The following is a 72,089-nucleotide window of genomic DNA, read 5'->3' on the forward strand; positions in this document are numbered from 1 at the left end:
GCATTTTTTTATATAAGTCTTTACAAGTCATAATGCGTTTCGAACCGTACTGTACGTTTTCAATGCACTTTTTTCTTCTTCTCTTTCCTTTCTTGTCTTCTCTTTGTCCTTCTTCATTTACGTGCTTTTCTCTTTGTTTTCTTTCTTCGTTATTCTCGATTTCCATTGTTTTTTTTACTGCACCTTCTTCTTCTTCTTGCTGCACGTTCTTCTTCCTCTTTCTCTTCATCTTCTTCTTCTTCTTCTTTTCTTTCGTTTCCTGCCTTCTCTTTCTCCTTCTTCATTTACGTGTTTTTCTCTCTATTTTCTTTCTTCGTTATTCTCGATTTCCATTGTTTTTTGACATCAAGCTCTGAAATCGTTTTTGAAGAAGAAGAAGTAGCAGAAGATGAGGAAGAGAAAGAGAAAGAGTTCTGAATTATGCATAAGGTGTACTTCAACGAATTTTGGGTGTATTTCTTAAATCTTTTGGATGTAGTTTTGTAATACTTTAGGTGTATTTCTGTAATCTTTTGGGTGTATTTCTATAATCGTTTGGGTAAATTCCTGTAATCGTCTGGGTGTATTTCTGTAATCGTTTGGTGTATTTCTGAAATTTCATTATCTTCAAATTTGGCAAGAAACTCGTTTCATGGAGGAAGAAGAAGAAGAGTCGTTCATAATGTATGGTGAGTAGTGCGCTTTGGAAACAGGAAATGGTTGAATAACGTGCATTTATTTACTCTTGAATGTGGGAGTGTAATGCATCTATTTTATTGAACTTATGCCAACTTGTAAAACTTGTAAACCAAAAAGTCTTGTATGTGTAGCAGTCCTAAAAAAATTTGATTCTTAGTGCTTTAATGGCATTTATATGCTCTTTTAAGAGAGTTTTAGTTCTTGTTCTTGTGAGAGTTACAAAGCATCACGGAAGAATTGTACAACTCTTTTTTTATTCTTGAAATTGTAAATACTTTAAGATGTATTTAGATCCAGAGTCTCTAAGGATTTAGAGTTTTGTACACGATCAGAGAAGATACCATAGGTGTATCAAGTGCTTATTATTGAGAAGAAAAAATGTTGTATATCTTTCTTCTTGTTAAAGTTGGGATCGATTCAAAGTTCACTTAGAGCCATTGACACTTCGTCTCTAAGAATTGAAACTTAGATACAATCAATATTAGTAAAGAATATGTATGTATATAAAGTGCTCATTGTTGTAACAGTTTGTTAAACCCCGTTTCAAGTTAGATAAATAATGTATAAATTTCTAACATAGTTGTGGAGAAAACTAGCCTTAGAATAAAATCTAAGTTTACAATATCTTTTCCTTATCTCTCAATTTATTACTTGAAATTTTCATTATTTTATTTGTGTTCTTTATTATTTGTGCAAAGTGTTCTAAAATTTGTAATAGTTAGTTCATCTATTCTTTTAGTATCTATATTTATTGACTAATAAAAAATACATACACATATAGAACTAAAAATAATGGACAAAATTTGGTCTGAAAACAAAAATGGTGAAATGCTTTAAAATGTGAGATATAGTTAAATTCCGAAAATATGAACCAACCATTTTTTATAAGTTATTATTATGGACTAGGCTCAAGCCCATAAATCGAGATTCTAACTTAGTAATTGACTCATATTTGAACTCAAAAGATATAAAAAGGATCCGCCTAACGAGATTCACAGGATATTAATATCAATCCCGTATATACTGCGTAACATCCTAACGGTTATCCGATATATACTTAATAATCATCAAAAGACCTCATAAAAGAAGGGAATATATTTGGTGGGGAAAGAATAATCAGGTCTTTAAAGGATCATGAAATAAGATGCCAAATGAATGTCTTAGATGATTGTCGTACTAAACTTGTTGAAAATGCTAGATTTGCCACAAAATTGAATGTATTTTGCGGACCGGTCCCAACATGGTTCAATTGGACCAACTTTGTACGTACCGGTTATTTTTTTGGAGGAATTAGTTTTCGCTTTTTTTTTTTTTAGGAATTGGTTCTTTTTTTTTTACTTTATTACATGGGACAAACCCACCCAAACACAATTTATAGAAATTCATATCCCAAAAACAAGGTTCAATTACTACCCACTATCCAATGTTATTATCCATTCTCACTAGAACTTCATCTTCTCAGCTATGACAGCTTCTATCTGCTCTTTGCCTGCAAAAAACAAAGTCTGCAACAACAACACATTACTACTGGTCTTTGAAACCATCATGTTCATCTGCTCAAACCTCCTCTATTCTGCCACCTAATCATGTTATGTGCCAATGGTAAAATCTAACCAAGAATCCTCCCCAATATTTCTCTCCACTCTCTAGCAAGAACAGGATCACAAGCAGATAATCCAACACCTTTCAATAACTTACAATTAAACTCAAAAAAATCACCACACCCCAAATTACCATTCCCATCAATTTCCAAATTTTGAACGGCCTAGCAACATGAATAGCATAATTTTCACTATTGAAATTTTGATCTGAAGGAAAAACAGTGGCTTGACGAATTAGTTTATAAATTGGTTTCTCAAGTCTTATGAAACGTAATTTAAATAAGCACAATGTATGAATTTTCTTTCTTCAACATCGAAATGAATTTAATTAATACTTAGTAATTAAATTAGTTACCATTCCAATTAATTATAGTTAGTAGTTTCTAAAACTAGTTAGAGCTATTTTGTTAAACATAAACATGTATTTTTTTTTATATATAATTTTAACATTCATTCTCAATTGAATCATTCTTTTTCCATCACCGAAGTCTCTAAACTAATTCATATTGTGGAATTAAGCACTGAAATTGTATTTGGCAAGAAAGAATACGGGCAGAAGATATATGCATAGTATAAATAAAAAGAAACAGTAAAATTGTACGTATATGATTTGGTCTCTTTGATTACACTACAACCTGATTTTTATACGGGTAATGAACAACACAACCACACTAAGAAACTACTGTTTAATCAAGAAGGAAAAATTAATAACTTCAGCTAGTTAATAATGATAGAAAGTGTGAAAATTACAAATCATCAACAACATCTAGATAATTAGATACCTTATTAATTTTTCAGTGGCAGCACTGGGAAGGAGGGAGAAGAAACTAACGATCAAGAAATTGGGAAAGCCTGCACCTGATAAATTGAATTTATCTGAGGATATGGTTTAAATTTGGAAAAAGTATAAACTGCATAAAAATATTTTGAAAGAACTGGAGAAAAACACCAAATTAAGCACGGAATTTGGAGGTGGACATCGTTTGATTTTGTCACGATGATCATTGGGTCTGTGGCAATTGAGAGAGCCCATCTCAAGTTGGCCACATACAAACAAGTACGTCGGAAAGCTCCGCAAATTTTGGCTACCGAGATGCAATAGATGTTGCAAGTGGTTACCATGAGTATCTTTCGGTTGATAACTCCCGTGTTTCTGGTAGTGTTGGTTTTCACAAGCATATCATCTAAGTAGACTTTCATTAGTTTCCCAATATGTGATGAGAACACCTTGCTCATCAGCCGTTGATACGTTGTCCCAGTATTCTTCAACCTAAAAGGCATAACTACATAGCAATACTTGCCTCTAGAGGTGATGAAGGATGTCTTTTCTTGGTCTGATTTGTACATCGAGATTTTATTATATCTCAAATAGGCGTCCATAAGGGAGAGAAACCTGTACCCTGAGGCAGAATCTACCAAGGCATCAATGTTAATTAGAGCGTAAGGATCCTTTGGGCATGCTTTGTTGAGATCAGTGTAATCAATACACTTCTTCCACTTCTCATTTTATTTTTTCACAAGTATAATGTTGGCCAACTGTAAAGAGTGTTTGACTTCCTTTATGAATCCTACTTCTAGTAGTGCTTGGACCTATTATTTCACGACTTGTGCTCTTTCTGGGATGAGCTTTTGTCATTTTTGTTGCACAGGTCAAGAACCGGGATACATGGCCAGCTTGTGATTAAGAGGTCAGGGTGGATGCAAGGCATATCAGCAGCTTTCTATTCGAAGAGATTGGAATTTATTTTTTGCAGGAGTTGACGAGCTCCTGCTTTAACTTGGGTCCAGATTGGCACCTACGTTTGTAGTTTTTCCAACTTTTACTATTCACACTTCTGTGCTTCTTTCAAGTTGAGGCCTTAATTCTTGTCGAAGTCGGAGTCCTCCAATATCTATTGAATTGACCTCTTCCATTTGTGCAACCTCTCAGATTTAGACTCTCATTATAACATCTTCTAGTCAACTTCTGATCTCCCCTTATGGTTGTTATTCCCTCAAGAATAGGAAATTTCATGCAAATATGGGGCTCGGGGGGGTTAATACTGTAATACCCTAACTACCAAAGCTCACGCTTCCGGCTGCGCTACTCTGATAGCTCGGACATTACGACGACTCTTATACTATTTATTACTAAAATATGAGCCTGTTTGAAACTTTAAACCGCAAATACCGTTCCCAAAAATACTTTCGTTCGATAACGTACATCCAAAGAAACCATACAACTTACAAAAACTCATAAAGAGTACATCCATATATATACACACATATATATAAATAATATTACAGACATTAACCAATACAATTCCTATCCCTCTTACAGAATATATCAAGATAAAGGCGATGGTACAATAATTAATAATCTAAAGCAATACAGAACATCACAACAATAACTAAATTAATTCTTCGTAACTTCTGCGCCCATATCCTGAAAGGGGAAAAATGTAGGGGGTGAGAACATCATCCTCGAAAGGGTTCTCAGTAGAGGGTTTTTTTTTTGGAATTACTGTAATAGGATACATGAAGATAAGCCGTACCAGTGATTAATAACCATCTTATGCCTCTTTTCAAAAACAACAGTTTACAAATAAAGTAAAGTCAGAAATCTTTTCTGAAAGAGGAACTGTTCAATTCTCAAAACATCAAAGCATTTCAAAAAGGTTTATCTATACTGAACCAAATAGCCTTTCATATCGTATTCCAAACCAGAACCACAAAACCGAAATCAACATCAGTTCATCTCATTCCATACACGGCCTAGGCCCAAACAATCCAACCACGGCCCTAGGCCCAAACAATCAACCTTCAACCAAATCACCACAATCCAACAGAGTTACAGTTGCAAACACAGATAGGAAGATGCAAGCACAAACAAACAGTTATTGCAAGTAGAACAATTAGCAATTAATCACATAGGCAAACAAGTACAATATGCACACCCAACAATGTCACATAGATGCATATGATGCATGCCTGTCCCTAGTGGCTGATGATATCATCTGTCGGTTATAGAGCCAACCCGACAAGTCCTGGTAGCTAACCATTGGACTGTCCCTCTGTCGCGCATCCCCAACTCGAGTTATACTCATCATAATTTGATCATAAACATGATCCATATCCATCACCCACTGGTGAATATTTCGGGGGCGAGCTCATCCGGGACTTTTCACAGTGCCCGGCCACACTTACGACATAGGGTCAACAGAGTATCAAGTCTCAACCTGGAGCACATGGTGGCTAGCCACTGCTACTACCCAGGGAAACCCGTATCTCAGATAGTGGAAGTGCAACATTCACATTTATCAATGATTCAGCATAAACATGCATTCAATCTCATCCATGGATCACCATCCATCTCAGCCATCCGGCTCACGGTTCATTCCAGAACCAGCCAATATTCATATCATACACAGCCATTCCGGCTCACGGTTCAATCCAGAACCAATCAATATGTATAAACACACAGCCATTCCGGCTCTCAACAAAACAGCACTTCCACATTCAAAATCTTCAAATTCATGAAATCGGCATTTAAGCCATAAATCATTTTCTCAATTCATTTCGCTTTGAAATCAAGTTTCGACTCTTTTTAGCCTTGGCTTTAGAAATCTCATTCTCAAATCATCCCAGGCTCATAAGCCAAATTTACTCAAAGTGAGTTTCCTTTTAAAACAGAGCCACTCTCGGCATTCTCTTTCCAAACTTCCAAACCATGGCAAGTTAAGGATTTATTTCAAAGCATTCAAAATCACCCATCCAACAATGGGATTTTATAACAAAAGTTTCTCGGCAGAGTCCCAAGTCTTTAGGGAAGGTCAACCTATATCAATTCCTTAAAATTCATTGAAACTCTTAAAATCATAGATTTCTCGGTTCAAGTAAATAAAACTGAATTTACTATAAAACCGGCCATACTAAATCACAAGTTCCAACCCGGTCCAAAAATTAACTCATTTGAAACGGAACCGGTCATTTGAATCAACCACTTTCAAGTTTCTTTTTAGAACCCATTTTTCTAACTCTTCCAAAATGCCTCAAACTTGATTAATCAATCAAAAGTCTAGATTCCTTTGAAATCACTAAAAACTCCTTTTTATATTAAAATCAATATTGGAGCATCATTCTTTCCTTCAGTGATTCAAACGGTAAAAATAGTTCAGTTCTAAATAAGCCGAACTCAACGTATAAGGTTCATCAAATAAATTAAGCTTGAAAACATAAATATCCTTTTAATAAATCAAATAATAAAATTTCTCAAATCCAACCCTTTTTAAGTAACCTTACAAACAAGTGTAGGATTTTGTAGAAATTTCGGCAGCACCTCCCCTAAAACTTGGACTTTTGCCACCCGGTTCGGGTCCCAACTAAACCATTTCTCATTCCTTTTCAACAGCTCAAAACCAGAAATCAATTTAAAGCAAGCTAAATCCAACAATCGCCTCAGTGGCGTATCTCAAGGATACCATTTAAAAATCAACTCAATATCAATCGATATAACTCATTTCCAAAGCTTTTAAAGAAACGGTTCAATAACAAATCACTTGTCCAAAACCAAATCAATTAAAATGAACCAGGCTAAATTCAAAGGTACATTCGTCTTTTCAAATCATCAAAATAATTTACTCAAATCAAATCAATCCTCAACGGATTAAACTCAGATTTCAAATCTTTAAAGAATCAACTTCAAACATTACATTTCACAAGCCGCACAACAATTCAGCCAAATCAACATCCATAATCATTCGAGTTAATCAAATAATACATAAGGCAGATACAATCACTAAATACACAATATCTCACATCAGTATCCATATGTAATAATTCCAATACATAAAACATAGTTTTTGGAAAGCGCCCCTACCTCAAAACGCAATATCATAATCCAAAAGCGTCACCGGAACTCTCAATCAACCTGAATTTACCGGCAGCTTACATCATAGCTTTGTTTACTCTCACAGCAGCAAGGACAACCCTTACGCGCAACATGTGGCTCCGATAGCTTAATCCTAGAAAACATTATTATTGAGAAAATCTTAAAACACATCACGGGATATGAACTGGCAAGGTCTCGAGGCAGAGGTACTTACGGCAACTAAAGAATACTAACTGAACCAAAGGACAGAAGCTTCAGCAGTGGTTCCGACAACCACAGAACCGCCGTTGGCAGCCGGAATTGCCGCGACTCAGCCTGCTCCGTTAGCAGTTCCCCAGCACCTATTCTCAGCATCGGTGGTGACTCAACAGCACAGGGCAAGCTAACAGAGATTCCAGCAACACCCGCGCCACCACCGGCGGTCGGAAATGCAGAGCCGCAGGTCCTCCGGCAGCGACAAAATCATATGACAGGCCCTTTCTTAAACACAACAGTTTCAGTGGCAGCTTCAAACTAAAATTGAATTGGTGGAACTATGAAGAACCAGAAACAGGGCAAGCTTACCAAAGCAATGGCGATTCTAATGGCGGCTTCCAACGGCAGTGGCGGCGGCAGCTCAGAACCGGCGGTAATAGCAGCGGCGCCCTTCCCCTGCGCGCGCACGTGCATTCCCCTTTTCTCTCATCGGCCCCCTGCATCGCACCCCTCACATTCGCAGTTTTGGGTCCGGCGCGGCTCAACGGCGATTGACGGCGTCTCCCAGGCCTCCAGCAACGACGGCGAGGTGCAGCGGCCAGCCAGCGCCTCCTTCCTCTCCCCTGCGCGCTCCCTTCACTCACGAGCTCCTTCTCGCCTTCGTGGTACTCTTCAGGTGACAGAACGGGGAGATGGGTGGCAGAATCGCGACTGGGCGGAGACGAACGGCACGGCTTCATGGCGGCAGCTCGCGGGCGGACTGAACGACGGTAGCACGGCGGCGAGGCGTGGGTCGATCTCCCTGGTTTGCGAGCTCTCTCTCTCTTCACCCAGAACTCTCTTTCCCCTCAGCTCGCAACGGCGGCGACGGTGGCAGTGGCACCCACCGCGCCGCCTCCCTCTTCTCTGATCTCCCGTTTCTCTCCCTTTCTCTTTTTCTTTCTTTCATGGACACAGAAGGGAAACCGTGTGTGGCGTGAATGAAAGAAGGAATGTAGACAGATTTAGTGTGGCGGCTGGGTTTGGGAGCTGAGTGTGGGTGAAAAGGAACCGGGTCGGGTAACGGTTCACTGGGTTAGGGTTTCATTATTTTGAAAATTATGGTTAAGGATAAAATGGTAATTTCAAATGAAAGTGGAAATAATATAGTAATTGAAACCCAAATGAAATCCAACACTAATTATATATAGAAAATACTATTTGCTCATCAATTTCACAAATTATTTTCAATAAAATGCCCAAATCTAAAAATTAGAAATGGTATACTTAATTTCTTCATTTTCCAAAATAGCAGTAATAATATTTAAAATATTACTTATCTAATCCAAATCATACAAAATCCTTATTATTTCATAACTATCAACTTTATAATTCAAATATAGAAAATAATCCAATAATTATAAAATTGGATAATAATCATAACTCATTTCAAATCTAATAAATCAAAATTTTGCCTTAATTACCTTTAATAAAATAATTTCTGAAATTAAGGCTATAAAAATATATGATTTGAGACTTGATCATAATAAGACTTTTCAAAAGTTCTGGGTCTTACATTCTACCCACCTTATAAAAATTTTCGCCCTCGAAAATTGATACAAAATGAAAAAAATTTCATAACAGTTCACCCTTGAACACATTTGAGGAAGAAGCAAAAATATCTCAACATATAAACATATATACGGTTTCCAAATACTTGGGTGGTCATATGCATAAAGATACAAAGGTAGAAATGTGAGTGCAAAGCAACATTACAAGGTAGGCTCAATACAAAAGATGATATGGGTCAATCATGTGATAGTAAAGCAAGGCTTCGAAGGGTATAACACATGATGGGGTTAAAACAACGTGTTCAACATCCGCACATTAATCTCATATCAGCCTCAAGGCTTCAACTTTCCAACCTCATCAGGCACTTTTCAATCCCCATAACCGATCATAAGCCTAACGACCGCAAGTCCGTTCGCAAGGAACAAAACACCCACCACTCGTAACGCTGCACACCTACCGTTTCAACTTCCATATACACATATCACGTCTTAAGGAACTAACGCATCGCGTCACTACGTCTATAAGTCGCACGTGATATCAAACAATTCTCGAGTCTACTCAGAAGGACACAAGATTTAGGAAGGAGAGTCAAATGTCAAGGATAGTACTCATAGATTAGAAAGAATATATCCAATTCCAGACAAACAAGGATGCTCAAGCAATGAATTTTGCTAGAAATAAATCAATTGACAACCTCAAAGATGACCCTTGGATCAAAGAGATTCAATAGGATCCATAGGAAGAAAATTAGCGCATGGTTTAAAACAAATTTAAGCTGAGTCAAAGAAGTATGAGGTTTACAGAAGAGAATATCTCAAACCCAAGGCAAAGCTCACAGAACTTAAGAGCACGATTACAAATACTTTTGTATACATTGTTTTTAAAAGAATCGAAAACTTGCAAGAAAGTCACCTCGCAGTTTAAAAGAAGGTTAAGCAATAAACATCCTTCAAAAGAGTAACAAAAACATAAACGTGGCTTTGCTTTAATACAATTTCATGTTGAAACTGATCATGTAGAATTTTAAAACAAACTGTACACAGGTTTTGGCTAAGAGCAAAAGTATTTCCTCAACTATTTTGGAAGATAGTTAGGTGTACAATCTAAATCAAAAGCAATCATAAAACTCGGAAGAGAAATCAATTGCTCGTTCAAAAATCCTCAAAATCCATATTCAAACAAGCGTGTATAACATTTATAGCGAGAACAAAAGAGGAAGTTAAACTCTTTTTAGAAAAGAAATCCCGAGGTAAAAATTTTGCTTACAATCTGGTAAGGAAACAAGCGGTGTGTTACAAACAAACAGGTTTCCATTAAACAAGGGAACTTTTCAGAACCTCATTTAAAATAGCGCATGTCAATTTTAAAACAATTTTGTCAAAAATTGAACAATGGTTTCAATCTCAATCAAGCAATAGAAAATAAATTCCATTTAGAACTTCTTCAAAGAGAATTCAAAACTTCTTTAAAAGGTTCAAAACAAGACTCCAAAAGTATACTTGAAATCACCATCTCAAAAGGATATTCAAGAAAATTAGGATGTACTTAAAAAGGAGTCAAGCCATACAAGAAAAGATCTTAAATCAAAGTAGTTTAAACAAGATTCACTAGTCGTGAGACATCCAACAAGCTTCCAATTGATCCAAAGAAAAAGTCGTAGGAAAAGACAACCCAATCATTAGTAATTTCTCAAGGATAAATCTTTGACTAAAAACTCTTGTAGAGATAATGAGAGAATAAACGATGCACTATTTTGAAACGAATCAAACTGACTCATATAAGAATGAAATCCACAAGAGAAGGAAAACCAAGATCAATGGTAATGTTCACATTGTAAAAAGATTAGTTAAAAATAAAGTCAAGTATGACATTCATAGAGATGGAAGGTTTAATAGAGAATTTATTCCGTTCATAGGAAGAAAGCTATGAGTCCAGCACTTTTAAAAGAACAACAATGGCATAAACTATATAGCATGCTAAATCAAACTCAATTCAAAATAAGTTAAGTAAAGCTTATCAAATGAAACTCAATTGGGATAAAAGTGAAAAAGCTTTCCTTTCCAAAATTTTGAAAAATATCCAAATACCTAATCAAATGAAGATGTGCATTGGAACCGTAGTAAAATTACTAGAAAGTCAAATTATAATTTAAAGTAAATGCGATTCCGCAAACCAGTAAAAGTACAGGCGAGATATTAGAAATAAATAGTTGTTAAACTGTATAAGAAATCTTCAAGCTCCACATATGTAGATAAGTATATATCCAATCAACAACAAATTTTCATAAAATCTCAAAATTGGCTGTGATCACTGTCAAATAAGAGAAAAACTGAATCAACAAGTTTCCTAAGAATGGACTCAGAATCCGGAGTTAAAATGCACAACGCAATAGAACAAGTTCAAAGCTATATCAAAGACTACATGAATCAAGAATAACTCAAACAGAGGAAGGTAGGTGCAACAAGGATCTCAAACAAGCATATGCACTTAAGATCAAACAAAAATGCATATGAATAGAGGAATAGAGTGGAACCTCAAATTACTTTTCAAGAGGAGTAGCAAATGAGAACTTCAAGTCAGGACACAAAAAAAAAAACGGTCAACTCGAGCAAAATTCAAGACACATAACTGAATAGCCTCGAGAAATAGTTTCTAACGTTCCCAAAACCCGCAATTCGCTTTACTCAAAACTCGTATATCATCTATGATAACCCATTAGTGCTTTCATATACATAATTCACTAGTATTAAGCCGGCCAAACTTAATACCAAGAATTATGCAATGCAAGACTAACAGCGTTAATCAATCGACCGTCATGTGCATAAAGCTCTAATTCTCATCATTCGACAAGACCTAATACATGACAAACGCTCAGAGCATGCAATTGAAGCATAGTCAGTCCATCCCTCAGGCTCTACAGGAAGAACTGCTCTGATACCATAATGTAATACCCTAACTACCAAAGCTCACGCTTCCGGCTGCGCTACTCTGATAGCTCGGACATTACGACGACTCTTATACTATTTATTACTAAAATATGAGCCTGTTTGAAACTTTAAACCGCAAATACCGTTCCCAAAAATACTTTCGTTCGATAACGTACATCCAAAGAAACCATACAACTTACAAAAACTCATAAAGAGTACATCCATATATATACACACATATATATAAATAATATTACAGACATTAACCAATACAATTCCTATCCCTCTTACAGAATATATCAAGATAAAGGCGAGGGTACAATAATTAATAATCTAAAGCAATACAGAACATCACAACAATAACTAAATAAATTCTTCGTAACTTCTGCGCCCATATCCTGAAAGGGGAAAAATGTAGGGGGTGAGAACATCATCCTCGAAAGGGTTCTCAGTAGAGGGTTTTTTTTTTGGAATTACTGTAATAGGATACATGAAGATAAGCCGTACCAGTGATTAATAACCATCTTATGCCTCTTTTCAAAAACAACAGTTTACAAATAAAGTAAAGTCAGAAATCTTTTCTGAAAGAGGAACTGTTCAATTCTCAAAACATCAAAGCATTTCAAAAAGGTTTATCTATACTGAACCAAATAGCCTTTCATATCGTATTCCAAACCAGAACCACAAAACCGAAATCAAACATCAGTTCATCTCATTCCATACACGGCCCTAGGCCCAAACAATCCAACCACGGCCCTAGGCCCAAACAATCCAACCTTCAACCAAATCACCACAATCCAACAGAGTTACAGTTGCAAACACAGATAGGAAGATGCAAGCACAAACAAACAGTTATTGCAAGTAGAACAATTAGCAATTAATCACATAGGCAAAACAAGTACAATATGCACACCCAAACAATGTCACATAGATGCATATGATGCATGCCTGTCCCTAGTGGCTGATGATATCATCTGTCGGTTATAGAGCCAACCCGACAAGTCCTGGTAGCTAACCATTGGACTGTCCCTCTGTCGCGCATCCCCAACTCGAGTTATACTCATCATAAATTTGATCATAAACATGATCCATATCCATCACCCTCACTGGTGAATATTTCGGGGGCGAGCTCATCCGGGACTTTCACAGTGCCCGGCCACACTTACGACATAGGGTCAACAGAGTATCAAGTCTCAACCTGGAGCACATGGTGGCTAGCCACTGCTACTACCCAGGGAAACCCGTATCTCAGATAGTGGAAGTGCAACATTCACATTTATCAATGATTCAGCATAAACATGCATTCAATCTCATCCATGGATCACCATCCATCTCAGCCATCCGGCTCACGGTTCATTCCAGAACCAGCCAATATTCATATCATACACAGCCATTCCGGCTCACGGTTCAATCCAGAACCAATCAATATGTATAAACATACACAGCCATTCCGGCTCTCAACAAAACAGCACTTCCACATCCATAATCATTCGAGTTAATCAAATAATACATAAGGCAGATACAATCACTAAATACACAATATCTCACATCAGTATCCATATGTAATAATTCCAATACATAAAACATAGTTTTTGGAAAGCGCCCCTACCTCAAAACGCAATATCATAATCCAAAAGCGTCACCGGAACTCTCAATCAACCTGAATTTACCGGCAGCTTACATCATAGCTTTGTTTACTCTCACAGCAGCAAGGACAACCCTTACGCGCAACATGTGGCTCCGATAGCTTAATCCTAGAAAACATTATTATTGAGAAAATCTTAAAACACATCACGGGATATGAACTGGCAAGGTCTCGAGGCAGAGGTACTTACGGCAACTAAAGAATACTAACTGAACCAAAGGACAGAAGCTTCAGCAGTGGTTCCGACAACCACAGAACCGCCGTTGGCAGCCGGAATTGCCGCGACTCAGCCTGCTCCGTTAGCAGTTCCCAGCACCTATTCTCAGCATCGGTGGTGACTCAACAGCACAGGGCAAGCTAACAGAGATTCCAGCAACACCCGCGCCACCACCGGCGGTCGGAAATGCAGAGCCGCAGGTCCTCCGGCAGCGACAACATATCATATGACAGCCCCTTTCTTAAACACAACAGTTTCAGTGGCAGCTTCAAACTAAAATTGAATTGGTGGAACTATGAAGAACCAGAAACAGGGCAAGCTTACCAAAGCAATGGCGATTCTAATGGCGGCTTCCAACGGCAGTGGCGGCGGCAGCTCAGAACCGGCGGTAATAGCAGCGGCGCCCTTCCCCTGCGCGCGCACGTGCATTCCCCTTTTCTCTCATCGGCCCCCTGCATCGCACCCCTCACATTCGCAGTTTTGGGTCCGGCGCGGCTCAACGGCGATTGACGGCATCTCCCAGGCCTCCAGCAACGACGGCGAGGTGCAGCGGCCAGCCAGCGCCTCCTTCCTCTCCCCTGCGCGCTCCCTTCACTCACGAGCTCCTTCTCGCCTTCGTGGTACTCTTCAAGTGACAGAACGGGGAGATGGGTGGCAGAATCGCGACTGGGCGGAGACGAACGGCACGGCTTCACGGCGGCAGCTCGCGGGCGGACTGAACGACGGTAGCGCGGCGGCGAGGCGTGGGTCGATCTCCCTGGTTCGTGAGCTCTCTCTCTCTTCACCCAGAACTCTCTTTCCCCTCAGCTCGCAACGGCGGCGACGGTGGCAGTGGCACCCACCGCGCCGCCTCCCTCTTCTCTGATCTCCCGTTTCTCTCCTCCCTTTCTCTTTTTCTTTCTTTCATGGACACAGAAGGGAAACCGTGTGTGGCGTGAATGAAAGAAGGAATGAAGACAGATTTAGTGTGGCGGCTGGGTTTGGGAGCTGAGTGTGGGTGAAAAGGAACCGGGTCGGATAACGGTTCACTGGGTTAGGGTTTCATTATTTTGAAAATTAGGGTTAAGGATAAAATGGTAATTTCAAATGAAAGTGGAAATAATATAGTAATTGAAACCCAAATGAAATCCAACACTAATTATATATAGAAAATACTATTTGCTCATCAATTTCACAAATTATTTTCAATAAAATGCCCAAATCTAAAAATTAGAAATGGTATACTTAATTTCTTCATTTTCCAAAATAGCAGTAATAATATTTAAAATATTACTTATCTAATCCAAATCATACAAAATCCTTATTATTTCATAACTATCAACTTTATAATTCAAATATAGAAAATAATCCAATAATTATAAAATTGGATAATAATCATAACTCATCTCAAATCTAATAAATCAAAACTTTGCCTTAATTACCTTTAATAAAATAATTTCTGAAATTAAGGCTATAAATAAATATATGATTTGAGACTTGATCATAATAATACTTTTCAAAAGTTCTGGGTCTTACAAATACTATTGCCGCAAGTCGGTTTAATGTTGACTAGCCTATCAGGACGTTGTAGGCTGATGCTACATCTACCATAATATAAGCTATGCTTAAGGTTCTTGATTTTATCCCTTTACCAAAGGTGATGTAAAGAGATATAAAGCTTAGAGGTCGGATAGTGGAATCCCCCAAACTAAAAAATGTATCTGGGTATGCCAGCAAGTCTTTTTCTTCCAAACCTAACTTATCGAAAGCTGGTTTAAACAAAATATCATATGAGCTCCCTTGGCCCACCAAGGTTCTATGTAGGTTCGCATTAGCAAGGATCATAGCGATTACTACTGGGCATGTTCGGGCACAACACCCTTAGCATCTTCCTTTGTGAAGGTTATTGTAGGTAAGTCGGGTATTTCATTCTCCTCCCCGTCCTGATAGACTTCTTTCAGGTGTGTTTTACAAGAAGATTTTGTAATTCTTCCTCTTGCTAACCCTCCAGCTATCATGTGGATGTGTTTTTCAGGGGTTCATTGAGGTCGGTCTTCATCTCTCTTTCATTTTGCTACTATCGTCCGATCTTCCTGCCTGATACTTATCCAACCAACCATCCCTTGCTAACTTTTTAATAACATTCTTGAAGTCGTAACAGTCATTGGTAGAATAGTCATATATCTTATGATATTCACAATACTCTGACCGGTTTCCCCTTTCTTACTTTTAATAGGCCGGGAGATAGTATATTTTTAGTGTGACAAATCTCTCGGTAGACATTAACTAGTGAGTCCCGTAGAGGAGTGTAGGTATGGTATCTTCTTAGCTTGTCTGAGTTGTATTCCTTTTTTTTCTTGATCTCCTTTTCTTTCTCTCGAGGATGATATTGACTTTGCCCAAAAGTCGGTCTTCTTAACTGTGCAGTTTCTTTCATGTTGATATACTTTTCAGCTCGCTTTTGATTTTCATTCAGAGAAGTCAGATGCCTCTTTGAGATAGATTGCGAGAAGAAACCTTCCTTGAGGCTGTTGACTAGCCCCATGATTGCTGCTTCTATAGGTAGGTTTTGGATTTCCAAGCATGCTTTCTTAAATCTTTCCATGTAGGCCCTTAAAGACTCGCGCGACCTCTTATTTAACTCCAAAGAGGCTTGGTGGATGCTTGGTTTTACCCTTCTGGCTAAGTCGTCAAAATAAGTGACCGACCTTGGAGGCAGACTGTTGAACCACTTCATGGCTACGTTGGTTATAGTGGTTAGGAAGGCTTTCCATCGAGTTACATCGAAGGCATTAACCAAATACATCCGACTTTTGAAATTGCTTAAATGGTGTCGAGGATTAGTCATCCCATCATAGAGGTTCATATCCGGCCTCTTAAAGTTCCTTGGGACGTTGGCCCTCATGATTTCCTCTGTAAATGGGTCGTCGCTCCCAGGGGTGTAATTTCACATTCGGTCCAAGTTTGTCTTCCTCTAAAATCGGATTCTAGTCTTTCTAGCTTTTCCTCCAATTCCGTACATCGTCACACTTCTCTTTGTAAAGCATGCTCAGATTCGCGTTGTCGTTCCACCTCGATCTTAAGCTATTCCAATCGATCTTGATGTCCACGTACCAATCCCATGAGTTTCACAAGATTTTTATCCCCTAACTCATTGGTTTGATTCTTCGCGTTCTTGGATTTCGCAGATTTATTCTTTCATTGAGGTCTTTCGTTCTCCCAATGCATAGGGGTATGACGATTGTACGATTATTATTGTGTTGATTTGGTTCTAATGCAGTATGTCCATCTTCGAGATGGTCGTCTGTTGTTGTTGAGTGTAGACTTCCAGGTCCTCAGCAATGATGCCAATGTTATTAGGATTACTTGAAACAGATGGACTGGACCTGAACGTGAGGTCTATACTTTTTTTGGAATGAGATGCTCTTCTGTCTCCCCATCAAGGGGTTGCTATCCAAGCTCTTTGAAGAGGTTGATAGCAGTACTTACAAGAGATTCCAATGTTTAAGTCAGCAAGAATTTTAGACAATTTTTTCTAGATTGGAGTTCAAAGAATACTTGGGAGTGTCAGGGTATTTATAGTTGTAGGTGAGCCAATAACCACTTTATGAAGTGGTTCCACCTTTAGTGGTGGATAATTATTTTCTTTTATTAGGGAGGTTGTTGAGAACTTCTTTTTAGATAAATAGGAGAGATTGTAGGAGTTGGTTAGTCATGTGGATAAGTAAGGCTAGACATGCGTGTATAACCTCTTTGAGGTTAGGCAAGTCACAACATGAATCCAAATAATATTGATTAGGCTATTAAATATTTTGGGTTTGGCTCTTGCAATGGACTAAGGTATGAACAACAACAACAACAATAATAATAATAATAATAATAATAATAATAATAATAATAATAATAATAAATTAAACATGGTATAAGTTAAAAGTTTAAGTTCAATAATAAAATAATATTATATAATACAAGAAACAACAAGAAGTATAGCTCAATAATTAAAAAATTTATAAAAAGTGTAACCTAAAAAATCTATGTTTAGTGTGAGAGGGAAAAAAATTCAAATCAAACTAACTTAATTTTCTTTATAGATGATGATGATTAAAATTCAACATGTATAATGATAACAAATATAACTTTATTCAACATAGTAAATAATTTGATCTCTTAATTAGTAATCCTAAATTCAAATGTTCAATTATTAGAAATGTAATTCCTTATTTTTATATATAACTAACGGTATTTTTTAAGAAAGAAAATTACACACCAATAAAGAAAAATCTGTATCATATATGTAACAGATAATTGATACTCTTTTTTTAGATAAATGTCTCATTTTTTATATTCACTGAATATTAATACATTTAAGCAAAAAAAAAAAAATTTCCGACTATATATATTTTTTTAATAAGCCTAAAAAGGAAAGAAAAAAAAAAGAGAGGAGAGTCGTAGTCGGTTATTTTGAGCATACATGTAGATTAAAATTGGGTAAATAGAACTTTGAATGCATGTCCAACAGTTTTTTCCGACTTGAGCAAGATTATTGCTATATATATACTTGTAGCAAATTCATCTAAACGCACCCAATTCTTATTGCAGCTTATGATAATTCAGATCCTATTATTCGTGTTGCAATTAAAATCCTGTTCAAGAGAATAACAAAATAGAATAATTTGATATCTTGACATCAAGTTAAGCAGTCCTTCAATCTTCCTCTTTCCAAATGGACAACAAAAATTACATATATTTCTACCACCGAGAGACAAAGGTCTTCCTAGCATTGCTCATTCGGGAAATTATATACAGCAACCAGAGTCCAAAAACTGAGAATGATAATATGCCACTATAGTCACAAAAAACATTCTACTTCCATGGACTTGGTTGCCGAGCATCTCTGAAAACAGAAGTGCCCCCAGATGCAGCTGGTGAAGGGGATGAGGCAATATAAGTTCCTGAGACAGACACTGAAGGCAAGTTCATTTGATTCCCCTGATGTCCCGATAAAGCAAAACGTGATGGACTACTACCAGTGGCTGCCAAAGTTGCTCGAGTAGGGTGCGAAACCTTAAAACATAACAATTTAACATTCATCCGATTGGACATCAGAAAAATTCAAAGCAATGCAGTATTTATGGGTTTGAACCTGCACTTCCACTTCAACTTGACTTCTACTCGTATATTTAGTTAAACATGGCATAACCTCACTCAAATATAATCTCTACTGTATGCATTGGCAAATTTAGATATATGTCAAGAAATACAGTTATAGTCAGACTTAGTAACCAGCTGAAAAATATTAGGGACCATTGAGATGCTAGCCTTTGCTTCAAGGAATACAATTACAGTCGGACTTAGGCTCCAAAGTGCCATTGAAACTTGAATTAGCATTGGCATGTAGCAAATATAAACCCTAAACCAAAAGGCTCCATAGTGAAGGCTCCTCCTCTATGCAGCATTTTATAATTCAAATATCCATAGATGCATGCCAAAAGCACTACCGTAAGATATCTCCCAATAATAACAGTAGTTATAAAAATGGCCAAATCAAAAGACAGACAAATTGCAACACATTTGTGACAGGAGTAATTTTAACATGCAATGTACATTACCACATTCTGTTGAACAGTAGGGGTTCTCCGAAGTGGGGACTCTGAAGATGGTGACATGCTACTTGTCCGAAGCATATGGCGAGAGTGCATATCAGCCTCACCGCCTTCCACATCACCAACAAGATTTCCCTCAGAGCCCAGTCTTGGCGCCATAAGCCTGGTCATAGAACCAGTATCATTCATTCCATCTACTTGAAGTGGAGCAGAAGGGCCACGCATCCCAACCGCTTGCATACTGCTTCGCCTCTTTAACTCTTCCTCTGCATTCAAGATCTGCCAATCAACACAGCCAAACACTTACCATTTTGCAAAAAACGAGGATATCCACATACCAGCCGCCATCCAAACTGAACATTAGGTGAACAAGTTATGTTACATTCCAAACCATAGCTTACCTGCTTCAACACTAGCACCAGATTGTGTTTTTTCGCATTCAAAACTTGCAACTTATCCTCCACTTCCTTTTTCCTTTTCTCCTTTTCACTCAGCTGGTGTACATTGTCAGTTACCTGGCACAATTAACAGATACCAATCTTAAACAAACATCACAGATATCACCAACCAAAGAAGAGAATAATAAGCACACAACACAACAATTACTCACAACATATCTGAATTTTCTTAAATCATTGCATAAAAGATTGCATTATACATATAACGAGAGAGAGAGAGAGAGAGAGAGAGAGAGAGAGAGACAGTATAATTAGCAACTATTTTTTGCTAATTAGAAAACATCAACTAATTATCATTCAAACAGAAATCATCAACTGATATCAACTGTGATATCACAGAAGAAAGCACACATCGCATGAATTACTTGTCGCATATTTGAATCTCCTTAAAAAGAATAAAAAATAAAAAATCCAAAAATAAGTAACAACTATTCTTAAACTAACAGAAAACACAGAAAATTTAACCGATTAAAATCCACAGTTAAAACCATTTAAAAAAATCCACGAAAATGTCAGTAAGAATCGGAAGCGTACAGGCTCAGTATGCTTTTCCGTGCAAGGGAAACCGCCATCTCCGGGTTGAGGTGCGACATTCTTTGAGTCGATGAACGCATCAGATCCATCATCCACAGCCATTTTCTTCGGGGAACCACCACCGCCACCTGCGGCGAATTCCGTTTCTTTCCGATCTCCCTCATCGGCCTTGCTCGAAGGCCCTTCGTCATCGTTGTTAGCGGTGGCGGCCTTCGCGGGTTCTTCAGGTTGGATCTCCACAGGACCGTTATCCGCGGTAACGATAGGATCGGTATCAGAGTTAGGGTTAGGGTTTGTGGTGGTTGCGGTGGCGGTGGTAGTGGTGCCGTAAAGACGAGAGAGGGCTTTGGAGCGACGAGCTACGAGGGTTTTGAAGTCTTTGAGGGAGATTTTGGGGTTTGGCATTAACCATCGACGAGGCACGTCCGGTACTCGGTGAAGATTCCCTCTGTAAAGCGAAATTGCCACCATTTTTTCTTTTGTATATCATCATCCACCTCCAAATTAGATTTGAGACTTTATATAGGTTTGCCATTTCCCACCGTAGACCCAAAAATTCAGTAAATAATTCTTTCTACTATTAGATAAAAATAAATAAACTTTCAAATCAATGAAAATAAGAGTTTTGTCACTCCTTAATAAATTGTTATATATATAAAATAAAATTTAAATTTTTTACTATAAATAAATTAGTTGCTTATTTGACTAATTTAAATTAGTTAAACAAAGAATTTTGTTGTTCAAATATTTTTTTCTTTTTAATTTAGTCCAATCGCATTATTAGGTATTTAGGAAATTTTTTGATGGAAGATGCAGATTCCATAAATTTAATATTGTTTACAAATTTATTATCTATTATTTATTATATTTATTATATTATCAATACTGCTATATGCACAAATTTTTTTTGGTAACTAAATCCAACCAAGTTAGTTCAGCAATAATTAGAAATACTTTAAAAAAAATATGTGCACATAATAACTATATGCGGGTTTTGTTCTTCTTCCACTCTCATCCTAAAACCCTTTCTTCCACTCTTAGTTCAAAACCTTTCACCTTAATCTTCAGATTTTCAAAATCTTTTAAAATAAAAACACAAAAATTCGAACGAACCCCAAGAAAAAAGAAACTGACGATCATTTGAGGTAATGAGTTCGATTCTTCTTCATTTTATTTTTCAGTATTGCTTTTTTTTCCTTACGTGCTTTGATTCTGTCTATGTGTGAAGTTTCATATTATGTATTCTGTATTTCAATGTTTATGTTATGTCTTTGATTCTGTATTTCATAATGTATCATGTATGTGCTATCTTTAAATGTTTGTGTGCTAAGGTCCACTGTTTGTGTGTTATGTTTTATTCTTTGTGTCCTTTGGTTTATTGTATGATTTTAGTCATGAAATGCAACACATTTCTGGCGATCACAAATGAGCATATATTTTGTTGCTACATCTCTCAAGACCAGACAGATACTGCTGAGAGGTGAGTTTCCTTGTTTGTCTGCTAAAATAGCTAATTGTTGTGATGTATTTTGTATTTTATGTGTTGAGAACCAAATATTGTGTGCTTGCATGTTCTCTTACACACTTTTATATAGATTAATTAAAACTAATATAATCGATGTTTTAGTAAAAGAGAACAAATTATAGATGTTCCTCAACATCCACCCCTTTCACATGTAACATCTGGCATTGAGGAGGAAAAGGAAAAAACTGTTGACCCAGCAACTAAAGATCAGACAGATGCTGCTGAGAGGTGAGTTTTCTAATTTTAAGTGCTAGAATAGCTAATTGTTGTGCTGTACTTTGTATTTTATGTGTTGAGCAGCAAAATTTCTTCTGTATAACCAAATTCTTTTGTTTTTGTATAGTTTCGCTAAAGCTAATCAAGTAGATATTCCTATTGGGTTGTGGATGATTGAAAATATTACAATGGAGAAAGATTTGATTTCTCATTTCCGTCCTTTGACTTTGGAATTGATATACAGTCATCAACTGAGAAAGCAGCTCTCACACAAGTGGATCAACAACGAAAGAAAATATTGATTCATGGTTTCAATGTCAAGAACACAAATATTTATTTTCTGCTTATTCTAAAATTTTTGGGGATTTGGTTTAAAATTTATTGTATAAATTTACTCTCTTTTTTCAATGTCAAGAATACAAATATTTTGTAATTTTTTTTGTTGTTGTCTTTATTGTATATCACAAAAATTGTTATACTAGCACAAAAATAATCATGCCTAGCACATAAATTGTGTAGCGTGGCACACAAAATATTTCTATCAGCACAAATGGCTCATTTTCTGTTTTATTCTAACATGTACCAAAATTCATCATGATTTCTAACTAAAATAATGAAAAAAACAAAATCACAAATATCTTTGTTTCTCTTTATTTATAAATTTATGTTCAATTTGATTGAATCATGCTTTGTTCATGATAAAGAATTAAACATTGCTCCACCATTGATCTATGATCTACCAAATTCAAATCCTAAAAAAAAATAAATTTAAAGAATTAAAAACAAGTTAAACAAATAATATAAAATGACATATGAAAATTACCTCAGTAAGAACTTTCGTTTTTTTTTTTCTTTGATGCATTTATAATCTTAGGCATACAAAAATTGATCCTAAAACAGTCACAATGATCATTACATAAAAAAACGTTTTGGTTCAGCTCAGTATACAAATACTTAGGCATAACACATATTTCGGGTAGTATAGTACATAAATTCACATATATAGAATCAAAATCAAAATCATAGAACAACACTAATTTCTCAAACAACAACTCAACAAACAAAAACTAAGATCATCATAAATAACCAAAATCAAGAACCAAAAAAACCAAAAATATATACAAATGGCACATAAATATCGAATATAGAAGCTAATACCCTCGTAGCTCACACTAATTTGTCAGAATCATTAAATATATAGAATCATTCAATGCAGAAAAAAGTCATTCCTAACTCCTCAATTATGTTCGATACAGAAAAAACATCCAATTCGCACTGATTTAACTCATTTAAACTACAATCTTTCATAATCACCAAAGATTTGTGTATTTAACGAGAATTTAGATCTGATTTTACAAGCATTACATACTTCTGAACAGAATGTAGAAAAAGCGAATGTGTCCAGCACAATGCAGAGAAAATTGAAAGAGAAGGAAGAAGAAAGAGAAAAAATTGAAAGTGAAGGAAGAAGAAAGAGTTGAGCACAATGCAAAGAAAAAGAAGAACACAAAAGAAGAAAGAAAAAGGTTTTGAGAGTAAGCCTCTCATGTCTCAAGGAGGCTCAATTTTTTCTTTTAAACTATATATAAATCTGATTTAGCCCCCTTAATTTTTTTAATTTCTTTATATTCAAATATTAAACTTTGGGCCCTCCTCAAATTTTATGCTAGTTCTACCCCTAAGTATTTTTTTAATTTATTTCTTTTAGTTTATTAAACCAAATCAATTATACTAATTATGTGTATTACTTAATTAATTTGATTAATTTATTAGACATTAAAAAATAAATCTACGAATAAAATAGACAATTAAGATATTTTTAATTAATAATTAAATCAAATTCAAATAAAGTGAATTTAGAACTAAATTAGAATAAGATAATTTTTACTTATCCAAATTGAATACAATAAATACAAATTGATTTGGTTAGATAGTTATGGTCTTTTGGTCTTTTATATATAGATGACCAAATAAAATTATAAAAATTATCATTTTTATTGCTCTTACTATTTTAGCTCTTGTTTTTCTCTCATTTTTTTTGTTTTTTGTTCAACCCTATTTTTATATTTCTTGATTAATTAATAAAGTTATCAAATAATGTTGAGCTAATACTTTGGATTTGATCTAAAGTTTTAATTTTCTTAATTTAATTCTAAAGTTGACTTCTGTCACTCACGTTAGCCCCTCGAATATTTTTCATTAATAGCGTGCTAACATGATATATTGATGTGGATCTCTAGTGCCACATATTAGAGCATGATTTGATCATACTTAATGGGATGATAACATGTTAATAGTGACATGTGGCATATCAACATGGACAGTGGTGCAACATGGTAGAATACAGTTTATCCACATGACACTTTAATTATCATTTGTTCAGGTGTTACTAAATGACATAATTAAAAGTGGCTTAATTTAATTCCTAAATTTTGTTAAACGAATCGAAATTCTTAATATTTTTAAATATATTAAATTTTTTTTTTATTGTTTACATATTTGTGAAGTGACCACTTTAGCTCACAACTTTTAAGTTTAAATACTAAATTGACTAGTTTAGCAAATTTAGAAATTAAATATGAGTCGCTTACAATGATGGCATGTCATTGAAACATAGGTAAATCATAAAGCAACATATGAACAATTACTCACTTAACATAATTGTCCACATTAATATACCATGTATCACTAACTGACATGTCATCATCCGATTACATATGATTGAACCATTTTCTAACACGTGACATTGATGGTCCAAATCAGTATGTCATATCTATATGTCATGTCAACATGCTGTAAAGAAAAATATTTGAGAAATTAATGAGTCATGAATGTCAATTCTAAGAATTAAATTGAGCAAATTGAAACTTTAAAAATTAGTTTGAGATGCGAATGTAACTTTTGTGGACCAATTTGAGTATTAACTCAATAATTTTAGTAATTATTTTATTTTTAATAAGATGACAAATTAACAACAATCAATGAGAATAAATTTAAATCGAATATTTTTTTAGTATTCAAAAAAAAGATTATCAATGTATTAATAGTACAAAATTCATAAAGCAAAGATTACAAAAAGTAATTTAAATTTTTTATTAAAATAAAAAAATAAGGATTATGAAAATTAAATACACAACTTTAAACTCAAATGAGTTGCTTAAAACTAAACCATTAAAAGGTACGCAAAGACAATGTCGTGTAACAAGCAATATATATAATATTAGTGATTCATTAGAAAAAACATAAGTTGTTGATAAAATAAAAAATTAGTTCAATAACTGTAAATACATTTTGAGGCTCATTTTTTTATATGAAAATTTTATGTGAGTTGTGCTTGGTTATGAAGGTTGGGTGTGTTAGACACAGATGTGGCGGCTGGGTTTTAAAATTAACGTAGAAGAAATTGAACCGTCTGATTTATTTGATGGTGAAAATAGGAACACAAATCGGACGGTTCAATTTGTGTGAAATTGAAATTTTGAATTTGCATGAGAGTAATCGGACCGTCCGATTACAGGCATATTAAAAAATTAATCGTTGATGTATCAAATCAGACCGTCCGATTTGTTTTAAAAAAATCATTTAAATTGTTGAATGAAAATCGGACCAACCGATTTCTTTACTTATATATATATATACACACACACACACGTTCAGCCCATTACCTAGTTGCCAAGATCTCTCTTCTTCTTCACTGAGTCTTCTTTCCTCAGCCCCCGAGTGTTCCCTATTCTTGTGGTTGGATTTTTGTCTCTGTTCAAAATATTACAGCATTAAAATTCATTTTTAAGTGAGGAAAAAAAATAGATGATAGAGTTGTATTAAAAGTGTATTATTTTGGTCAGATTTTGTTACAAACATCTGAAGGAATGAAACTTGTATGTGAGAATCCGTTAGATATTGTTATTCTATTCACAGTCTCATTTGAAGAACTAAAAGGTGTGATTTATGAGAAGATAGATTCTCAAATGTCATGTATTTCATATAGGTATCCTATATCAGTATTTGGCGGATTCGTTCAATTTCAAACCAAATATATAACTGATGAAGCGAGCATGCAAGAGATATTTTCAATGTATATTGAAAGTTGCTCCCAGATGTTGTTCATTGAGTTGTATATTGAGTTAGAACAATCTGAAGCTGATCGAAATATTGAACGAGAAGATTACAATAATGACAGTGAAGAAGAGTTTGAAAGCAACTACGAGGTCGTTGGTCCAAATGGAGACGAAGATCAAGCTGACGGCAATATGGAGGCAGATGTGACACTAGCAAACCAACATCCGTTTGAGGAGCCATCTTTGATGCGCGCATTGGATTTGGAGGCTATGCATACACCAAAGTTTCCTAAATATATGAATGCAGGTACGCAATTTGAATATTTGCCCTTAAAATTTTATTGTTTATTATATTATTAATGGATTAATTAGTTACGTGACATATGAAAATATAATTAATTAGCATTTGTTTATGTCTTTATTTAGTTAAATTTAAAATAAGGTTGTTTTTATTATTTATTTAGTTAATATTAATTAGTATTTATTTATATATTTACGTATTTATTATTTATTTCATTGAAATTGAGAACATTACAAGATTCTAAATAAATATATGTATATATTTATATTAATTTAGTGAATATTTATTCCGGATGTGTATAAATATAAGATAAGTTCATAATAATATATAATTTATCGACAAATTTCACTTATTTAATATTTATTTATTAAATATTTATCGCATGGTGTCGTTGTAGTAGAACTCTTTGTTGTGGTGGATGGTAAATTTACCGTGGGAATAGAATTTAGTTCTAGGGAAGCTGTCATCATGTTGATGAAAGATTATACCATCCACAGAGGTATAGACTATAACATTTTATGCCAGGTGTACACAGTATGGATTAGGTTGTGATTGACTGATCAGGGTTAGCATGATCTGCAGAAAGTCCTGTTGGATTATAAGGACGTATTTTGGTAATCACACTTGTACCAGAGCCACCATTTCTCAAGACCATTCGAAGTTGTATTCTAACACAATTGCAGAAGCAATAAAACTGTTGGTAGAGACTGACCCCTCGATAAAGGTGAAATCAGTTATTGTGGAAGTATAGTCGAAGTTCAATTACACTATCTGTTATCGCAAAGTATGGTTGGCAAAGTAAAAGGAGGTGAAAAAAATATTCAGAGGTTGGAAAACATCGTATGAAAGTTTTGCCAATATAGTTTGAGGCCATTTGTCACAAGGAGCCATCAGCTGCCGACCACTTTGAAACTATTCCTGCATATCAGGGTGATGACTTGGTTACTGATATTCGAATATTACATCAAATCTTCTGGAGTTATTACTCTTGCATTAGAGCATTCAGACATTATAAACCATCTGTCCAGGTAGATGAGACACATTTGTATGGAAAATATAAAGGTTGTCTGTTAGTTGCAGTTTCACAGGATGGTAACAACAACATCATGCTTATTGCATTTGCGATCGTAGAGGGAGAGACTTCTGATGCGTGACACTTTTTTCTCAGTAACTCGCGACAACATGTGGTGACTCGGGATGGTGTTAGACTTATCTCTAACCGACACGACTCCATCAGTTCAATTATTTCCCGTAGTAACGGAGCTTGGTCGCCTCCTAGAGCTTTTCACATGTTCTGCATCAGGCGTATAGAGTCGAACTTCTTGAAAAAGTTCAAGGCACCGTACTTGCAAAAGCTCATTGTCAACATAGGTAAATATGAATATATTGAACTTTGTTGTTGTTAGAGTTGCAATTGTTATTAATCTCATTTACACGTGATACTTGTGCATGTCTGTATTATATTGTAGGATATTTGAGGACGGTGCGTGAATACGAGATGCGTTATCAACGTTTACGAGAAAGGGGTGAGGCTTACACCAACTGGTTTTAAACCGTACTCCACGTGAACAGTATGTGTTAGCATTCAACGGTGGTTAACAATGGGATCATATGACAACGAATCTGGTGGACTGTATCCATTCAATCTTGAAAGGGGTGTACAATCTCCCTGTAACTGCACTAGTAAAGGCAACTTTTTACAGACTTAATGAGTTGTTTACCAAGAAAAGAGCCGAGGCTAAGGCTCACATTAATGCTAGTCATATTTTTTTGAGCTTGTGACCTCAAAATTGCATGCAAACCAACGTGCATAAGAGGACATACAGGTTAATTATTTCGACAAGCTAGGTTTTTGAAGTGCGTGAGTTGCCTAGTGGGATGGAGTACAATGTTGACTTACGTCGTCAACGTTGTGACTATGGCGAATTTTAAGTGGACCGGATTCCATGTCGACATGTATTTGTATGTTGTGCGAATCAGCGGCTAGATTGGAAAATGTATGTTCATGAAGTTTATAAGATGGACCAAATTCGAAAAGTATACAGAGCTAGGTTTAGGCCTCTAGGGAATCCCGCAACATGGCCTACTTACCACAGACCTCGATTTGTACCAAATCCGTTCCTCAGACGAGTTACCAAAGGTCGCCCAAGGATGACATGCTTCTTGAATGAGATGGACACTCGAATGTTGTATGCTCCTAGGCATTGTCGACTTCTCGAGTCCAAAGAATACTTACCCAGAATCACACCAGGCGGATGGCTAGATTGTGATTGGCCTTGGTATGAAGCCATGAACCCAAGTAGCTGACTAAATGAAGCTCCATCTCCTGTGTCAAACTGTGGAACACTCCAATATTACTGATCTAATGGGTATGACTGCGGTATGTAATATGTTTGAGGAATATATGGATTCGAGGAATGCTGAGCTGGTTCTTGTGTTATTATGGCTTGTTGTTGTGGTTTTGGAAGGGGGGTGGCGGTGGCGGTGGTGGTGGGGGGTGACTGTGGTGGTGAAGGTGTCTGTGGCACTTAATTCTCATTATTACCTACCGAATTGTCCTCTTAGTTATCCTACTCCATAAGAATTGACAAGTTCAAGTGGTGGCCATATTTTCTGCAGTACTAGTACATGTAAAGCTCTAGGGGATGCAGTGCCTGCACGGAAAGATCAGCAAGAACATGACTAAACCAGTTCATCCATTGCAATACCTAGAATGAATATTCGGAGGACCAGTCAAGATTTTTAGGGTTATTCAGGAATTCCTCGTGTGCTCGGTCTAGATTCCGTTCTTGATGAGGAATGCCTTGGATTAAACCAAACTGTCGCCTATACCTGTCAGTTGCATATCACTTAATGCATTCAAATGATATCAACGGTACTAAAGCACTCTACACTATTGAATGCTGACGGATGTCTACCAGAATCACGTCTGGCTCAATTAGACCAACACCATAAGCCTCCCACACAAACTGTATACATAATAGAAACACATAAATAAGCACTTGTTAATAACAAGGTCATACCAAACACAGAGACTTGTATCATGAAAACATACTTGTCCTTCTTGTAGTTCATCTAACGACCTCTTAAAGTGAGCAAGAGAATGAAATCTACATGGTCAGTCAGTACATTCCCAATTATGCCACCAGATATCATTTATTTTGTTAACAAACCCTAAATTAAAACATTAAGATACGGTGATAGCACATAGCTGAAGTTGTTCTTAGATAATTTTACCTGTTTGTAAGTGAAAAAAGTCAACGATTGACAGGAATCGACACAAGAATGGTAAATGGATCCATGCCCAAATTAGCAAAAGTGTTAGTGGACCATCGACTTCCTTATAGTCGAAAATGAGATGCACTACAAAGAGATCTATAACAAGTGTGCCAGGCAAGCCGATCACCAACTGAATTCATTGATAATAGTCAAGTCCCGCAGCAAAGGAAAAAATTTCTAGTGTGCCGCTGTCCCATACTTGTCTCTAAACAGGATCGTCCTGAATAACAACATGATGTGGCACTTTACGTACTTTTGAATTTTAATTTCATCATTTAAGACTAAACGGTCTTTCAGATTCTATAACCACGTCAACTTTATAAAATTATCTCTGCAATCCGCCTTCCTAGGTGCCACCCCAAACTGATCAGCATTCAACTTCTAGGGCATCGAAACTACTTACTGTCACTCCTTTAACTGGAAGACCATTAATCGAAAGACCAAGTATCACAGCCACGTCTTCTAATGTGACGACACACTCACCAACCGGAAGGTAAAATGTATGCGTATCGGAATGCCATCTTTCGTATATGCCCCTCCACAATAAAATTGTACGAATCCGGTGACAATAAGTGGTTACACGTCAACATCCGTGAACCCTACATAACGTAGCCAAATTTCACATCAATAATAAATATCCATAAAAACTTAATTATAACAAATATACTAATAAATATATAACTAATAAAATTTAAAAACTAACTATGTACATAACTAAAAAGATTAATAACTTTCTAAACAATTCTAACATATTAATAATAATTTTTTTATTATTAATAACTAACTTATTAAAATAATTCCAAATTTAGTATTAATAATAACTCTTAATAACCATTAATAACTATTCTAAATTTAATTATTCATTAAAAGCACACATACATGGATCAATAACATATATTAATATTTTAACTATTATTATTATCAAGGTTTTGAAAATCGGATTGATCATCGAACTGTTTTAGTTACTGGTTTATTGATTTATTGGTCGGTCCAATCGGAATAACCGTTTTATAATAAAATAATAAATAAAATATGAATAAGTGGATCAATTGGCATTAGGTCAGAAGCATATTATATTGCAAAGTTTAATATCTTTTAATGTTCAAAGGATAGGGGTATGTATTAATAAAAAAAGGGTTTAATTAGTTACTTGTTATATTATTATTAAAAATTCTTTTTAATTTTTTACAACTTTTCAACACTCATGGCACTGCATTTTTTTACTTCAACAACGTTGCCAATGTAAATAAAGGAAGTCTCAGTAATTAAAATAAAGTATTTGCATGCTCAAATAGTAATAATTTATTCTAGACAAAAGGGAATCATAAACAATTTGTTCTATGAAAGTTTAATGAATAAACAAACAAACAAACTATAATAATATGCAATGCCAGAAACAGACCAATGATCAAATAATGAAGGGTTTCTTTCTTCAATTTTATTCTATGTTCAAGCTTGTGGGGGACTAGAATCAATCAACAGAATAGCTGTTGGTACAGTCTTCCTTCTTAAATCTTATATACCTCAAACAGTTTCTTACAAAATGAAAATTGAACACAAAACAGGACCTTAAAACAAAAACAAAACAACACTCGAAAATCAATTGTCTCATATAATCCAAGTTATGAGACTATTCTTATTACCCTAGTGAACCACATTTTTGCTTCCATACTTTACAACCAGACAAATACTAGAAACATAATGATAGACAACTTGTACATTAATATTCGTAACTCCTAGGTCAGAAAGCATTTTTTTGTTTTCAATGGCTCAGTGCACACTAAGATTAGTTCTTAAACAAGCAATGAAGCACCACAAACTCTTCCTTCAGTCTATGACTGAACCATCGCTTGTTAAGTGTGTGAATCTTCTAATCTCTTTTAAAATCATGTACATTGTTAACCAGTTCATTTCCAATGAACTCATATTCCAAATTCCCAAGTATAATTTCCACAAATTGTTTATTCCACCAACTGCTACCAATCACAAATTCAGTTTTTATTTTATTTTTTCTTTTTGTGTCTTTCTGCTGCAATTTACTAGAGATACAAAGAAACGTAGGAACAAATGGATGTGTAAAGAACTAGAGCATCATAAAGTTGAAGCTAACCTAAGAGGCAGAGCAAAGTGGAACCCTAGGTGAAGTTTTGAAAGTGAAGTTGTTGGAAAAAGAATCCTGCAAAGAATGAAAAGAATTGGATAGAATGGAGATAAACAAAAGAGAAAAGAAGAGACTTTGAGGTGTGAGTTGTTACTGTTAGGGGAAAATGAAAAAACCAATTTGGTGCAGAATTGGAAGAGAGAGTGAATGAGAGTGAGGACATCACTTCCATTCCTGTTACATTAAACTCTCTGGCGCCTTCCTCCTCTTCCTCTTGCCGCTGCAGCTGTTTTTCGGAGAATGAGAAAGAAGCTGCGATTGGTGAATGAGGAGAGGAGTTGAAGACTTGGAGCACGACGACGACGACCAGACGAGGACGGAAGCTACTGTAAGCTAGGGTTTCTTGTGAGAGTGAGAGTTGAGAGGAGTTGGAGTGAACAGAGGTTGGAGAGCTCATGAACGACAACGGTGCGACAGACGGTGGGAGACAGCCCTCCTTGCCATGGCGGTGGAGGCTACTGCTAGGGTTTTGTTTTTTTGGGGGAAGAGAGCTTCGTTTGAGAGGAGGTTTGGGGTGTTATTGGAAAAAATTAATGTTGATCATAATTTGACAAAAAAATTTAAAAATAAGAATAAAATTGATGTAAATCGAAAATATTAAAAATAAAATTGAAATAAATTAAAATTTATGGATATTTTTAAAATTTTTAGTAAACTTCAAGAACAAAAAATATACTTTATCCTTTTATTAAATAGTAAATACAAATGCGCATGAGGTCAGGTGTTTTTCAATTATTCACCAAGAAATTTTTTTTTTCTAGAATTTGCCTCACCCACAATCTGAGTAGTTTGCTAATCCCTTACTAAAATTAAATCACACCATATAACTTGTAATTCTATTCAAAGAAGACTGTTATTAGAAATTTTCTCAGAATTTCTGCGCAACCAATTTTTAACATGGCCTTAGATGAACCAAGTAAAATAATTATTCATTATTTTTAATATTAAAATTAAATTAACTATTGAATTTAATTAATTTTATAAAATTTTTATTATAATAAATACTATGTGTGTTTTTTAAATATTTAATTTTTTATATTTTTATATATTATCCGTGTAGGACACGGGTACATATAATTTTATTATTCAAAAAACCAGAATTTTAATTGAGTCGTTTTCAATTTTTTTAATTGATACACATATGCATGGTTCCAATTTTTAAAAATTTTCACCAAATTAACGAATTTTCATTAAATTTTAATTTATTGTACGTTGTTATTTATCTTAAGAAATATGTGATATTAATACATATATTACTTCCAATAAATTCATGTAGTAAGTATAAAATATTGAGGTAATATAGAAAATTGTTCATATGACTTATTTTTTTAAATTATTGTTCATAGTTTTTTTATTTAAACTCGTGCTTTAATCCCACAATTCGACACTCTAGTTTCTTTTGTTTGTCCCATTCTTTTGTTCGAGGCTTACCTTTATATATAGATTTAGCTTGATAACATTTTTATTTTTAAATTTTTTTTATTAATATTAACGTCTAAAATAACCTTTTAAAATTTGTTTGCATTTGTGTTTGATAAATCAAATTAAAATTACTTTTAATAAACATAAGTTGTAATAATAAGGGGTAAGTATTGTTTTGGTTCCTAACGTTTAGGTATAAATCGAATCGTTCCTAACATAATTTTTTATTTAAAATAGTCTTTAATGTTTTTTCGTATTAAAATCGTTCTTTTAACTTTTTACGGACAAAAATACTCTCCACCATCACCAGCACCTCCCTTACTGCCATTAAATACTAATAATCAGATTCAAGAACACCAATAATAACACATTATTCGAATTCAGAAATAACAACATCAAATTCAACAACAAAATCAACACACAACAACAATAAAATAAAAAAAATAACAAATCAAAATCAGAATTAGAAGCAAAAATAGAAATAGAAGCAGAAAAAACAAACGTAGAAGCAGAAGTAGAAGCAAAAACTCAAGCAGAAGATCAAGAGACCGAAACAAAAGGCAGAAGCTGAAGCAAGAAGCAGAAGCAGAAGCAAGAAGCAGAAGCAGAAACGGAAAGGTGCAACAGCAACTATAACGAGGCGGCTAGGCGGCGAGGTCAGTGACGAGGTCAGCAGTGGCAGTGGCTCGCGCCTCCTCTCTCTTGTAATTCCCGACGGCGATGGCGGCTCTTTGCTGGCACCATCCCCCTTCCCCTTCCCCCTCTCCTTTTCCTCCTTTCCCCCTCCGCCCTCCATCTTTTTCCTTGTCCTTTCCCCCATGTTCTTTTTTTTTCTTTTTAAATTTTTTTTATTAGAATAAAGATAATTTAGTAATAAAATTTAAATTTTATTAAAAAGGAAGATTTTAATACGAAAAAAATGTTAAGGACGATTCTAAATAAAAAATTACGTTAGAAACGGTTTCGATTCTGACCCTAAATATTAGGGACCAAAACAATACTTACTTCTAATAATTATTATGTTTGATAAAATAATTTTTTAAATTTAATAAAAATATAATAGATATGAATATAAAAATAAAGTTAGATAATTAATTATTTATTAATATATAAAATTATGTTAAATTTTTAAATTTTGATAAATACAAGGTGAATGATCATTCTTCTTTTTCCTTTGGATCCTTTGCTTTATTGTTTTAAGGTACATACATCTTAACCAAAGAGAGGAATAGTTCGTTTAATATTGCACTCTTGTGCTAATATAATTATATAAAGAAATCCACGCCATATACTATATTTATATAAAAAAAGGATGTATATTGTTGCTCTCTTGACTTTTGCTTGGATTCATTTTGTTGTCTCTCTTTCGATGCTATTATCAATTTATTAGTACAAATAAAGCAATTCATGTTAATGAGTTTCCAACCTCAGGGGGATACTAAAAATCGAGGGAGGTGACTGAGGATGAGAAACTGACTATTGGTGGCTTGGATGTGGTGGTTTTTGTTTGGATATTTGAGTTTAGATTTAAAATAGTATTGGCATGACCTAAGAGCGCGCACTTCTATACTGTTCATTCAAGCTTCTTAAAAATCTTAAGTGTGCTTGTTTCTAATACTCTCTAACCACTCTAAACCTGCATGAACAAGGATCCTTTTGCAACTCTTAAGCTTTGTAAAAAACACTAACAAATAAATCTCCTTACTTGGATACAAGCAATTCTTCCTCCAACTTAGCTATCCTAAACAAATCACCTTGGTAGAACCTGTGTCTAAGATCCCTCCAAAGAGCTGAGGCAACATTGCACCACCTAACACTATGCAGAATTTCAGAACTCAATGAATCATGAAGTCAAGAAAGTGTTGCATCAGGGTTCAAACATTTCATCACCTGTAACAGGTTTGTTCGCCAATTCATCAATAAAAATCGTCTTGTTCTTCAATTTAACAAATAACCATGCAAATCTTGCCCATGTGTGATAGTTCTAAGTGGAAAAGGTGTTAAAGATATACTTGAATTTTCGCTTGGATGCAGAAAGTAGGGACTGGTGGGATCTTGGAGTGGACTAATTAACTTCGATATTAAGGCTTGAGCTTGAATGTTCATCAACTAACTACTCATCAAACACACTACTGCTAAGACGATATGATTTTGTGAATTCGTTAGAGAAGCTAGATTTTTCATATTTACATTTGAAGGTATCCTCATTAATGGATACTTAATTCTTTAAACTCGTCAAACTCACGACTCAACCTTGCGATTGATGAATGACTACACAAGGTCTTAATAATCGCTCTTTCTCTTCTCCATTCTCACTGCACCATGACAAATTCTTCTTAACTCGTACAGAATTTGGAGCTCCAGCAAAGAAGCAGCAAGTTAGAGAATGTGAAATTAGCTTGATTGAGATCAGACATTTTGTAGAGTGTTGTTTATATACAAGCTAAATCTTACTCTTACATCTAACTATAGTTTACAAACTCCAACTAACCATGGTAATTAATTTAACAAATTGAAAGTAGGGGAACTCTTTGACACCTATAAAAATTGTGTCTAATTTGGCTAAATTCTAGGCGTGAAATTTAAGCACCATAAAAGATATCTTAAGAGCAAGCTGAGAATCAGTTATATTAACCAACAATGGTTGAGAAAGAAGACTAGGCTAGAGCAATCCTACTACTTGCAAGCGAGAGGACCATTACAGCTTGTTCCTTATCATATGAAAGATGAATTGGAGATCCCCTTTAGTCACCCTATCATGTAGGATAGGGGTTCGAAGTATCTTCCCATATTTATTATAAATTTCCTATTTCCTATAGTATGGTGAACATTGTTAGAGAAGAAAATTCTGAATTTCACACATATAAGTTAATAATATGAAATTGGTCAGCTGATGCTTTGGCAAATAAAAGACCGTTATCCGCAAACTTTTGTTACGAAGAAATTAAATATAAGCTTAGTAGTGGGATGGTTCCTCCATTAGGTGAGGAAAGTTCAGAAACATCTCATTTTCTTGATCAAGCATGGCTTCTACAAACGAAGTTTCATAGGAAGATGATGACGTCGATGATGACGAGAGCTGAAAGTCATTGCTTATTGCTTCATGTTGTGACCTTGCTTCTTTGTTGTTCCAACTTTGTCGGGACACATTCTCAATTCGGCATACAAGTAACTCCTTTGACAAGAAACCAGCCTTCACCATTTCTTGATCATTGTTATCGGCAGTTGGCACAAAGGCGTCTTCTAGAAGGAAGTCATTCCAACGGAAATGTGATGCCACCGGCGAGGCGTCTTGATCTGGAGTGGAACAACTTGAAGAAGACGAAGAAGTAATGGTCTCATTCTCAGTCATTATGCCACAATCTCTTGAACCTATCACCGTTGGCATCATTGTAAGATCCGTTAAGGAGTTAAATGAAAGATTAGTCTTATCAGTAATTGGTTCCATTTGCAGGGTTTGTTGTTGGCTATTATTATTATTAGTGATTCTAGATATAATCCCCTGTGGTTTCAGGGTTTGGTATGGCTCTGGATTTAAGAGAATTGAACTTCTTTTTAAGTCTTTGTTGTTGATAAAGCTAGTTTGGTTAGTTGGTTTTTGGCTATGAGAACCCTCAATGTTTCCATAATCAGCAATTAGCTTTGAGAATGGCTTATGAGTAACAGGGTCTATTCCCATTTGAGAGAGCTTCTTTTTCAACTTTGTGTTCCAGTAGTTCTTCACATCATTGTCTGTTCTCCCAGGGAGTTGCTGGGCTATTATGAACCACCTGTGATACATTAACAAGACACGTAGACAGCTACATTAATAATTATACAAAACTAAGGTGCAGTTTTATATCTTTATACTAGGAGGGAAATATGTGTAATAATACGGTGATTGCTCCAGTGCAGAGTGTAGAAACATAAAATGAGAGAAAAATTAATGTGGGTTTTCATTATATTTATCTTAGATGTATATGGGACCAACATGTTTTCTTGGTGTTCTTCAATGGAATGCTACTGCTCCTCTCCCAAGATATAGACAATACTGCTGGTGATCAACACTATAAATGGGGCAAAATAAGCATTTGATGTAAATACTAGCCGCCGGTGTAAATACATGGAGGAATGTTGGCGTTTTCTTACAACTTAGTGCACCCAAACACCCAAAATTTGTTGGGTGGGTCAAATACAAAGACATGATCTATTTAACATTATGTATGAGTATGACACAAAGTGGTAACATCTAGAACAATAAAATACCAATCAAGATTAACAAGAGATTGGCTTAAGTTAGAAAGTTACTTGACAATAAGGACGCGTCTTTTGTGTTTAATTGTGTCTTAATAAAAAATAAATTTTTTTTATCGAATTCGTTTAAACATACCTAAATATTATTACATATAAGCTTGTTCAGTCTTATTCTTAACATATATTTTAAAATGAGTTTAGAAATAATATATATTATTAATTATTAAAACAAAATACATTTTAAACACTTTATATAATTAAAAAAATATTAAAAATAATTTAAAAAATAATTTATATTTTAATATCAATAAAATACTAAAATATCATTATAATTTATCTAAAAATATTTTATATTTTATATATATATACCGTGTCCTGATATCTTATAAAAATTTAAAATTTGTGTCTCTTTGTGTCCCGTATCGTGTCCTATCATACACACAGTAACAAAGTTTTAACCGAATAGAAATGAGATCTCAATGCTTTTCATATATAGAAATCAGATTTCAGTTCCTTTTTTTTTTTTATATATTCAACAAGATAACACGAAAAAAAGTATATATATTATAAATGAGTTCACAAAATAATCAACTAGCTAAAGCAAGACTTATATATAGAAGAATGATTAACCAACAATATTCACCTGCTTCCTATGGCTGCGTGAAGCTTAATGATTAGATCTTCTTCCTGGGATGTAAACGTGTCTTGCTTAAGATCAGGTCTGAGATAATTAGTCCACCGGAACCTGCAACTCTTTCCACACCTCTTGAGCCCTGCGTCAATAATGGCCCCAAATGCAACACGTATAATTAAGAAGATTTCAAATCTCAGCAATATATTCTACAAAAACGTTTGCATATTAGAAAATTGATTTTGCAACCATAATCAATTAAAGTTAAGGGTATTATTATTATAATCAATTTGACATTACAGTTAATTGTGAAGTTTTGTTCTATATAATTCATTTTAGACAATCCTACTGGAGTTCCAAAACACGCAGCTGGTAAACTATCAATTAATAATTATATATTGTTCATTAGATAAGCATCCTTTCACATCCAACAAATAAAATGAAAAAAAAAATGTTACTAGCCATCTACAAGAAATCACATGTTCATTGAAACTTATTACCAAGAACAAGAATAATCCTAATTGACTCATTAAAATTTGCAGAAAAGGTTCTCTTCAAACCATAATTTTTTGCATTTCCAAAATTCGAATTAGGAAAATGATGAGAACTTATTACCATGATAAACCAAATCCCACACTGCTATGTTATTAATTACTATTAGTCTATTAAACAGTCAATAAATCTAGTTGACAAATAGTGAATTCAACATTACTAGTGAAGGCCAGGTAGAAATAATAAAATTAATTCCATTAACTAGAATTCTTAAAACAATGCTAACCCGCTTTTTTTGGGACAGAAGTCCAGTTACTAGGTCCATGCTTTGACACAAATGCAACTATCTTTGCATCTTCTTCTGGACTCCAAACACCCCTTTTGACACTAATTTTGTCATAGCCCTGAGACCTCACCATTTCTTTTTTATTTCCCTATTAATCCAAAGTCACATGGGATTCAAAGCAACGCCTAAGAATTGCATATGAAAGGAAAAAAAGGAAAAGAAAATAGGAAGTGTAAGATAAGCACATAAACAAGTAAACAACAAGTGTGCTAATTATTATGTGGCTTCAAGTAATAACTTTGTTCTTCAAGACACTCTTTGCAATGAAAGATAGTATAGGACGAGATGGGTTTAAAAGTATAATTACAAGTAATTAGGTAAGCAAAAAAAGCATGAGAGAATTGTTATGAATTAAACTTAATTTGCATGATGATTGGTATCAAAGATAACATCACTCTTAATCCAGTAATACTAATCACATGCTTGGCAGTAGCATTTTGATGAGAATAGGTTTGAAACCGGTGAATTAGTTGGTTAAACGTAGATTAAATTTAAGTGAATTAAATTATGATTAGAACAAATTGATTGGTTCATAAATTACTAAATTTAGTTTATGATATTTCCTCACAAGTTTGATGATTGTATTTTTTTAAACTAACTATTCAACTAATTAAGTTGATAATATTAAAGACTCTTTTAAATGGGTTTTCCTAAAATAGAAAGCGTTAATCCGGCCTGATATATAATATAACAATTTTATATAAAATTTTAATTGTTGTTTATTTGTTAAGGATGAATATTTATTTTATTATAAAAATGAATTTTTTTTTTATTTATAAAAACCAGCATTATAAATAAATATTCGTTAAAGATGGATATTTTTTATTTTTTATTTATAATGCTGGTTTAAAATAAGTTCTAATGTAACTTATCAAAATGTTTGATTCGTCCAAATGTATGTGTTGTATGAAGATATGCCTCAAATTGCTTGGAACTATATATATCCTTCAAAGTTCAAAGTACCTTTTAATGGTAAAGATAATAGAAATTGCTATTCGAAATGATAGGCAACACAATTGGCCCCAATAATCTAAAGCTATTTTTTACAAGAGATTAATTAAATTTCTAAAGTTGTATCTAATTAGCTAGCCAATATTTAATACCTAATTAGCTACAATATTGTAGCAAATATCATCACAAAATTCTCACAAAGAACTCAAATCAAGAGCTTTTCTTTAAAAAAATTTTTTGTGCAATTGGATCGCAAATTTGTCGTTATCTTCATGGCAAGTCTATTGCTACGTTGATTTGAAGTTTAAAATTAGTATAATTTAAAGACTAAGTTTAAGAATTCAATTATTTTAGTAAATAGGGGCATAATGTTAATCATTTGCAATCACAAAATATCTTAGAAAAAATATAATGGATAAGATAATTAAATTTTTATGAGAATTTATTTGCATGTGATTTATCGTACAAATTTATTATTAATTAGAATTATTTAGGAATTTATTAAATAAAAATTAAACTGAATTAGCTCTAGAATTAATTTGAGCAATAAAATCAGTCAAATATGTCGGACCAATTCGTTCATTTGACTTAAATATTGTTTTCCCTTTCCCCAAAAATTGGTATTTTGTCCATTTAAAAAAAAAGCACACAAAAAAGTTGAATAGGATCGTTGAGTAGCTATAAATGATCTGAACAAAAAAATTGAAGACAATAAACAAAAAAAAAATGAGTCAGCCCATATAACCTACGGGCTAAGACAGGTTGGATCTAAATAGATCGGGCTTACTTGTTTAAAAACCTTAAAATTAATAATTAAGCTACATGGATACAAAAAGTAATCAATACCTATGTATGAAAATATATTGAGGAATATGTATAAAATGATTATATATTAAAGTATGGGGGTCAAAATATATATGAACTATTAAATTTTTTACATAAATGATTAAAATTAAACTAAAATGTCATACAACATTTTAAAATGGTCATCCATTTAATATACAAAAATCCTATTTTACCAACGAAATTGAGATTTTGCTAATTGCCAACTAGTTGTTAATAAAAAAAAATATATTTTTTGTGATTGTATTTTATACATATTAGTAGTTTGCACTTCGCAGTTGATAAATTAATTTTTTGTTAGCAAAATAGCATATCTTATATATGCCTTTACTATTTTTGATTTTTTACGGTATTCTCTAATTCGACAAGTCAAAAATTAATCTGCCATGGATCGGAGTTTCATTTAATAATGTGTCGCTAGTCAATAAATTATTGTATGGAAAAGTATGAGGAGCCAATGAAATATTTATACAATGGGTACAATGGAGGTTTATGGAGTATTAGAGATATAATCATTAGTGATACATTTTTTCATCAACTGAAGCTTTTGGGATGAGTGGTATCATGACATGGTATTAAAGCGCTAGATCCAAAAGATCAAGAGTTTGATCCTTGGTGAACCCAAAAATTAAATTAATTTTTCGAGAAGATGTTTATTATCCTTGTACTCGGATGGTTATTCTAAATAGTATAGGGGATGTTCATTTCATAACTCAATAGCCATTGTACACATTGTACAAATAGTCCATTGTCTCCCTAGTGGGATCCTTATTGTATACACAAGATGAAATTCGAATGCAGAACACTTGCTTACTATTTGTTCATATATATCTATATATTGCTATTTAAATATTTTATTGGGTGCATGTTATCACTTATGTTTAGATGGAAATTTTCAATCTAGAATGTCAAAGTAGAAGAGGTAAAACATAATGTTAGTTATCCTGATGGAGTTTGGTTGGTTGAGTCTTGGAAAAGTGTGGTTTTAATAAAAATTTGGTGGTTATTTTATTGGAATAGCAATTAACTCCTTATTTTCTACAGGACAAAACTGCAAAGAAATTGTTCGCTGGACATTTTAAGGGTAAGCATTTTAAATTTTTTCAACAAATATACAGAAATGTGACCCTTCTCATTTTAAGGGTAAGCATTTTATATTTTGTTTTTAGAATTGTAATTTTGTTGTTTCTTTTTCTGCTTATTGAAAGTGATTTTTATGGCTTTTTAAATCGTTATTTTTGATAGCATATATTGATTGGTTAAGTAATTTATAATCTTCTTGTGCTTGAATTATTTGTGAGGCCTGGACGATTAGAAACTAGTGCATGATTACAAACTTGTAGTTGAGTCCCTTTGCATCAAAGTATTAATAGAACTTATCATTTGTTGATTTGTTAGGGAAAGAGAAGAAAGCTTCCTTGTGAGCTTTTCTAGCATATAGTTGATTATTCAATATTTCATGGTTAAATTCTCTTTTTTTTTTTCTATTTTTTAATTTTTACTCAGAAATAATTCTACTACATTGAACTTGTATGATACACTTTTGGTGAGTAAATCATTATACATTAAGCTAAAAAAACTCATTATGGTATATTTTCTATTGAACATGAAATGTATTTACTAACATTATTTCTTGAAAAATAATTTACCTAATGCTTAGACTTATCTTTTGTTCAATTTCTTGCTCATGCCTGATTTACTAAAATAGATGATTCTCCTTATATTTTGTGCACAATAATAAATGAAAGGGATGATAATAAAAATAATATTTTTATCTTTTTTAACAAATCAGCCAATTATGTTTTTGAATATAGATACTAATATAGATACCTATAATTTTGAAAAAGCAAGTATGAGATTTAATACATTTACTTCATTGTATAAAATGCCAAATTTTAGGCGTTGTTTGTATTTTTTATTTTTTTTGTTTTTTTAATGTTTAATGTGCATTGTGAAATTAATGAGATGTGTAATGTATAATAGATTTTATAGAAGCAGGATCACATTTGTGCAGTCAAATTAGAACATCTCTAAAGAAGTGATTGAATACTTACTTTTACATGATATTGTAACTGAGTCTTTTTTTTGTTAGTTTAATAATTAAGTCATATTTTTTAGAACTATTAAATAGATAGAATAGGCACTTGATCAAATCTAAAGGCTTGGTTATTATTAGTTTAAGCTTTAATACCTAATTTCTTTAAACATAGTTTGACTTTCTTTAAACGTATATAATTTTAATGAATTAATTTTATTTGTATGTGTAATAATTTTTTAGTTCATGATTAAAATAAAAATATAGTGATGTTTATTTTAGTATAATAACAAAATTGGTATTCTAAATAATATTCTGGGGATTAGCAACATACTGGCTATTGATGATGGCGACAAATTAGAGACTATTATGACCAAAACATTTGTGAGATACCTATCGATTTGTTACTAGTTTAAAAAGAATTTGCGATGACGTTTAGATAGTATTGCAAGTAATGCACTATATATTATTTCCTAGCAAATTAGCGACTACTTCATAACTTTGCTTTCTCATTTATAATAACTTTGGTTTAGTGACAAAATTCCTATAAATTTGATTGAAGGTTTTTAAATTAAATATTAGCTATAGAGTTGCTACAAAAGGTGATAGATTTGTGATCCTATTACCGAATAACTTGCGACAAGTTAGGTTCAGAACAATTTCTCACTAATTAGCGTCAACTAAACATTCCATTTTGTCTATGAAATTAGCTTGAATTTAGTTATGAGTATACTATAGTAAAGTTTATCAGTAATTAACAACTACCTTTTGGTCTATTTCTTCTATGGAATTAGCTTTTAATTTAGTGATGAATTTGCGACTATCTATTTAGTAGCTAAAAAACTTTTCGATGAATAAGCGACTGTTATGTTTGCCTCATAGATCTACGACCTGTAATTAGTGAAAAAAATATTGGTTGCTAGAAGATAGCTAATTCATCACAAATGATATTTTACGTCAGATTAACGATAATTTTCTGACTATTTTATGGTAGTTAATCGACTTTATTCTTATAGTATTTGGATCGGATTTGGATAAAAGACCACAAATCTACATATCAGATCCAATACATGTACAACCCTAAATTCAAAGCTTCAGAGATTGTTGATAATTAAATCAACTTATAATACACCACCGTTATACAATGAAAATTTTGTAAGTTACAAAGTGAGATGAAGGATCAAAAACATCATGTGACAAGTTGAAGTCTAAAATGTTAAATACCAATCTAAACCGAAATCTTCTATTGTCTACAAGTTTTAGTACAACTTTTTTTTTTTCTCATTATACTGTCATACTAAATCGACATTTTATTATGATAAATTGTCTATAAAAGATCATAGAGTGTTATTTATGCAAGTGAGTGATTTTAGAGCTAATTAAACCATACAATTTCGTCAGAACAAAGGTTTATTATAATTTTGAATGTTAATAATTATATACACTATATTATTTTTGGCTTAAGATAACTCTTATTTCAAATAATATGATACGTACTCTAAATATTCATAATATAAAAAATTTAAGTATTATTTATTAGTTATTAGTTTATATTTTTAAATATTAAAATGTTTAATTTAATTTTATATTTTAATTTTGTTTATTTAATTATTAGATTGGTTTTTATGTTGATAGGTTTAGAATTTTTTTATTTTAATTTAATAAAAAAATTATAAATATATCTTCTAAACTTCTGTATATTCAATTTTTTTTTCTCACCAATAACTTAAAAAAAAAACACAGAAAATCTTTAAACAAATTAATTTTATCCTTTTATCAAGGTATATCCTTAACCCATTTATATACCTAATATTTTTGAAGAGTTACCTCACCACGAATTTATTGTAGTGATATATATATAGTTCAACCAATGATAGATAGAACTCAATTATTATTGGGTCATAATTCTGTTGGTGTTTTATATTTTAAATTGAATTTTTATGATTAACAAATAATAAATATAATCTTAAAATTTTATTAATTTTCTACTAACGACGTGTCCAAATTTTAAAGTATTAGAAAATATTTCTATAAATAACTTATTGCAAATTAGAGTTATATAATATATATTTATGTTTAAACATCTTAGAAAGTAAGATTGAGCTAAGCACCCATCTTGTAAATTAAATTATTTCCTTTTTTTAGGTATTTCAAATAAAAAGTTGATTTATAAATTAAATCAATTCTAATTTCAAAAGATTTCCAAATACCCTTATATATTTCATTTAAATTTATAATTTTTTGTTTAGTCTTTTTTTTTTTTTATCCTTGAACATATTTTTGTGATTGACTGCCACAGCCCACATGGCAAGCACCTAAGATGTTTCTTCAAAATTAAGTTTACCCAAAGGTATTTTTTCTTCACTTGTTCCTTTCAAAACGAAATCTTTTTTAAATAAATCAACCTTAAATGTCATTTTGGAGTGAATCAACTTTAAAGGGGAAAAAAATCACTCAAGATAAAGACATTATAAGAATTGAGAGAGGATGCGCATGATTAGTAGTAATCGTTTTGCATACAAAAAGAAAAGACAAGCAGTGAATAATGATGGAGAAGGGTCAATAACACATTGTTCAAGCCATTATTATAAGTTAACATATACGGGATAAGGGAATCCACAATTAAATTATTCTCCAAATAAGCACAATATATCAATTCAACCACCATGTTTGCTTCTTTTGTTCCGTATATTTTAATTATACATCTGGCACACAGCCAATTCAAGATCAATCCAAGTATTTTTTAAAAAACCAAAACTTTCCAGCGATATGGACAGGTGCAACTGTGCAAGTATAACTGGCCGAAACCGCAACCCAATTCGGATAATCCAATGATGCTTTTTGCAACATGTTCCTTTATTTATAGCTTTATTGTTAATTGTGATTATGCATGATGACTAGGATCATTGAAGCTAACTCCATTCCTTCAATTCTCTACCCCTTTTCTATTCTTTTCTTTCTTGTTATGTTTTCTTTTATTTTTTTTCAAATTCAATGAATAAGATTATTATTCTATGAAGTAAAATTTTCTTAGCCCATAAAAATCTCTCATGTCATGGTGACATTTCTTCTATTCTTTATCGATTAATATCGTAAAAAGATATTTATTTGGGTACAATAATAAATTCGTACTTATCGGTACCATAAAAATATAAACAAATTAAAATACGATACATATAGATTATAATTTCTATATTATTATTATTTTTTAAATATATATCATATCATTATTTTTATTAAATTTTTTTTATAATTTAATAAAAATGAAAAAATTATTTTATTATTTAATTTTACAAAAAAAATTAATTTTTTTAATATTAGACAAAAGCTATCTTTTGAATAAATTAAAATTTAGAATTTAACTAACTTTAATTTATATTTTTAAATTTTAAATATTTTAAAAAATAAAATAAAATACATCCAAAAAAATGAAAAATTTATTCATCTTCTCTAATAAGGTTCATGTTCTTCCTCTCTTCCCTCCATTTTTTTCTCTTCTCTCTGACAAAGAAGAGCAAGCTCTCTTCCAGTTCCTCCACGACTATCCCCATCAATCTTAATCTAAACCGTCTCTACTCCTCCCTTGGAAATTCTCTCGTCATCGCATCCTGCCGCCGTTAATCCCCAACTCTATCTGGCAACCCCATCATACTCACCCTTTCTCCACCTTCCCCTCTTCAAAAAAAAATTCCAAACATGCTAACCCCAATCTTTTTTATCCGAGTTCCAATCAATATTGTTTCTGTTGCATCTGATGAAGACGACGATCCTGGGCTCTTTTGTTTTCTCTCTTTTGCCAGAGCCACTCACCATCTCCTCCTAGTTGTACATGGTTCTAATCTGTTGCAACTGCGAGAGACGAAATTCGTCTTATACCACTATTCACTGCTTATCTGAAGCTTTTTTCTGCTCTGCTATACTCTATTGCACCATCTCAAGTGCAGCAAGTCCATCGCCACACTAAGAAGATCCTGCTCTCTCCTCGGACCCACTTTCTCCTTTGACCTGCGGCTATCATGATAATTAACAATGTATTTGTTATACTTTGATTTCGGACACTTAATTCCCTAGGATACTAGTTGAATGTATTGGATATAATTTAAATACTTGTAAAATTAATAATCAGTCAATAAAAATTTCGTCAACTCTCGGTAAAGAGCTTGAGCTCTATGATTTTAATATCTAAGATAAGTAAAACCTTGGCCAAAGAGATTGAGTGAATGAAGAAATGCGTTTCTTAAGTCATTCACAGTTTATTATAATAATGGTAACAAGTTAGAGTTTGACAATTAAACCATACTCTAAAGGTTAACCAAGAGCTGAAAATATGGAAGAAAGTATACTTTGTTCTTCTCTGGTTTCTAGTAAAAGCATATTACTTCATACTATCAGCGGGTCATTAAGGAGTGTTGCTAGACGCCAACCTTGATTAGTAAATTTAGTATAACTAATTTACTATTTTCTTAGTGTTGAACCTATAGGTCACACACTTACGAGTGTTCTGACCTTTACTAAGGAATTATTTAATTTGATTAAATAAATAATTCAAATGGAATATTATTATATTCTTTACTAACACAAAAAATATAATAATAATATGATAATTGAGAATATTAGATGAGAATTGAGAATAATTAGTTATTCTATTTCTAAATTTGAATTCTATGTTTGGATGAGATTCTAGTCAATTCTGTTTCAAATCGAATTGTGATATGATATGATTTGTAAGATTTCAATTTAAAATAAGATAAGATAAGATTCAGGTTTAAAATAAGATATCATTTAAATTTCAATTGAAATTCAAATTTAAAATAAATAACAAATCTCATACTATATATATATATATATATATATATATATATATATATATATATATATATATATATATATATATGACAAGAGTAAAGGAGATACACCAACAAGAATTTTATTTCTTTATTTTTACATGTACAAATATATATGAGCATAATTTTTGGACAAGAATTTTATAGTGTGCAAAGAGTTATAAAGAGATTTTTTCAATTTAGATTAGATATTCATTGATCAAAGAGTTTATGGCAAAAGTTGATTTTGATATGGATACACATAGCATCTTCATACTATCAAAGGAGAATATTATTTTTACTAGTGTACTAAAATATTTAGATTTAATTTGTATTATTCGAATAAAATTTAAAAATAAAATAAATCTTTCGAATTTTTTTCTTCCATTACGTGTTATAAACACATAATAATCTTTTCAGCAACTACGTAAAAATAATAGAAGAACATTAAGAACTTGATATCCTAGTAAATTTATTGTTGCATGAAGGGGAAGATTATTATGAAAATAATAGAAAATCAAATTAACGAAACAAGAACGATAATAGTAATAATCATTATGTACCTATACACATACTCTATATATATATATATATATATGACAAGAGTAAAGGAGATACACCAACAAGAGTTTTATTTCTTTATTTCTACATGTACAAATATATATGAACATAATTTTTGGACAAAAATTTTATAGTGTGCAAAGAGTTATAAAGAGATTTTTTCAATTTAGATTAGATATTCATTGATCAAAGAGTTTATGGCAAAAGTTGATTTTGATATGGATACACATAGCATCTTCATACTATCAAAGGAGAATATTATTTTTACTAGTGTACTAAAATATTTAGATTTAATTTGTATTATTCGAATAAAATTTAAAAATAAAATAAATCTTTAGAATTTTTTTCTTCCATTACGTGTTATAAACACATAATAATCTTTTCAGCAACTACGTAAAAATAATAGAAGAACATTAAGAACTTGATATCCTAGTAAATTTATTGTTGCATGAAGGGGAAGATTATTATGAAAATAATAGAAAATCAAATTAACGAAACAAGAACGATAATAGTAATAATCATTATGTACCTATACAAAATTTATGTTGGTTTTTGACATTTCTTCATATTGGGAATAGAACTGTTGGGTATTAAAATGAGAAGATGATAAAATTTTATATTATGTTATGGTTTTAAGGCACGATTATATTATTTTTTTTAAAAAGATATTTATTCTCACACTTAGTTACTATAGGGTTGATGATAATATTCTTTTAAAATACAATAAAACTAATAAATTTTTTAATTAATAATAATAAAAAATTTTCAACTCTCTTGAACTTTAAAAAAAGAAGAAAATAAAGCTTAATAAACAATTTTCTTACTCAGTCTGTTTTGAGTAAAAGGAATATGTATATATCTATGTTGCATGAATTACCAGAAGTCTCCTACCATGTTGAATGGTTGTGACCTTTGTTGTTGTGTGAATAGTCCCAACCTTTTATTTGTTGTTATGTGAATAGACACAATGTATTATTTCACATACTAACCATCACATATATAAATATATCACCAGTTGATAATTAACTAACTCAAAACTGGTTAAGATTTTAATTGCTCACTTAAATATTAATATTAATTATTAATAAAATTAATATTAATATATATAAAATTTATAAATATCCTTTAATATCCCACTATTTACAAAATTCGAATATTATACAAGTATATGCATAAATAATGTGTCAGTAAGACTAAACATATTTTAGTGTAAATTTTAAAGTTCTAACGAAGTAATAGGTGTCTAATCGATTAAACCTATGCTCTATATACTAGTACCAAAAATTACACACATTACTTATACCTTCCAAGTTCAAGAGTTTATAATTTTAAGCACTTATATGGCCTTGTGCTCATCCTGATTTTATGAATATTTACGAGAATAAAATCTCTAAAATTCTCGATTAGAGCGGCACCACTCCTATATTCATATAGGTGGAATCTTTTAATAAATAATATTATCATTTCATTAAGTGTTTTAACTCACCCTCCTAATTTATTGTAAATAGAACTACATCCTATATCTTAATGCTCCAATTGCTATATAACTTGTTATTACCCATTAAACCTTGAAACTAGTGGTCTACTAGAATAAGGTTAGATTTCCATCATTTAGCAATAATAGGTTTTAATCCCATTTTAGCAGCAGTCTCTTTGATTTTATCCCTTGACAAATCTTTAGTCAAAGGGTCTACTAAGTTTTCTTGAGATCTTACATAAGTGATTGTAATTACACCATCATCTATTAGTTGCCTCACAAACTTATGTCTCAAACTTATATGTCTAGACTTTTCATTATAAACTTTATTATATGTTCGATGCAACACCTTAATTACCCTAAACCTTACCTCATGCTGTAAAGCAAAGGTTAATAAAAGGTTACGACAATCCTAAAGCTTATAAATATATATATATATATATATATATATATATAGAAAGAAGTAATTATTCTAGAAGCCTGATGAAGAAATAAACTCAAAAATAAAGTTTCAAAAGTGCAAAACATTCACACAAAACTACACTAATCGAGGCAAAAGATATAGATACAAGATAACAAAATGTATATGGATATATAAGTAGAATAGTCATAAAGTACTAGCCGTAACCCGCAGAGTCTAAACCGACTAGTATATACAGACATACAGAATTTTGCAAGTTAAAACAGCATATACAACATATCTCTCTCAAGGTAAGCCTCTAAGGCAAAATAAATACAAAAGTGAGAGAACAAATCAAAATAACCAAAAGAATCTAAAAAATGATAAAGGTCTCCTGCTCTATCACCATCAAGCAACTCACCAAGGTGGGTTGCGACCTATATCTGAAAAACAACAACAAAGTATGGAATGAGTGAGAATCGGAGGTTCTCAGTGTGGTAACAGTGCCCAGTAATATAAGATATAAGACCCCGGGACGCCAGAGGCAATCCTAGAGCTACATATTAATCATAAGATTCAACCTAAAGCATAACTAAAATTAAAACCATAACTTTATATCCTTTATGAAACGGGGTAACTATCCTAAGGAATTTCTAACTATCAGTTTACCGCGGTACCATAGTCTTCACCAGCCTAACCGCAATACGATTCCATCGCCACCGCCTTCCGAACCTCATCAATCCTAGTAGAAAACACAAGTAATAACAATATAAGTAAAGCACAAGTATAGCATGTATATCAAAAAATTCAAGAAGCAATTAATCATGTTATACAATTAGGCAAGCAATTCAAGTCGACAAAGTAAACAAACAAATAAAAGATGCACATGATGAATGCCTGTCCTATTTGGCTATGATATCACATTGTCGGTTTAACTGCCAACCCAACACTTCTCCATGGAGATGTCGCCTTTCATTTTCAGAATGGAAACCCCAGAGATATCGTGCCCAGAACACGGTCCAAAATATAGTGCCTGCACACTCTAGTGATTCCGAAAGGATGCGAGCGGGATACTCTTGTCACAGACCTCACATCTCAACGTAAGCGGGATAAACCAACCGTCCTTACGCCGCCGCCGTGACCTCGACAAGCGGGATTAACCAACCATCCTTGCTAGGTACATAGCGTCTCAACAATCTCAATATAAAACAGTATTACAGTCATTTTCATAAATCATGTTCAGTACTCAATCCACTCCGAGTCCTAGACTCGTCTCAAACCATCATCAAATCCACAACTCCACAATTTCATCATGCCAGTCATCTTTACAATACTCTATCACTTCACTCATCTAATCCACCCTCAGTACTCCAGAATTGTAAGTCTTCGTTTTTTAAATTCATACAAAAATTCACGAAATCAAACTACTAACTCATTTCTTAGAAATATTAAGACCTAAGTAGTATGTAGTATTCCTAAATGGCATTCAAAGAATGTTTGTAAAGAATGACAACCTTTAAAAATGAATAAAAACAATTTTTTAGCAAAACAGGGGTCTCGCGTATGCAAGCCCCTGCCTCGCGCACGCATGCTGTTTAAAAAAGGGGTGGTCGCGTCGCGTGTTACAGTTCGCGTACACAAGGGTTCCTTTTTGAATAGCTCGTGTATGCATGTAGTGCCTTGCATACGTGAGATTCCCAATCCGAATGGGTTGGTCGGGTCGCGTGCACCATGTCGCGTACACAACCCTCACTAGACTCAGAAAATTTCAAAGTTGCAGAATTTAGTTTTTGGCACCAAACTTTAAACAGTCATAACTTCCTCTACAAAAATCTATTTTGGTCAAACTTTATATCAATATAAAGATCTTTAAATAAACTTTTGTTTAAGATAAATTTCAAAAAATTTTGAAAACTGAGGCTCAAGTTATGCTCCGTCAAAATTTACCAAAAACTGGTTTTTACCAAAAGTTAACACGGTTCTCAACTTCCAAAATTCACAACCAAAACCAAATATCCTGCAACCAAAACAGTTTTTATAGACCTAAATAATGTCTATCTACCTTCCAATTCATTCCACAACCTATTGACATGTAATTTCACCAATTTCATCCGAAAACTCTCACTTACCTTCCTCAAATTCTCAATGATTACACTCAAACATCATTCCTCCATTTCCAACATTTATCAATATCAATAATGCTCATAATTCATTATCACCACTCAAAATCATCATTTTCAACCTTCATTTCAATAATCAACAACAACATCCAAGTTCAACATCATAATTCATCAAAATCAACAGCGCCATCATACATTATCAAATTCAACAATTTCCAGCAATCAGTTCAATCCTATCCTAAAGTCCACTAGCCTAAGTGTCTAGAAATATTATATATTACATTGAAAAAACTAAAACCATATCTTGGCCGATTCCCAATATGCACAATACTCCAAGATTTGATTTCAAACAAGCCTCAACTCACCAACAAGCCACCAATTCAAGAACAAATGCTCCAATAATCCCAATTTCAAGCTAGACATACATAATTTACCATAAATCAACACCTAGAGTTCATAAAAATTACAATTTCACAAGGTAAAGAGCTTCCTTATCTTCTCCAATGGTGTTTGGGGCACATACCACCAATTGCCCAACCTTAAATACCACCTAATCAATCAAAACACAAAAATTCACTCAAAACTAAAACCTAAATTTTCGAATTTCTTAGGACAGAAAACTGGGCAAGAAATTTCGAAAAGTTTACCATAATACTTAGCTAAAAGTGACGGGCTCGTCAAGAGCTTCGCATAGCCGCCGACAGCACGCGAATCAGAGCACTGTAGCTCGAGTTATGGTCACCGGAAGTTGTATGTGAATAGTGTCACTTCTCTTCTCCTCTCTTCTCACTTGCAGCTGGTGTGTTAGTGTTTATGAGGGTTATGAGGCTGAATGACCTTCATTAATGGTGTTATATGTGTTGGGCTTGGATCTGGTCCAATTCGTTAGTATTTTTGGTCCGTTTTGCCTAACTTTGGGCCAAACATTTAAAATTAGTGCCCGGTTTTTAACTTTAATTTATTTTCTACGTTTTTCCACTATTTTTATTATTCTCGTACAGCACCAGACAGACTTAAGTTGGTACTACTGGTTAATTTACCGGTTCGTATTTTTATGTGGTTTTTCGCAGAAAATTACATTTTTCGATTCAGAAAAATCTACTGAGTCCAAAAATCATATTTAATTTTCCTAATTAATATTCTAAATTTTTGGAACCTATTTTGGAAAATTTAATTATTTAATTAAACGGTTAATTAATCGCAGTTCTTACACTCGAGACATGGTTGATTCACTATCACAGAAGATTGAAATGACTGTCGTCTGCTGTGGCCACAACTTTATATCATATAACAAATTTTTTAACCATTCTGCTTCTTTACCTACGGCTGATAAAGTTACAAACTCAGACTCCATAGTAGAATGTATAATACATGTTTGTTTCTTTGAGGCTCAACTTATTGCTCCACCACCTATGGTGAAAATCCATCCTGAAATGGATTTGTTATCACTAAGATTTGTAATCTAACTTGTATCGGAATAACCTTCTAAAACTGCAGGATAATCGCTATAATGTAATCTCAAATTTATAGTTTTCTTGAGATAACCAAGAATTCTTGTTATAGCTTTCCAATGTTGATTGCTAGGATTTTCTATAAACCTTGATAATTTGCACATAGCAAATATTATATCAGGTCTAATACAATGCATTGCATACATTAAACTTCCTATAGTACTAGCATATTCTAATTGTGCTATAGGTCTTTCCATATTTTCTTCTAATTTAAAATTGGGATCATATAGTGTATTATATTCTTTAATTGTGAGATTATCAAACTTTTCCAATACCCTTTTGATATAATGAGATTAACTTAAAGTAAAGGCAATTTCATTCTTATGCACCTTTATGCCTAATATTGTATTAACTTCATTCAAATCCTTCATCTTGAATTTAGAAGTTAGATACTCATTCGTTACATGAATTTCCTTCTAAATTTGTTCCGATGATCAATATATCATCAACATATAGACAAATGATTACTCCATAATCTTTAGTAAATTTTGAGTAAATACATTTATCCGCACTATTGTGTGAGAAGCCATTTTATAACACCACTGAATCAAACTTCTCATGCCATTGTTTAGGTGCTTGTTTTAGGCCATACAAAGATTTAATTAATTTACAAACTTTCTTTTGATTTTTGGGTAGCACATAGCCTTCCGGTTGCTTCATATAAATTTTTTCATTAACATCTCCATTTAGAAAAGCCATTTTAACATCCATTTGATGTATATGAAGCTTGTGAATGGATGCTAATGATATAAGAGTCCTAATAGAAGTCATTCTTACCATAGGTGCATAGGTATCAAAATAGTCTAGACCTTCTTGTTATCTAAATTTCTTGGCCACTAACCTTGCTTTAAAGGTTTGTAATGAACCAGTGTTATACTGTCTTCTAAATGCCAACTTACATCCTATAGGCTTTGATCCTGGAGGCAAATCAACCAAGATCCAAGTATTGTTTGATAATATTTAGTCCATTTTATCATTTATTGCTTCTTTCTAAAAAGCAAAATCCCTTGAAGCCATAGCCTCTTTGAACGTTTGAGGGTCACCCTTTATGTTCATCACAATAGGAATCTTGTTTGTTATAGAATTCCTAGTTACTTCTACAAAAAGGTGATAGCTTAAGAAGAAATAAAATATGGACCCAAGTCCTTTTCTTTTTTTACTCTCAAGCTCTTCCTTGGTTCAATCAACTTTTTGTCGCTTAGATATTTATTATTTTAATTATTTATTTCTTGTGAAATATTAGTATCATTTTGGGGATATTTTGAATTAGAAGTTGAATCATTGATAAATTTATTTTTAATAAATTCTACCTCTCTTGATTCAACAAATACATTAGACACTAAGTCTAATATTCTATAGGCTTTAAAATTTTAAGCATATCCTATAAAAGTGCCTTTATGCCTCTTGGCCCCAATTTGATTCTCTTTCGATCAGGAACTCGATAAAAGGCTAAACACCCCCACACTTTAAGATAATTCAAATTAGGTTTCCTTCCTTTCCAAAATTCATAAGGAGAAACCTTTCTATGTCTTGATGGTATCCTATTATGGATATGACCTGATGTTAATAATGCTTTATCCCACAAATTGTAAGGCAATTTTGCATTTAGTAACATTGAATTAACCATATCCACTAAGGTACGGTTTTTTCTTTCTACCAAACCATTTTGTTGCGGAGTATGTGGAGCGAAAGATTCATGCACAATACCATGTAATTCACAACAGTTATCAAATTTATTAGAAAAATATTTTTCACCTAGATCACTACGAAGAACTTTTATTTTCTTATTGTGCATATTTTCTACTTCTATTTTATGTTTTTTAAACATTTCAAAAGCTTCATCTTTATTTCTAAGTAAATACACATAAGTAAATCTAAAACAATTATCAATGAAAGTAATAAAATATCTTTTTCCTCATCTAGTAATATTGTCATTTAATTCACAAATATCACTATGAATCAACTCCAATAAATGTGTATTTCTTTCAACTTTAGAAAAATATTTCTTAGTAATTTTGGATTGTATGCAAATATCACATTTTCTATTAAAATCTTTGTTACTAAGATCAATAAAGTTATTTTTTGCATATATTCAATTGATTTGTAATTTAAGTGTGCTAATCATGGTTCTAAAAACCGAACCAGACCGGCCGGTTCAATTGGAATAACCGAGAACCGGTATCGATTCGGTTGATGTTAAAAACCGTTTGGCAAAAAAATGGTTAAAAATTGGTCAAACCGGCAGTTAATCGGTGAACCGTCAGAACCTGCCGGATTTTTTTAAAGATTTCCGGTTCTGCGGCTACCTTAAAACGACGCCGTTTAAGTTCATATAAAAAATAAAAAAAACCATGCCCTGCCCCAATTCCCCCGTATTTGCCATCCCAGACCCCACCCCTCTCTTTCTCTCTAAAAATTGGAGAACCCTAGTCCACAATCGGCCAAACTCTTCTCCTCCGAACTTCGAACACAGCCTGTAGCCACCATTTCTCTTCGAAGTCATCGCCACTCTTCTCCTCCGCACAGACGGTGGGTGTGGTGTCGCGTGTTGAAGGCTGGAAGCTCTGTTTGGCGGAAGTTCGAACGCAACCCGCAACCACCATCCCTCTTCTCATCCTTCCTCATTTCGCCGCCGTCGTAGGAAGGTCTCCTACTCTCCTCCCCTTTGATCGTTCTCGGTCATCATCTCCTCTGTTCGAGCTCTCTCTTTGTCTTTGCCGGTAGTTCCCGTTCCTCCGTCGCCGTCACTTCCTTTCCTCCCTCACGGCCAGTAAGCATTGTTGCTTGGAATTATTTTTGCTTGTGTTGTAATTTGCACTGTTATTAATAATAATGAGTTGCCGAATGCTGATTTGTAGATTTTGTTAATACTTTTGTTAATTTGCACTAATTCTGTTAACATTGGATTTACTGATTTTGTTAATTTGAACTGGCTTTATTGATTTTCGATTGCTGAATGATTCTGTATTTTTTTCTGAGTTAATTTTGGTCATGTTTTTACACTTAAGGCTCTCATGTTTTTGCATTTCTTTTGTGTTGATGTTGAAAATGCAATTCTCACAGTAAATAGAGTAAGTTTCTAAACCCAATAAGAAAGCAGTTAATAAAGCATTGTTAGGTGCAAAAAAAGCTATGCTTGGGATTAGATGAGGCTACAGGTGTTCCTGTAAGTTCTTTTCATTAATTTTACACTTATTATTATGCTTCTTCTATCGAATGATGTTGATTATAAATGGTATCTGCTACTAGTAACTACTGTTTCTTTGCAGTTCATGCATATTAAACCAGAATCACAAACAAAACTTTTAGATGCTATATTAAACTTGGAAGGAGTGTTGTTGGCTGGAGTTCCAAGAGTAGGAGGATTTGATGTTGTCTTTGCTGTTACTTGGGAGATTCAAGCAACAATGTGAAAAAATATGGAGCTTATTCAATGTTATTTAATATTTAAAATTATTGAATTTAATTATTTGAAATTGTATATTAAATTTTTAATAATTTTATTTAATATTTAATTAAACCGGTTGAACCCCAATTGAACCTCGGTCGAACCATTGAACCAGTGAACCAGTCACCTTCCCGGTTTGTTGACCGGTTCAGTTTTTGTAACCTTGGTGCTAATCTACTATGCCATAAATCACAAGAATCAACAACATACAAGGAAACATTTACTTTATTAATACTAAGTTTAAACATGCCTTCAGTTCAATATCCTTTTTCCTATGAAGACTTCTCACCTAGGATGAAAGTGGTATTCACTAGAAGTCCAGTCCTACCTCATACAGTGAATAGGATCCTGTCTCTGGAGCATGTTGAGTTGATTTATGAGAGCACAAAAAAGAAGTTTACAGTGAGGGGTGAAAATCTGAGCCCCTGATGCATAAGCATCTTATACCCTTTTTACTATCATTTTCTAGTCGTTTTTAGTTAGATTTTATTTATTTTCACTAGATTTTAGTACAAAAATCTCCTTTGGATGTTACTTTGAGTTTTTCTTGTGTTTTTATTATTTTAGGTAAAATTCAAAGCAGTTTCTATAACACCCCGTTATCCTAAGCCTTACCTCTAGCAGTAAAGAAAAGAATAACAAAGTGGCAGGACAGCTCTAAAACTTATAATATATAATATATGTTCAAAAATTTATATAACTAGAAGCCCGATGAAGGAATAAAGCTCAAATTCACGTAAAGCGGAATTACAAAATGTGAAGCATTCACACACGATAACTAAACGCGTAGACATGGACAGAACAAGATATAATATATACAAAACCTTGTAGATAGCTCCAAGATACACAAGATAGTACTGATGATTAGATTTTTGACGGTTTAGAATTTCACTAATGAAATCTCGTTGTAAAGTATAGTTTCTAAACCAAACAATAATCCTTTCATACAAAAAGTTGTTTGTCACTAGTACAAACCCCTAAAATTTATAAACCGAAGTATTCAAATCTCGGGTCATTCTCCCTAGGAATTACAATAAAGTGTCTTGTTATTGGTTGTGAGTTATTTTGGGGTTTTGATATGAAGCATGAAAGATAAATGGCAAGAAAGTAAACTAACAACTATAAAAGGCTCTTGGCAAGGTATGAAAATTAGAAGTTCTATCCTAGTTATCCTTCTCAATTGTGATGAGAATTGTTCATTGCTACCACTTAGTTAACCCTTACTAAAGAAAGAAAAGTCAAGTGGATGAATTGACTTGAGCCACAAGTCCTAGCCAACTCCCAAGGAAAGACTAGCTTTAGTGCACTCCAAACCAATTAGCAATCTCTCCAATTATCAATCAACAAAGGAATTAGATAACTCAAGTGTCACTAATTACTCTACCTAGGCCAAGAGGAACAAAAATCTATACTATATCTAGAAGAGGCATTTCAACAAACACATAGAGTGCAATAGAAGTAAACATTATTAAATGCAAGAATTAAAGGAATCTACAACTACAAAAATAAGAGATCAACAATAGAAAAGCAAAGAAGACACATTTGTTATGAATTACCTCTTATTGAATTGGAAGAATGTAGAAGGAACAATACTAGATCTACAACAAAATACAAGAACAACATAAAGGAAATTGCAATAAAAGAATGGAAGAAGAATGAATGTAACTACAAGGAATTGAGATGTAGAAGTAGAAGAAAGCAAAGATTAAAATCTAGATCTAAGAACTAAACCTAATCCTAATCCCAATTCTAGAGAGAAGAGAGAGCTTCTCTCTCTAGAAACTAACTCTAACTACTAAACTAAACTAATGGTTAAAAGTCATTGATTCCTCTTCAATCCTTGGCTTAAATAGCATCAGAAATGAGTTGGATTGGGCCCACAAGGCTTCTAAAATCGCTGGCCACGTTTTGCTTTAAGTGGACTAGGTGGCAGCAACGGCGCGTGCACGTACTATGCGCGTGTGCACCACCATACGTGTGGCAACTATGGCAAATCTTATATCGTTTCGAAGCCCCGGATGTTAGCTTTCTAACCCAACTAGAACCGCATCATTTGGACCTCTGTAGCTCAAGTTATGGTCGTTTAAGTGCGAAGAGGTCGGCTTGACAGCTTTCCGGTTCTTTCATTTCTTCATGAGTTCTCCAACTTTTCATGCTTCTTTCTTCATTCCCTTGATCCAATCTTTGCCTTCTAAATCTGAAATCACTTAGCAAACATATCAAGGCATCTAATGGAATCAAGGAGAATTAAATTTAGCTATTTTAAGACCTAAAAAGCATGTTTTCACTCTTAAGCACAATTAAAGGAGAATATACAAAACCATGCTATTTCATTGAATAAATGTGGGTAAAAGGTGATAAAATCCCCTAAATTCAATACAAGATAAACCGTCAAATTGGGGTTTGTCAAGTACTCAAATTAAATAAGACATATACATAAGCATAATATATAAAAAGAGGACTAGTCACAGCCTGCGAAGTTTAGGCCGGCTAGTCAAACTGAATACAACAGAGTTTTGATGTTTAAAACAGCAACGACCTATCTCTCAAAGTTTTCAGAAATAAAGCCTCTAAGGCAACAAAGTTATATAAATACAAAGGATGAGAGAGTAACTATAGCCAAAAAAAGAAAAATAATACAAAGGAGAAACCATACTCCGCTCTATCTCCATGTCTGCAAACTCATCGAGGTGAATTTGTGACCCGCGTCTGAAAAACAACAATATATGGTATGAGAATCGGAGGTTTTCAGTATGATAACAGTGCCCAATATATAAGATGTAAGGTTTCGGGATGCCAAAGGCAATCCTAGAACTTCGCACCGATACAGATATTCAAGCTTAACAATAAAAATAAATAAAGAACTTAAACCATAAATAGGGGAATCTACTTAAGGGATTTCTAACTAATATTAATCACACCGCTATATCCCACATGCCAACCTAAACTCTGTGCGATCCCATCGCCACTGCCTACCGAGCTTCCTCAATCCCAACAAAAGACACAGATAATGCATACAAGTAAAGCACAAGTAATATACATATACAGCAAGTAATCAACTAGCAAGTAGACATGTGATTCATTTAGGTATATTGAAGTTAAGCAAAGCAAACAAGCATATAGAAGATGCATATGATGAATGCCTGTCCTATTGGCTCGTGATATCTCTTGTCGGTCCATAAATGCTAACCTGACACATCCTTCCAGATGTAGCCTTCCTGCCACGCCCAGAGATATAGGCTCTGCATACTCATGCATCAGAAAAATCTGCCACACTGGATATGTAGGCTCCGCACACTCATGTAGCAGGGAGTCTGCTACGCCAGAGATATAGGCTCTGCACACTCATGCAGTAAGGAAGGAAACAACAACAACTGTATCATCATAAATCATTCCAAAGATATAGTGTTGGGTATACTCTTGCAGAAAAAAATTGCCACGTCAGAGATATAGGCTTCGCACACTCATACAGTAGAAAAATTGCAACGCCGGAGATATAGGCTCTGCACACTCCCATATAATCCAATCATTTCACTATTACTTTCCTTGTTCTCAACTCATCATAACCATTACATTCACCGGTTTTCAACTTTTCAAATTCATCATGAGAGACACCAATACCTCTGAGCTTCAATGGATAGTGAGATGCCGAACCTATTTAGAATTAGAGTGTCATTAGCCCCACTCAGTACTTAGACACGAGCTTAATTGAACACTCAAGTCTTAGGTATTTTTCTCTTCTTTTCTCAGTCATATATTGTTTTAGTTGCTTGAGGACAAGCAACAATTTAAGTTTGGTGATGTGATGCGTGAGCATCTTATACCCTTTTCCCTTTATTTTCTAGTTGTTTTTAGTTATAAATTATTAAGTTTTATTATGTTTTAGTGAAAAAAATCCTCTTTGGATGCTACTTTGAGTTGTTTCAGAGTTTTTATAATTTTAGGTAAAATTCAGAGCAATTTGGCAGAGTTTAGAGTAAAAAAGAGAAGACTTAGTGCTGCCCCTCTTGGGCATTAAATGTCAAGCTGGCATTTAGCATCAGCAAGCCCATAACTCAGAAACGCCCCTACCCCCTTTGAGCGCTAAACGCCAGTGACCGAAGCCCACTCTTGGAGCATCTTTAGTTAGATTTAGCCGTCATTAGTTATCTTATCATTTATTTTTGTAATTTTTATTTACAAACAATATCTTTTAGTTTTAGGATTTAATATTTTATTTTATTTTCAAATCAAATTAGGTTAGATATAAAAGGGAAAAGATTCATCCTTAGAAAAAACTTTTTGAATCTGCAGACCTTCGAATCTTTTCCCTTACGCACTTTGCAGAACCCTAGTTTTTCTCTGTAAGTCATGAGCCACTAAACCTCCTTAGTTAAGGTTAGGAGCTCTGTTTATTTCTATGGGTTGATACTATTATTCTTATATTTTAATTAATGTATTGATTCAGTTTCAAGGATTACTTTTGTTCTTAATTTTATGAATCTAGGTGGAACGAGAGTGTGACCCTTATTCTATATGCATTCTTATGATCTTCGAGAGAGGTCCCTCACATGAACAACAGCTTGAAAGTAAATTCTTCCCAAATTGCTAATTGCTTGAACTAATCTGGATACGTGACATAATCTGTTTAGCTTTGGGTAATTAGGGTTTTTGTGGCCATAAACTAGATTTAAACTTAACCCTCAAATCAGAATCAAGTGACCAAGAGATTGGCAGTTGATGAAGATTAGAGGAGACTGAATCACTAAGAGATTAGGGTTTAGTCAAATACATTTTGTCATGAAATGAATCTTGCATAATTAAAATAGTTGGTAAGAAATCTTAATCCAGAAAAGTAAACATCTCCGACACCTTAACTATTTCTCTTACTGATTTTTCACCAAACTCATTATTTGCCTTCTTTACTCTTGCTTTATTGTTTAATGCTTTCAACTCCACAAAACACTTTTCTATTCGCCTAACTAAGCCAATCATTTGACCATTGTTGCTCAGTTCCTCAGTCCTCGTGGGATCGACCCTCACTTACCTGAGGTATTACTTGGACGACTCGGTGCACTTGCCGGTTTAGTTGTGGATATTCTCAAATTCTGCCACTAGTTGAGAACAATGTTGAGGAAGGGGTTTGTAAGCATATGGTGGTTGTGGTTGATAACCACAACAAGGTCCACCACATCTATTAGATTGGTATGCACCATGGGTTGAATTATGCTCATAGTATGCCGGAGGAGGTTGTTACCATGAAGATTGTCCATATGCTTGAGGCTCCTCTTATCTTTGATTTTTTCATCTTTGGTGTAAACCTTCATTGAAATTTTCATATTCTACAACATAATTAGAACCAAACTCATAGCAAAAAGGTGAGAATTCATAATAGAAAGAGAGAATAAAAACAAAAACTACTAAGAAAACAATGAAAACAAATTCCTAAAACTAGCAAAAACTAGCAAACAAACCAAAAATCAAGCTATTCAAAATATCAACATATATACAATAACCAATAACAAGCACACATTGCAATTCCTGGGCACTGGTGCCAAAAGCTTGACGGAAGAAAATCGTCGATTCAGAATTTCACAAAATAATTCTGTTGCTAGTATAGTCCAAATCGACAAATAACTCTCTGATCAAATTTTAATTTGTTTGTCACTTAAGTCAAACCAATAAAAATACCGAGAGTATTAGATCTCGAGTTATCTCTCAAAGGAATTGCAGGAAAGTGTGCATAGTATCGGTTATGAGAATTTTGGGCGGTTTTTTAGAATGATGAACAAGAAAGTAAAGCTACAACTAAGGAACTATAAATGCTAAAAGACACTCATGGTAAGAATTAAAAGTCAATGTTTTCTATCCTAGATCATTGGCCACAACAAGAAAATTACAAAGGGTTAATTCCACTTAGTCATCCTCTAACATCGGAGGGTCAAGTCAAGTGAATATAATTTGATCTTAAAACCAATTAACAACCCTAAATTACCAATCACACTGGACATCAATGACATCAAGGAACCTAGGTCCTCAATCTCAAGCCAAATGTGCTAAAATCTGCTCTAATACCAAACTAAGTATTTTATCAAACACTTGGAAGGAAAAAATGAAAGCATCATAAAATTACAATAATAATAAAATATAAGGCTACCAAATACAAGATAACAATAAGAACAACTCAAACAAGCAACAAAAAATATAGAAACATCAAATTGCATTAAATGAAATTGAAATCAACAAGAGTTCATGAAGTCAAAAGCAACCAAATAAAGGAAATAACAAGCAAAACTAAGAAAGCAAAGATGTAATAACAAGAAATTGCAAGAAAGACTAGATCAAAACCTAAATCTAAGAAGAAATTAAGCTAAATCTACCCTAATTCTAGAGAGAAGAGAGAGCTTCTCTCTCTAGAATATAACTTAAAACATGTTCTAAACTAAACCTAATTCTCTCTCCTTTGTTCCTTCTTGAATTTGGCCTCAAATACTTCAGAAATGAGTTGGATTTGGGTTTGAAGGAGTCCAGAAATTATCAGCCACGTTTTCTTTAAGTGAGTCACGTGCTTTGTGTCACGCGTACATGCAAGGCATGCGTACGCGCAACCTGACAAAATCTCCAATGCATGCGTACGTGCAAGGCATCCGTACGCGTGATTGTAAATTAGTCCAAATCCTCATTTCTTCACGAATTCTCCACTTTGCATATTTTTTCTTCACTTCTTCAATCCAATATTTGTCTTATAAGTCTGAAATCACTTAACGAATACATTAAGGCATCGAGTGAAATTAAAGTAAATTAAATTTGGCAAATTAAGGGCCTAAAAAAAGCATGTTTTCACTTTTAAGCACAAATTAGGAAGAATTCACAAAACTATGCTATTTTAGTGAATGAATGTAGGAAAAGTTGATCAAATTCACCAAATTTAACACAAGATAAACCATACAATTGTGGTTTATCAAAGAGTCACCTAGGGTTATATTTTACAATGAAAGGGGTAATACCCAAGCACAAAAGAGAGAAAAATGAGAGAAAGGGATAGAGAGAGAGAAAAGGAGAGCGAAAGAAAAGGGAGGGAAAGAAAGAGGGGCAGGGAGAGAGAGAGAGAGAGAGAGAGAGAGAGAGAGAGAGAGAGAGAGAGAGAGAGAGAGAGAGAGGAGGAGAGAGAGAGGAAAGGAGAGAGAAGAGAGAGAGGAAGAAAAGTAGAGAGAGAGGAAGACAAAGAGAGGGAGGGGGAGAAAGAAGGGGAGCGAGAGAGAAGAGGAAGAGAGAGGTGGGAGAGAGAGAGGGAGCAAAGAAGAGAAAGAGAGGAAGAAGGGAAGGAGGGAGAGAGAGAGAGAGAGAGAGAGAGAGAGAGAGAGAGAGGAGGGAGATAAGGAGAAAGGGAGAGAGGACGGAGAGAGAGGGAGAGAAAGAGAGGGAGAGGGGGGAGAGAGAGGGAGAAGAGAGAGAAGGGGAGAGAAAAGGAGAGAGAGAGAGGAAGAGGGATAGGGAAGAGAGAGAATGAGAGAAAGGGATAGAGAGGGAGAAAAGGGAGAGAGAAAGAGAGAGGGAGAGAGAAGAGGGAGAGAGGGAGAGAGAGGAAGACAAAGAGAGGGGAGGGGAGAAAGAGGGGAAGGGGAGAGAGAGGGAAAAGAAAAATAGAGAGGACGAAGAAAGAAAGGAGGGAGAGAAAGGGAGAGAAGAAGATAGAGAAAGAAAGAGAGAAAGGAGAGAGAGGGAGAGGAGAAGAGAGAGAAAAAAGAGAGAAAGGAGAGAGAGGGGAGAAGGAGAGAGTGAGGGAAGAAGAGAGAGAGAGCAGAAGAGGAAAAGGAGAGAGAGAGAGAAAGAGAGAGAGAGAGAGAGAGATAGAGAGAGAGAGAGAGAGAGGAGAGAGAGAGAGGGGGGAGGGAGGGAGGGAGAGAGAGGGAGGAGGGAGGGAGAGAGAGAGTGAGAGGGGAGAGAGAGAGTGGGGAGAGAGAGGGGAGAGAGAGGGAAAGAAAGAGAGAGAGTGTGAAAACTAGTTTTAGCCTATAAACCAGTTTAAACTGGTTTTTTTTTAATTAAAACCAGTTTTATTTTTATGAACTGGTTTAAACTGGTGCACTGTATTATAAACTGGTTTAGAACCAGTTTCATATGTGACAAAGCAGTTTGGTTCAGTTTTTAAACCATTTAAAATGGTTTAGTGCAGTTTCAGTTCAGTTTATAGAAAAACTGAACCATGCACACCCCTAATAAAACATTGATTTCAAAATCGGAGAAGGGTAGCTTAATATCTAATTTAGCAAAAAAGCAGTTGTAGGCGTAAAAGAACGGACGCTCCGATTCAACTAAAGGGGAAAAACACACCCTCTCCTCGGGATCAGCCACAACTATTTCATAATTTTGTTCATCCTTCTGGTTCTCATAAAGCCTATGGTGCCTACGAAAAGTCTCAGCGTATTCTCTATCAACTACAGGAACAGGAGTAAGGACAGAAGTATTTACCCAAGCTAAAAGGGAAGGAGGGACTTTTGTCAACATATCGTGAACAATGGATAGAGACATACAACTATACCTACAAGCACAACAAAGAAATCATCACTAAAGAACTCAGTCATTATCCAAAGAAAGTCAGGTAAAAGCAACAAAACACAAAATGCAATTTCAAAAGATCTTTTCAAATAAGAAAGAATAGAAATGACATCACTCTTGCGCCATCAGCAATGATACCATTAGGGGACAATACGATTATGTTCTATAAGCAATAAACGGCAACAAGTTTCTCCAAAATTCCAGAGGCTAGCCAAAATTCACAACAGTGATACTAGACGACAAAATGAATTCAAAAGGGTTTCTTAGCAATAAACGAAGCAGTAAAAGTCAAACATCCATTAAAGAAACCTCAAGACACAGGTAACGACAGCACAAAAACAAAATTCATTACCCATATGATTACCATTCAACTCAGGAACAGTCAAAACAAAACAACAAACAAAAGAAGTAAAAACACCAATCTTAATGAAACTCAGAAACAAAGGAGCACGTCAAAAGTAGTAAAACTCGCACATTCCTATTCAAAGTGCTAGAGAAACCTTCAAAAATATCATGATGGAGAAATCTTGGAACTGAAAATGGTTATGAGGCAAGAAACAAAGAAAGAAGTTGAAGGAGTTTTAGCGATAAAAGGAGGCAAATGGAGCATTTTCATAAATGTAAAAAGGAAGAAGAAGGGGAGCGCGACGAATTTTATGAGAGAAGGGCAAAATAGTGATTTTACACCTGTCTTTAAAGCCCAGTGCGGATTCTAAGAGAATTTTCGCGTAACGTTCGCCCCTCATTTAAAGTGGTAACATTTAAAATTTTAAAATACGTCGCGTACCCGACCTTTTGAAGGCAGCGTACCTGACAATGAAAACTAAAGTCACGAAATGCTTGAGTCTGACCTCATGAAAGCTTGAACTCAAACAGGGGTACTGTTCATACTCTGACCCAAAATATAGAGTCAGACTCAACAAGGACAAAAAGGCCAACCCAAAAAGGGTGGCCTCTACCATTAACCCGACCTCTTTAAAAAGGTCGGACACGGTGAAAAGGAGCTGTTTCACTTATCCAAATAAGTAATTGCTTCCACGAATCTCTCCTACTATCTCTATCTCTCCTAAATGATAGATTCTAACAAACTCTCAAGATAATGGAAACGGTTACCCACCAATAAAGGTGAAACTACTCCAAAAAAGGTGGTCATCAAACTCCACTAAATACATTGATACCTCCTCAAGTATATACACGTTCTATTCTACAAAAAATCCTGCCTAAAACCCTTGCTAACTTAAGTATCAGATTCTCTTGCAGTACTATCCCCACCTACTCACAAGAAACTCGAACGACGGCACCTCGGCACGGAAACAAGTCAGACGCTGTCTCAGAAGGAGTCTGGACCTCATGCCTAAGCATAAATCAACATTTCAAGTAACTCTCGGAATAATTACCAATAAGGTGTAGAAACGTAAATTCTCCTATGGGTATATATATATATATATATATATATATATATATATATATATATATATATATATATATATATATATATATATATTTAATTTTATTTTTTTTATTTAAAATAAAATAAAACCCGTTTTACTCCGTTACTTTTGTTTTTTTTTTTTAAATAGGCAAAAGTACACACGAATTTTTATACGGTGAATAGATGTACACCTCACTTTTTTAATGAGTCATTTGTACACACCAATATGAAACTCCATTGTCATTTCTAACCTTCTGTTTCCTGAATAATTTTTTCGGCGGCGGTGGAGGCCAAGTGGCACGTTATTGTGTAATGTGGCCATTTTGGATGATACAGTAAAAAATAAAATTATTAAATTTGTTAAAATAAAATTATTCTCACTGCCATTCCTCTATTTCCAGTCTTATCCTCACCTTTTCACCGCCGCCGCTACCAGCACAGAATCATTCTCGAACAAACACCCAACACCATGGCATCAACACCACCTTTTACGGCTACCACCTCAAAACTCAACCCCAACCTTTTCACTGTCACCCCAACCATGTCACCCTCCCAAACCCCGAACCTCTCATTGTTGCCACTTGCCTTCCCAAATTTTCAATTTATCAACTTCATCTTATCTGATCCTTATCTCATCTCTAACTTTCACCATCACAACTTTATTAGTACCATCACATTCTTTAATTCCAACAATAACAATAATATTCAATTTTTTTCATAATAAAAAGATGTTTGGGAGAAGAAAGATATCAAGATTCGAGAAAATGGAAGAATGGAGCAACAGATCCAAAAACAAGGATGGGATAGAGGGGGTATGAAGTCAAGGTCATGGAGATGGAGATGGAGGTGTGAGGATGATGGTTACAGTGATGGAGGTGAGGAATGAAAATGGAAGAGTAGCAGTGAGAATAATTTTATTTTAATAAATTTAATAATTTTATTTTTTTCTGTGTCATCTAAAACGGTCACATTACACAATAACGTGTCACCTGGCCTCCACTACTTCCGAAAAAAATTACTCAGACGACGGAGAGTTAGAAATGACAATGGAGTTTCATATTAGTGTATACAAATGACTCAGTAAAAAATTAAGGTGTACATCTGTCTACCGTATAAAAATCTGTATATATTTTTGTCCATTTTTCCTTTTTTAAAACCTAGTTACTTTGCCAACTTGGTATTCAAGTATGGGACACTCTATTATATAGATTGAAATTGTATAAGAAGAGAATATAATTTTTTTATAGTTATTTTTTATTATTTTTTTATGTTTAAAATATAGGTCCTTATTTTTTAATTTCTCTTTCATTCCATAAAAAAAATATAAACTTACATCTTTATTAGTAGTATACATGGGTCGGGTGAAATCGGATTTGATGTGACTCAAACCTGACCCGAAATATATACCAAGCCTATTTATTAGACCCAAATCCAGCCCTAGACCCGATGAAACCTATACACTTTTGGGCCACGATTATACTGGATAAAAAATCGGGTGAAAACTGGGCCGTTAACATTACATTACCTTGTATACCTTCTTATAAGCTAGCATGTGAAAATATCCAAATTTTTAAAACTCCAACCATTATTTGACATGGTAAAATTCACTTAAAAAAATATAACAAGAACTAACTCTTCTCTAAAATTAAAACATAACCATAATCAATACTAATATTGTCTAATAATACCAAATATTTAAATCAATACAAATAACACAATATTATGAATTAGTCTAAAATCATATTCATTTTAAATATAAAACATTAACTTATAGTGTTATAATAACTAATAACACAAAATATTAAAGTTTACAATATTTAAATTCCACATAAGAATAGCTATCATCTATCACTAATAACACAAAATATTAATTGTGTATGATGATCGAATCATCAGGTCGAATTCAGATGACTCGAGTCATGACTCAATTCTAACCCAAAATAATAATCGGGTATATTTTTTAAATTTTTACCTGACTCTTTAAATCTGATAAAATTACACCAAATTAATTTTTAAAATATTTAGAACCGGACTAAATCTTTAAACCGGTCCAAACCAGCACACCACTAATTTTTACTATATAATTCACCTTAAGTATTCACCAAATCACAATTTTTGTCGGTTGCCATCTTACGTCGACGTTGTTCATGAGAAGTGACGACTGACGAATCACATTAGTCATTAACCGCGACCAAGAAAGAATCCGTTGAGGAAAGTTCAAAGCTGAATGGGCATGCCCTGTCCCATCTCAACGATATTCCAATTCCATTGGGCATTATTTATTTCCATTCCACCTTTAAATTTTCAAACCCATCGCCGTTACACTGCACCAACCGCACTTCATTATATTATTATTATTATTATTATTATTATTATTATTATTATTATTATTAGGGATTTATGGGAATATTATGTCTTAAATATTGCCCCCGTTCGTATGGATTTAGTCTTTTAGAGGTTAAACTTCATTTGCTCAGGGTGAGCATGGGTGGCAGGTATCCAACTACTCATTTGAATTTAAATCGAATTAATTAAATTGATTTTAAAATTAATAGATAATTAGATTTAATTTAAACTAAACTAATAATTTTTTTAGTAATTAATTCGGATAATGATTTTAAAAGTACGAAATTCAAATCAACTCGTAGACTCGACCATATATTAATTAAATAAAAAATAAAAAATTAAAAAATATATTTTTTTTATATTTTGATTTTTATTTTTTTAGTATTTAATATATTTAGATTTAATGTGTTTATTTTTAATGTATTTGGTGTTTAATATATTTGAATTATTTATATTAATATTACATATTTATTATAGTTACAAAATTTTTGAGATAAAAATTTTATTTTTTATTTTTATGATTTTTTGTTTCATCGGTTACCCAATTATTTAAACTAAACCAATTCATTTTTAATCGGTTTGGTTTGGTTCGAGTACACAAAAAAAAACATAAATCCAAACCAAACTAAATCAATTATAATTCAATTTGTTCAGTTCTAATTTTATTTTAAACTCGAACCAATCTAATCCGTACTCACCTCTACTTTTACTAGTGCCGTTATTCAGAACACATAAATTTTAGACAATTTTTGTTGACTTTTTAAAATTCTCAGACTCTCCTATTTTTAAAGTTTTTTTTTTCAAATTTGAAGAATTTTTATTTGATTTTAATTAAATTTATTATTTTATTTTTAATAAATTATTTTATTATGATACATTTTTATACGTAACCTTGTAATAAAACATAAAATTTTAAGTATGATTTTGGTCTCTAAAATATATGTCAAAAAAATTTTTCGTCCTCAACTTTTTTATACATACAAAATTGTCCCTAAAGTTTAATTTGGTTTTAAAATCGTCCTTATCTTAGATACCAAAATCGTACGGAGGTGGCGGCGAAAGTATCGTGGACAACTTCTTCTTCTTCCCGTTTCCCTTCTTCTTCTTCCCTTTTTCCTTCGCAGGAATAGAAACAATGTGTTTCTCTTATTTTTTTATTTTATAATTTTTTGTTATGGGTAATTTTGTCCAAAATTTTAATATTTAAATAAAAATGATGATTTTAAAATTTGGTTTTAAACCTTAAGGACGATTTTGTATACAAAAAAAGATTGGAGACGAAAAATTTTTTTGATCTATACCTTAGGACCAAAATCGTACTTAACTCTAATAATAAAGTCTCTCTAAGTCTACCCATGTCGATTTCTGATAATTTTTTTGAATGACTACGAGATTTTTTTTTAAAAAAAAATCATTTCGGCCCCTGATAATTAAGTTCGTAAGACTGGTTAGCCTTTCTGTCAACGATCTCTCTCTTACGTCACTTGTTAATCACTAATATATATTCTATTTAATTTTTATAAGTAAAAATAATTTAAAAATTATTAATATTTTTTAGTTTTACACAATAAATTTTGTCAATGTATTTAAAAAAGATAATTGAAAAAATAAAAAAAACTAACAATTATTCTTAAAAGACAACGAGACTCCCAATAAAAAAGAATTTATCAATCCTAGTTGCCTTTTAACACATAAATCAACAGAAACATATTATGTAGATTTATTCTGTTAATACAGAAAAAAATATTATTGATAGAGGGACTAAACAGCCTCACAAAAATAAAATTCAAAGGTCAAAAATGATATTTTTTATTAAGAAACTCATTATCTTTTAAGATAATTGTTTAGGTCCCTGTATCAATTCTTTTTTTTAGTTGGGTCCCTATAAAATTAAGCCAATTACTATTAAGAGGGACTTAATTAAAAAAAATTTGGTGCAGGGACCCAATTAAAAAGAAAAAAAGTATAGAGACCAAATTAAAAATTTCACGAAACTATAGGGATCAACAGAGTAATTAAATCTTATTCATATCAAATTTAACAGAAAGACAATATTAAATCCGTTTAAAATTTTTTGGACTAATATTTAAAATGTTAGAAATCAAATTAAAATTTAGTCTCATCCGAAACCAAAAATAGTACTTTATTCTAAAAATAATACAATATAATCTATTATAATTTATATAAGTTAAATAATCATAATTTATTTATTAAAAAACACAACATCAAGTTATAAATATAATATAATATAAAAGTTCATTAATATTATTTTAATATCAAACTATTTCAAAAATATAAGGTTATTCATATATTATCTATCATATTTCTATGATAGTATTGTGTACAAGATCAATAATAACTAGAATTTTAGTTTTAGGTTTTCATATAACTAGAAATTTTAAAAATATTATCTTCTCTGTAGTTTTGTTTTAAATTTTGAATTCTCAACAACGATTGTTTGCGAAAATTAAAAAGGTAGTAGTACAAAAAAGAAAGAGAGCGCACTCTTGCAAAATAATAGCGAAGTTTGGTGTGCAGTTTGAATTAATTTTAATAAGATAAAATTATATAAAGAAGATAAATATCAATTATGCTGTATGAGATTTAATTCAGATCAACCTATTGCAGTTTTGATAGATTTTTGGTTTGATTTGGATTGAATTAGATGAATAATTTGTTTGA

At 33.3% G+C, this 72,089-nt stretch overlaps 2 protein-coding genes and 1 long non-coding RNA gene across 3 annotated transcripts; all 3 read right to left on the minus strand.

The window, feature by feature from the left end:
• Window positions 1-18,319: 18,319 nt before the first annotated feature.
• LOC130979114 (uncharacterized) lies at window positions 18,320-20,740 on the minus strand. Its single transcript, XM_057902478.1, has 4 exons — window positions 20,259-20,740; window positions 19,668-19,781; window positions 19,273-19,545; window positions 18,320-18,727 (listed from the first exon to the last, which is right to left on the minus strand). The coding sequence occupies exons 1-4, from the start codon at window positions 20,727-20,729 to the stop codon at window positions 18,527-18,529; spliced, it is 1,059 nt and encodes a 352-aa protein (XP_057758461.1). The 5' UTR covers window positions 20,730-20,740; the 3' UTR covers window positions 18,320-18,526.
• Window positions 20,741-28,857: 8,117 nt separating this feature from the next.
• On the minus strand, window positions 28,858-32,312 carry LOC130979951 (uncharacterized). The gene is made up of 3 exons (XR_009086822.1): window positions 31,893-32,312; window positions 31,748-31,813; window positions 28,858-30,236 (listed from the first exon to the last, which is right to left on the minus strand). It is a non-coding gene; the product is annotated as an uncharacterized LOC130979951 (long non-coding RNA).
• Window positions 32,313-36,176: 3,864 nt separating this feature from the next.
• On the minus strand, window positions 36,177-38,995 carry LOC130981424 (transcription factor MYB35-like). Its single transcript, XM_057905025.1, has 3 exons — window positions 38,863-38,995; window positions 38,097-38,226; window positions 36,177-36,990 (listed from the first exon to the last, which is right to left on the minus strand). Exons 1-3 carry the CDS (start codon window positions 38,993-38,995, stop codon window positions 36,177-36,179), a joined length of 1,077 nt encoding a protein of 358 aa, XP_057761008.1.
• Window positions 38,996-72,089: the final 33,094 nt, after the last annotated feature.

This window comes from Arachis stenosperma, chromosome 5 (assembly GCF_014773155.1).
Source record: "Arachis stenosperma cultivar V10309 chromosome 5, arast.V10309.gnm1.PFL2, whole genome shotgun sequence".
NCBI classification, from domain to species: domain Eukaryota; kingdom Viridiplantae; phylum Streptophyta; class Magnoliopsida; order Fabales; family Fabaceae; genus Arachis; species Arachis stenosperma.

Bases quoted from the DNA above. Each gene is read 5' to 3' on its own strand.
- LOC130979114 (XM_057902478.1), bottom strand. From the start codon at position 20,729: ATGGTGGCAATTTCGCTTTACAGAGGGAATCTTCACCGAGTACCGGAC. The intron at 19,782-20,258 runs GTACGCTTCCGA...TAATTGTGCCAG, and splicing joins CGGAAAAGCATACTGAGCCT to GTAACTGACAATGTACACCA. The intron at 18,728-19,272 runs GTAATGTACATT...TTATGTTTTAAG, and splicing joins CTACTGTTCAACAGAATGTG to GTTTCGCACCCTACTCGAGC.
- LOC130981424 (XM_057905025.1), bottom strand. From the start codon at position 38,995: ATGGTGAGGTCTCAGGGCTATGACAAAATTAGTGTCAAAAGGGGTGTT. The intron at 38,227-38,862 runs GTTAGCATTGTT...TTATTGACGCAG, and splicing joins TTCTGTCCCAAAAAAAGCGG to GGCTCAAGAGGTGTGGAAAG. The intron at 36,991-38,096 runs GTGAATATTGTT...AATGTATCACAG, and splicing joins CACGCAGCCATAGGAAGCAG to GTGGTTCATAATAGCCCAGC.